Genomic DNA, 72,089 nt, shown 5'->3' with positions numbered 1-72,089 from the left:
CCAGGACTCAAATCAGGCACTCCAATTTAAGATGAGGTATCCCAAGTAGTGTCTTTATTTTTGGACAGGCAGAGTGGACAGTGAAAGAGAGAGAGACAGAGAGAAAGGTTTTCCTTTGCTGTTGGTTCACCCTCCAATGGCCACCGCAGCGGAAGGCAGGAGCCAGGTGCTTATCCTGATCTCCCATGGGGTGCAGGGCCCAAGCACTTGGGCCATCCTCCACTGCATTCCCAGGCCATAGCAGAGAGCTGGCCTGGAAGAGGGGCAACTGGGACTAGAACCTGGTGTGCCAGCCCCGCAGGTGGAGGATTAGCCTATTGAGCCACGATGCTGGCCCCAAGTAGTGTCCTAACTGCTGTTTCTGATGAAAACTTAGCTGCTAATTTGACTCTGGTGCCCTTGCACAGGATGGTTATTTTTATATTTTGCTTTTAAGATTATATCGTTTTATAGTCTGACTAGGACATCTAAGTGGGAATGTCTTTGTTTTCATCCTATTTGGAGTTTACTGAACTTATCAGATGTATAGATTATTTTTAATCAAATCTGAGATGTTTTCTATCACTATTATTTAAATATCCTATTAGCTCCATCAGTCCTCTCCTTCAAGACCTCTTCTCATAAATATGTCGGTATACTTGGTAGTATCACACAGGTCTCTAAAGTTCTGTTCATTTTTCTTCAATCTTAGTCTTTCTTACCCCCAGACTGGATAACCTCAGCTTATCTACTCTTATATTCAATAATTCATTTTTCTTCCTGCTCAGATATCAGATTGAGATCCTCTAAATAAATGATTTTTTTCTTGAGGACACTTTCCACATTTTATTTACATTTTAGGACTAACTTTAATCTCAAAATCACATATCTATACAAATATTTCCCCTTTTTGTTGACTTCACTTAAGCTTAAATGTGTGGTTTGTTAAGCAAAGAATGTGAACAAATATTTACCATGTCTGTTACATGTAACAGACAGGAACAGCTTTTAACAGAAATGTATTGACCCCCCAAAACTATTTTTTGTTATAAATAAGGTATCAATATAATCCTGAACATATTTTTATGCTACTAGTAGTCAGCACCCACAGCACTTTAAAATTTAACACAATTTGTGACAATATTCATTGTACCTGCTACTTTAAATAATGTCAACTGCAGCTCTTTCACTAAACAAGATGGATAAAACATGCAATTTCTGTTTGTCCTTATTGGGATTTTTACTTTTCAGAAACACACATTTCCACTGCCATCTCACATGTCTCACCATGCTTGAATCTTGAAAATCTGAATCCTAGTTGGAGCTCTCCAGGTTACTGTTTAAATGACAGTGCCTCAACAAGAGAAAGAAAAATTGTGCTACATTTTTCCTCCTGTTACCTGAAAACAAAATGAGTGTACATACATTAAATATATTACAAATGTCCAGGTCACATATCCCAGCTGGAATTCTTTACTGAATGTGTGGTATTTTGCATTGTGATGTTTAGTCAAGACATTGATATGAGTAGAAGGTTGTTGATTTAAGGCAAGTCTGAGCTTCATTAAAATTAACTGTTGTATGTTTGTTCTTCTGGTGGAGGTAGAAGCTTCATGTTTGCTTTGGACACCATTAGACGTCTTAGCTCTTGAAGTACAACTTGAATGCTATATGCATTTTGCCATTTTGCTACTACTAGTATGCTCTGTGCAGACATCATTCCACTGGTGTTATTTATCCCATTCATATTAATATTCATTATAAATCTAAGTGATGGAGGAGCTTCTGGGTATTTAGGTGCACATTCTACTTTCAGGCTATATATTCTGTTCTCATAATTTGTCCTTGGTGGCCCCATAATCATGCCTGTCCACCTTGTAAGTGTCATATCTTCATCATCTTCAAGGCCCTAGCTAACTGTACTATCAACTACTCCTTTTTGTCCTTCTTCAAGTTCTTCCAACAAGCAAAAATTATGAGGAATTTTAACTCCTGTGGGGATTTCCATCTTCTCCCACAGTCCAAGGCAGCTGCTGCATGCATGGGACAACCACCAAAATGAATTTTTAATTTCAGTTACCATACTTTTAAACACAATTTCTATTTCATTCCTTTTTATAATAGCTATTTTTAAAATTGCTATTCTACATTGGGTAGCACATTTTTTTGGGCAGGCAGAGTTAGACAGTGAGAGAGAGAGAGACAGAGAGAAAGGTCTTCCTTTTTCCATTGGTTCACCCCCCAAATGGCCACTGCGGCCAGCGCACTGTACTGATCCAAAGCCAGGAGCCAGGTGCTTCTCCTGGTTTCCATGCAGGTGCAGGGCCCAAGCACTTGGGCCATCCTCCACTGCATTCCTGGGCCACAGCAGAGAGCTGGACTGGAAGAGGAGCAACCAGGACAGAATCTGGTGCCCTGACCAGGACTAGAACCTGGTGTGCCGGCGCTGCAGGCGGAGGATTAGCCTATTGAGCTGCGGCGTCAGCCAGGTAACACATTGTTCTTATACTTTTCTGTAATTTTTGGACATGGGTTTTTAGTTCTCTGAAGATATTTGACACAGTTAATTTGGCCAGCGCATGGGAGACCAAGAAGAAGCATCTGGCTCCTGGCTTTGGATCGGCGCAGCATGCCAGCCATAGCAGCCATTTGAGGGGTGAACCAATGGAAGGAAGACCTTTCTCTCTGTCTCTCTCTCTCTGTCTAACTCCACCTGTCAAAACAACAACAAAAAGACAATTAATTTAAGCCTATGTTTAGTAAATAGAACACCTGGGCTTCCTAACAAGAGTTTCTGAGGACTGCTTTTTTTTATCTCTGTATTTATGTGCTATATCTTGTTATATTTACTGTTTTCCTTTTATATTTTTTGTTGAAAAATGCACATTATGAATAATATAATATGGCAACTCTAAGAATTACATTCTATACCCACTCAACAGGGCTTGTTGTTGCTGCTGTTTATTTTAGCCAACCTTCCTGGAATATACTTTGTATGTTATCCACTTAAATCTCTGTTAATTTTGTTAGTATATAGCCAATTATTAGACAAAAATTTTCTTAAATTTCTTAACCTACTTATTACCCTATTATTATTTTCTTAAATTTCTTAAACTACTTATTACCCTATTAAACTCTGTATGTGCTGACACATGCTTTCATCACTACAAAGTAAACAGCTCTGCCTTAGCAATCACTTCCTGTTTGCACGCTCCATCAAGTCCAAACAGAGGTGAGAGTTCTATGGCTGCTCATTTTCTCAGTCTGCAAAAAGCTGCACAAGTGTGTGGCCTCCTAGATCTCTGGGAACATTTAGAAGATTTTCAAAGCCCACTACAGTTATCTCATTTCCCATATTTTCACTTTACATTTTTTGGTCAGCCTTTTTTTGGCCTCAACTAGAATCATTGTCTTGGACAGTTATAATGTTAAACAATTACTTCTAATTGTTTTCAAAAATAGGACTAGCAGTGAAGTTTTTCTCACAGAGTGTGCACTGAGTCAGGTCAAACACATGTCTTGTAAACACTGCCTTTCCAGGGAGCTGTCAGTCAATTTAAAAAGCAACAGCTCTCTGGGGGTGGGGCTTCTTGGAAGCTCTATCCTCATTTTGCCTTTTCCACTAGCTGCTGGGTTACTGGATTTCACAGCTATTATAAGGCAATTAAAGGGTAATATTTCAAGATTACTATGGAGCTTAGGAAATGAAAATGAAAATAAGGCAAGTTAAAACACCACAAACCTTATTGTTCCTATTGAGATTCAGCATTTTTCTTGAATAACTTCCCATCAGATTGTTGTCATCCTTTGGTTGAATTCCAAAGGTCTCAGAAAGCTGATTTGGATAATATTGCCATGGTTCTTATTGGCTTAACAAATGAACAGCTTATCAGAGGCTCTTATTTCTATATTTCACAAATACTTCACATCATTCATATTTAATGTATTATTTCATGTTTATTTACATTTTATTGCTCCTCTTTGCAATAATAGGATAAAGGATTCACATAAGATACTGCGAATTCATAATTTCATACTACATTCAAATATTTCCATTAATGGGTTAAAAGTTAATTTTTTTTTTTAATTTACCCATTTGAGAGGCAGAAAGAAAGAATGAGAAACAAAGAAAGAGCATGCTCCCATCCCCTTGTTCACTCCTCAAATGCCTGCACCGGCTGGGAGGCCAAAACCTGGAGCCAGAACTCAATACAGATCTCTCAATGGGTGGCAGGAATTCATCCTCCAGAATCTGCATTAGCAGGAGGCTAGAATGAAGAGCTAGAGCTGGGAATTAAAGTGAGTTACTCCTATATGGGATACAGGTAAGTTTTTTTTAAGATTTATTTATTTATTTGAAAGGCAGAGTTATAGAAGGAGAAAGAATGGTCAGAGCTAGGCTGATCTGAATCCAGAAGCCAGAAACTTTTTCTGGGTCTCCCACATGGGTGTGAGGCCCATGGACTTGGGCTGTCTTCCACTGCTTTCCTGGGCACATTATCATGAAGCTGGATGGAAGTGGAGCAGCTAGGACTCAAAATAATGCCCATATAGGAGGCTGGCACAGAAGGTGGTAGCTTTACCTACTACACCACAGCAGTGACCCTGGATACAGGCATTTTAACTGGCATCTTAACTGCCAAGCCAAATGCTCACTCTAGGAATTTAGTTTTTGAAGGCTTTATGTATTGCAAATATCCTTAGCAAATTATTATATAGGTTGCACTTTCTCCATCTAAGATAAAGCAATACATTATGGTACCATTTAAATAGTCAGGAGAGTGAAGAGGCAACAGACAGAATGGGAAAAAATATTTGTAAACCATGCTACAGATAAAGGATTAATAACCAGAATCTACAAAGAAATCAAGAAACTCCACAACAATAAAACAAACAACCCACTTGAGAGATGGGCCAAGGACCTCAATAGGCATTTTTCAAAAGAGGAATCCAAATGGCCAACAGGCACATGGAAAAATGTTCAAGATCACTAGCAATCAGGGAAATGCAAATCAAAACCACAATGAGGTTTTACCTCACCCCAGTTAAAATGCCTCACATTCAGAAATCTACCAACAACAGATGCTGGTGAGGATGTGGGGAAAAAGGGACACTAACCCACTGTTGGTGGGAATGCAAACTGGTAAAGCCACTATGGAAGTCAGTCTGGAGAGTTCTCAGAAGCTTGAATATAACCCTACCATTCAACCCAGCCATCCCACTCCTTGGAATTTACCCAAAGGAAATTAAATCGGCAAACAAAAAAGCAGTCTGCACATTAATGTTTATTGCAGCTCAATTCACAATAGCTAAGACCTAGAATCAACCTAAATGTCCATCAACAGTAGACTGTATAAAGAAATTTTGGGATATTTACTCTATAGAATACTATACAGCAGTAAAAAAAAATTAAATCTGGTCATTTGTAACAAAATGGAGGAATCTGGAAAACATCATGCTGAGTGAAATAAGCCAGTCCCAAAGGAACAAATATCATATGTTCTCCCTGATCAGTGACACCTAACCGAGCACCTGTTAAAGTGAAATGGACACTATGAGAAATGGTGACTTGATCAGCCCTTGTCCTGACTGTTGATGAACTTAATACTTTATCCCTCTTAGTATTTTTTGTTTGTTTGTTCTACTTAATACTATTGGTTGAATTCTGTAATCAATACACAGTTATTCTTAAGTGTTGAAACTTAACTGAAAAGTGATCTCTGTAAAATATATGAGTGGGAATAAGAGAGAGAAGAGATGTACAATTTGGGACATGCTCAATCTGACTTGCCCCAAATGGTAGAGTTAGAAATGTGCCTGGGGATTTCAATTCAATCCCATCAAGGTGGCATGTACCAATGCACATCACTAGTCCAAGTGATCAATTTCAGTTCACAATTGATCATAATGATAGGTCTAAGAGTCAAAGGGATCACACAAACAAGACTAGTGTCTGCTAACACTAACTGATAGAATTAAAAAGGAAGAGAACGATCCAACATGGGAAGCAGGATACACAGCAGACTCATAGAATGGTGGATGTCCTAAACAGCACTCTGGCCTCAGAATCAGCCCTTAAGGCATGCAGATCCAGCTGAAAAGCCCATGAGAGTATTTCAGGCATATACTCTCACTGTGGCAAAAAAAAAAAAAAATGACCTAAATGAAAGATCTCTGCAAGTGAGATCCCAGTGGAAAGAACGGGCCATCAAAGAAGGAGGTACCTTTCTCTGAAGGGAGGAAAGAACTTCCACTTTGACTATGACCTTGTCTAAATATGATCAGAGTTGGCGAACTCAAAAGGCTTCCATAGCCTTGGGAACTCATGACAAGAGCCTAGGGGGATTATTACCATAAAGAAGAGTGTCAATTTGTTACATCAACAACAGTAGTCACTGTGCACTTACTCCTCTTGTGGGATCTCTGTCCTTAACTAGTACTAAAACAGTATTTTACACTTTATGTTTCTGTGTGGGTGCAAACTGTTGAAATCTTTACTTAATATATACTAAATAGATCTTTTGTATACAAAGATAATTGAAAATGAATCTTGATGCAAATGGAATGGGAGAGGGAGTGGGAGATGGGAGGGTTGCAGGTGGGAGGGAAGTTATGGGGGGCAAAAAGCCATTGTAATTCATAAGCTCTACTTTGGAAATTTATATTTATTAAATAAAAGTTAAAAAAAGGAATCTCAAAAATATCTTTTAGAGTTTAACCATTGTTTCCTAATTTTAGATTTTTGTTTTATTTTCTACTTTCTGTAACAGGACTGCCCTCAGTCTGCATGTAACTTTTATAATAGTTCTTGCAGATTCATGAAGAAGCAGTATATTTTTTTAAGATTTGTTTTATTTATTTGAAAGACAGGGTTATAGAGAGAGGCAGAGACAGAGAGAGACATCTTGCATCTGCTGGTTCACTTCCCAGAGCTACACTAATCTGAAGCCATGAGCCAGGAGCTGCTTGTGGGTCTCCCATGTGGATGCAGGGGCAAGCACTTGGGCCATCTTCTGCTTTCCCAGGCCATAGGAGGATTAACCTACTGCACCACAGCACCAGCTCCAAGAAGCAGTATAAACATCAGTCAGTACAAAGAAACGTTTAACCTAATTCATCATTTCACATATTTGTACTTCTTTGTCTTCCCATTAACCTTTGCTGGTTTTATGATTACATAATTTTTTAAATGCTGGTTAAACAGGAATGCTTAAAGCTTTAAAAGTTAACACTCTTAAACATTTTTTGCCTTTATTCCACTGCAGAATAATATTTTTATTCCTACTTTGAGTTTTGTTCTGTATCATGTCTTATGCTAGAAATACTTAAATGATGTGAAACAATGCAGGACTAAGTTGAACTTCAGCTGGCCTCTGTCATTGTGATGGTGATACATGTCATTAGTTGCCAATTCTTCAGGGTGATCTATAGTTTGAAAACTAAGAACCCAAAAATAAATCTTTCAGAATCATCTAGTTCTGTAAAACTGACATTGTTTGTTGGTTATTGATTTGCCTTTTTTCTTTAAAACAATGTCCTTTCTCTGATCCCTTAAGAAAGCTGCACCAAATCATTTCCCTGTTGCTTTCTTGGTACTTATGAAAATAGAAGTTTTTATTGCAGGGGTTTCAGCTTGTATCTTTGTTATGAATGATGCCTTTTTATATTTATGAATATAAAATTCACTTATGAATAAACTTGATAATGGAAACAAAATAAATCAAGTGCATGTGTGTCCTTGACCATGTTCTTTTTCTTATGTAATAGACTGATTATTGAGACATGAGAGTTGACCCGCACCTTTTGTTCAGTCATGGAACCTGGTTTCCTTTTACCATGGAATTGTCTTACTTGGAAACGTTGATCCTGATGAGAGAGAAGATGGTGCCAAAACTGTCTTCAGATGATGCGCTCAAATTTTCTACCTCTTCAGGGCTGATATTTCTAACTGAACTGCTGCCTATGGTGTCTTTTGGAAAGCTCCTTCAAGGATGATTTTCTGTTAATTTTTAACAAATTTTTAAATCATGTTCTGCTATACCTCTTCTGTTCATATACAGCAAAACTTCAAAAATTACCAGCTTTGGTGAAAGGTCAAATTAGATAATTTGGAACCAGGATGATAATGGTTTTTCATCTTGACTTTTATTATATTTTTAAATCCTAACATAAAGTGAATTTGACTGGCAAGGCAAGTAGCTATTAGGGAAGCGATTTGATATTTTTAAAGAATTATCTGTACTTTTTTTAATTGAAAAAATATAGAAATATATGTAAAAAATGTAAGACAAGCGTACTGAATGGATGACATCCTAGGCTTTTCCCTCCCTTTGTTTTTCTTTTAGCAGCAGGAAAATAGTTTATGCCCTCTCTGCATTACCTGTAACAGTTAATTTTCTAATGTTAATTACATTGTATGTTTATAGTTCTAAGCTTACTGTTGAGCATATGTTGGGAATAAAACTACACAGCATTACTTGAAAAATTAATAATGTGTCCCAGCTGTTTTTCTGTCTTACTGTGTAACATTTTTTGAAGAAGGTCTTAAAGCAGTGGTGCTGCCATGAATTTTGTAAGTGCATCTGGAGAGAAAAGATTCACCAGGAGCACAACTGCAATCCAGTGTATATAGATGGCTGTATACACATGCACATATTACACTTTATCTTAAGAAGAAAAGGCATTTTAAACATTGAAACATTATAAACATGTAAACTCAAAATTGCTTTATGCACCATGATCTCTGGTGTATTTTGCATTCATTTTAAATCAAAATATTGGTTTAATGTTAACCTCTGCTTTAGAATTCTTTAAGTACTGTTGATGGTCCAGTAGAGTGACTCAAGCTGGATGATAATTCTGCCACTGGATCAAGCACCTGGCATTGAATAGCAGACACTCAAGAAGTGGATGAACTATGTAATAGAAAAGTATGGTTTAAAGTGTCTAAGTGAAAGCTAATCTATATAAGTATTAAAAAATAATGTTTAAAGTTCTCTATTTTCAGTTGATAAGTCTATGATAAAGCTATTGCTTATTCAGTTCACCTTGTGCAGTATACCCTTACCTTGTTCATTCTAGAAACATACTTCGATGTCACCTATCAAAGAATTGTCCCAAAAAACTGTTGTTTAAATTTTTTCTTCTTTTTCTCGGCCAACCTAACTCAATGTAATTCACTTACTGCACTGCTCAAAACTAATTAAAAGCATGACATTCCAGGCTGCTTTGTATTTCACTATGGAATCTCTAGGAGAGGCAAAAGGCCAATATCCCTTTGAAAGACAGAATGAAAAATAACTATACATCACCCACTCCTGAAAGTGGGCTGATATGAGAGACCCCAGGATTCTTAGATTTCTCATCCAAGGTGGGGGAAAAGTCCCTTGGGCCACAAATTCTTCTCTAGCTCCATAAGTTCAGTCATGTATAATGACTTTTGAAAGTCTTAACCTTCTCTACTGTGCAGAGACTATACAGAGTATGTACAGTCAGCTAGACTCTGACACATCCTAAAATTAAGCATCATCATTAAGGAATCCTTGCAGGTTTGAATGTTGGTTTTTCCACTTCTTTTTTAAAATTTATTTATTTATTTATTTGTCAGATAGAGTTAAACAGTGAGAGAGAGAGACAGAGAGAAAGGTCTTCCTTCTGTTGGTTCACCCCCCAAATGGCTGTTATGGCCGGAGCTACACCGATCTGAAGCCAGGAGCCAGGTGCTTTCTCCTGGTCTTGTTATGCCCAGTTCAGTTGTCCCCAAAGACCACCAAGGAGCTGATAGCGCTGTAAAGCACACAAGAGTTTTCTTACAGCTCTGGGCCTGGACTCTCAATCAGCACCGATGCAGTGGGTCTGAAGTGAGAGCCTCAACCCTTCAGTTAACAGGGTTTTTATAGGGTTTTCAGAGATATTCTATACATTATGGTACCATTTATCAAATCATCTCATCCAGCGGGAAATCAAAAGGACATCTCTTAGGATTGATTAGTGCATCCAGTGGCGGGAACGGACCTACTAAAGGTGGTTGGATGGCTTGGGGCTGATGCCTTTTGAATTGATTGGACAAAGCATAGGGTCTGAGCTGCTAGGGTATACGTGCCAAACTGCAGGGTCTCAGGAAGCTATTAATGACTTTATCTGCCCTGAGAAGACACCAGAAACTCTAGGTATTTCTCTGTTATCTGCTAATCGGCTGTTGCTAGGAGAGTTTATCACAAGGGGAGTTCATTTATTTACTTTTAGGAGCTTCTGGCTTAGGGTTCAGGGCCTGGTCAGACCCAAGTTACAAGATGGAGGCCTAATTTAAAATAGTTACACCTTGATCCAGGCTCAGGTCTCACAGTCTCTCATGCGAGTGCAGGGCCCAATGACCTGGACCATCCTCCACTGCCCTCCCAGGCCATAGCAGAGAGCTGGACTGGAAGAGGAGCAACCGGGACTAGAACCAGGTGCCCATATGGGATGCTGGTGCCTCAGGTGGAGGATTAACCCAGTGAGCCACAGCACCAGCCCCCAGTTTTCCCACTTCTTAGCAATAGCATCTTGGGAAATCTGTTCTTCTTCACCTGTAAAATAATAATAATAATACCTACCATTTAAGCAAGAATGAAATAGGGCAACATATCTGGCATATCTGGCATGTCATATCTGGCATGTAATTACTCAGTACTAGCTTGCCTTTATTACTACTATTGTCCCATCAGGCTAAGTCCAATGGGCCACACTTGAGTTTCTATACTCTGAGCCTATAATGCACACAATGCAGTCCTGTTACCGGAGAAATTGCAGGGTTCTTGTCTTCGCGCAAGAAAGAATTCAGGCGTGAGACAGAGAGTAGTGGGAGGTAAAATAGCAAGGTTTATTAAGAAGGAACATCTGTAAGGACGGATGGGCACCTCTCCAGACAGGGCCAGAGAGAGAGTGCCCAGTCCCTCAGACTGGGGGAGAGCGGGGCTGCATGGGTGAGTGGAGAGTACACCCGGCCAGGCCAGGCGGGCGGCTCAGCAAAGATGCAGAGAGCTGAGTGCGCCGTCCAGTTGAGGCTGGGGGTTTTTAAGGAGATGGGTCTTGCTTCCCCACCTCTGCTCCTCTTGGAACAAAGGGCTTTTTGGATGTAAATAGAAAAACTTCTCTTGAAGGTCTGAAACAAAGGACTTTATGGATGCAAATGTTATCAGACCTGAGGAAGCGAGCAGGGTGTTTGAGATGCAGATACTGGGCTGCACCTGGGAGATTGTGGAAGATTTATCAGGCAGGAAGCAGGAGGGGTGAGGGCCTCCACCTGGCAGGTTACCAGGTAGAAGGGGGCAGGGCAGGCAGGATGCGAAATCTGGGCTTCCCCTGAAACATTGTTAGGATGACTTTGAGATGCAGATGCATATAGATGTCTTCTCTTTAGGCCTGTCACACACACATAAGCTCATAACTGACTTCCTACCTAACAGTCCCAGACATAATAATGTCCTCTGTATCCCCAGAGTGCTCTGGACCTCACATAGTGTAAACTATATCCAAAAGGATTGTAAAAAGTTCACAGGAGAAATGGAGTTAAAAGGTAAGTTAATGTTGATATAATTTTTAAAAATCAGTATCTAGGTTTTCCCTTATAGACATTTTTTTTTTTATCTTTTTTATTTATTTATTTTTGACAGGCAGAGTGGACAGTGAGAGAGAGAGAGAAACAGAGAGAAAGGTCTTCCTTTGCCATTGGTTCACCCTCCAATGGCTGCCGCGGCCGGCGCACTGAGGCCAGCACACCGCACTGATCTGAAGCCAGGAGCCAGGTGCTTCTCCTGGTCTCCCATGGGGTGCAGGGCCCAAGCACTTGGGCCATCCTCCACTGCACTCCCTAGCCACAGCAGAGAGCTGGCCTGGAAGAGGGGCAACCGGGACAGAATCCGGTGCCCCAACCAGGACTAGAACCCGGTGTGCCAGTGCTGCAAGGCGGAGGATTAGCCTATTGAGCCACGGTGCCAGCCGCCCTTACAGACATTTTTTAATGGAATTCTTGCAGACTCCTCATGCACCCTAGTCTCTACTATGGACAATATGTTGATGGCCAGAGTCCTCTTGCTTACACATTATCCTTTCTCATCTGATTTCACTCACATAAAAAAGCTATAGGAAATCATGGGGTAGCTATTAGGAGGTTAGGCCTCCCAACGGTCCCTGGGTTCCACACTCCCTTTTCTTAACTACTAAGTAAAGGAAAAAAATGTAGCTCTTTGTCTTCTCTTCCTGAAAACTTCACTTTCAAAACATTAAGTGAAGTCCTCTTTAGAAATTTCAAGTTGTATAAAGAACACAGCCAAGGTCTATGACCTAGATAGCTGATTATTTTCAGCATCTTTCGGTAGGAATTGTTAATGAGACTTTAATATGAAGAGCTTAAATCACCAAAGTGTTAAAAGCTTTAGTGAAGCATCACAGAACTCATGAAGAAAATCTCAACACTCTCTTCCAGGCAACTCCCTTCCTGACACCCACCTCCCAATAAAAGTAGCCAAGAGGGTTTCTCAGATCACAGAAACACACTCCAAGTCCTTGTTTATAAATTGGCTTTTAAATTGTAGGAGATTGAGGTAGTATACTTAAATCTCCAAATGCAAGCCCACAAGACAAAACATGCTGTGAGTTAGGAAAGAGGAGAAAGCAAGAAGCCACAGTCAGACTAGTTTTATTTGGAAGACTAAAACCTGGGAGGGGCTCCCTCTCAGGTGAACTCATGAAAGAGATTTGCCAATGAACACAAAATGAAAAAAGAACACCCTCCCTTACAGACTAGTGGTTTATATTATAGGAGTGGGAGTCTTCTGTACTCTGGCTGCTTGCTTGCCTGCTATGCTCCCCTGGAATTTATGACCTCCTGCCCCCCACCATCTCCCCTGGGATTTATGGCCCAATGCTTCCTGCCAATTCTTCCCCATGCCATCTCCTTTGTATGGCCTTCCTGCCACATAACATATATAGTCTTTACGTTTAAATGAACCAATGAACATGTTAGGTCCCAATTCCTTGCCATATAGAGAATAAGAAGATACCGGCTGGTAACAAATAAACCTCTGCTTTTGCATCCACGACTGTGCCTTGTGCATTGATTGGGAAATTCGGACACAACAATATAATACAAATGGGCTGGAAGGGACTTGGAGGTTTGAGCTAAAGCTGGGCTGCTGAGACAGAGGAAGAGCTTGGGCTAGTTTTAAAGGTCCTTTGAGACAACAGTGTGAGATGGGAGGGGTTTAGACTGAGGCTGGACTGTGAGGATGATCTGAGAAGGGGGAGACAGCTTGGGAGGAGATGGAGAGCTCTCAGACTGATATGAAGAGTCTTCAAATAGTGTTGTGTCCAATAGGCCAGGAAGGGCAGGAATAATCAATGTAGGGTGGGGTTGCATTAGCAAGGTAGAGAAACAAGGGAAGGCTTGTTATGTAAGTGAAGGGTGAACATGGATTTAAGGCTTTTTGTCCTTGCTCCATCACTGTGCATCAAAAAGTCAGAATAAAGCAGACTTTGATGAAGGCAAGTTCTGGTAGAAACTTTGTAATGAAAATTTAGCAATTACAATCTATTGCAGTTCAGATAGATTTTAGTCTTTAGCTAAAGAGATTCATGTTTGGTGCCTTTGAGCTGGGAACCTGAAGAAATGACTAACAAAGGTAAATGCAATAGGAGTGGCCAGAGACTCCTTTGTGCTCTACCAGAGGCAAAATCCAGTCCTAATGATGAAACTCCAAACCCCAATGAGTGGCCACACACATAACATGTTTCAAGTCTGCAAGGACTTTTGCAAGAACTCTCAGTAAAGCCTCACACTATGTGCATGCCTGTTTTTGTTTCAAGGAAATATTATTTGCTGGGCCTTTTTCAGGAAAGACAGGCAGAATGTTAGCCACAGTAGTCCCTTCTTCACAACTTCAAACATCACTGCTACCACCAATTCAGATTTAAGAGGAGGACAACTGCTAACTTTGAGGAAGGAGCAAATGGGATGTACTATCTGCTATCTCTTTACTCTGTTTCTAGCCTGCAAACCTCCTCTCCCCTTCTCTAGTAGACTCAGGTAAGAAGTCAGCTTGTTCACTCACTCACCAGACTGTCTTTCAAACCCTATGCTCTACTCTCCCTGTGTCAGATCCTCATTCAGATCATGCATGTGGGTTACTACATTGACCAACACCCAGTGTTGCACATACCCTTTGCACTGTGACTCACAACCTGCACACATTAACCAGAATCTCATCTGGTGGCCTCTCAGCATCACCCACCCAGGTTGTTGGGCTCAACCCAGGCTCAGCTAAGCTTAGAGGAGCATAAGAGGAAGGACATAGGATCAGGAGATCAGCCCACCTACCCAGGGCTCCTGCCACATCACCCCCTGTAAATGCCATTGCTATGGCAACTCTCCAACCTTGCAGCAGTGCTTTCTCCTTCCTCTGACTGTAGGTCTCCATGTATCTGTTGGCCTCAGCAGGCACTCCAGGTGCAGGCTCTGTCCTTGCATACTATGGTGCTGGCCAGACAGAGGCAAGGATAGCTTAGACTGCTGCCTACCATTCATTCCTAGTGTGCCAGTAGCTGCAGTCAGTATCACAAGGCCACAACTCACAATACACCTTCATGCCCTCTGTGTCTTGCCTCCCCTATGGGCAAATGTGTGATGAGGCCAGCCTCTGAGGCTTCTGCTGGATCCTTTGACCAATGGGTTCTAGTGAGTTTGGGCTTTTTCTCCCCATATGCTTTCTAGGGTGTCAAGATGGTGCCTGCCCCTACTTCTGGCTTTAGGGAATCTATCATTTTCCAGGAGCATGTACTCAAGAGGTGGGCAGCTGGGCATTTCTGAGCTATGAAGGATATTTTTTTTTCTTTCTTTCTCTTTTTTCTTTTCTTTTCTTTTTTGCTTTTTAAGGAGGACTCTAAGGTTGAGCATGACCAAAATCCCTTGCCTCAGTTTTCTCACCTTGCAGTACCCCCATAAGGTGAATTTTGACTCTTAAGATGAGTCTTCCATTTAGATGACACCTCAATATTTGGTGCACTCAACAAGTCATTATCATCTGCCCTCTGATGTGGGCCTGTGGGAGATCTGGTGGCAGGAGAGCTTTATGCTAAGAAGAAAATGCTAGAAAAAGAGCTTTCTTATGAAAGAGAAAACCTCTGGGTAAAAAGATTCTGGCCTCAAATGTGGGGAGCTCCCACAGTCCCTCTAGTCAGCCGAAGACAGAGATGAGTTTCTCTTTCTTAGTAATGCCTCTCTGCAAAGATATGGGCACCAGGATAGAGGCTGGGAGAGCTCAGGCTTGTCCAGGTTAATGATGGGCTTGACAGCCTCCCAGTTAGGACCCATGTTCAGGCCCCAGCTTAAGTTACCATGGCTCTATCTATCATTTGCCTATCTTCATTTCAGACTAAAGTGTCATTTCTGGACTCCACCACCTCTGAAATCTGACTTAATCCAATGTTTCCTGACTGTCATGGGGATAGTATCCACAAATGATGTAGGTGATTCTACTGTGCATCTACAGCTTTTGTCACATTCTTTTGTAATTGTTTATATCTTTGTCATCTGTCCCCCAGGAATGTAAATGCCTTTATGGTAAGCACTATATACACATCATTCATGTTGTATCAATTATACCCAGGGAAGTTCCAGACATAATGCATACAAGTCACCCCTGTCTTCCTCCCTTCTCAGTCCCTCATTCCCACAGTGCTAGGGGCTCTTGCTCATCTCTTCCTCTGCCACTCCTCCTTCTGCACAGCTATCACCACCATGAGACACCCACACACCACGCTCCTGGCACCTTGTGCTCTCCTGCTCCAATGGCTCCAAACAGGATGATAGCAAACAGGATGATACAGCAAGTGAGTGAGGCTTACTGATATCCATGAAGCTAAGCTACTGTGCTCCATTCTCACTAACTGAATTGCAGATGCTGGCCCTGAATGCTCTGATTGTGCTCAGTTCATATGGTTTGATGACAAGTGAGAGCATGGTAGTCTCCTAGAAATAAAAAAAAAAAAAATGCCTGCCTGCCTATTACATTAGTTAGGGCCCACAGAGCTCTGCAGCACTCTTGTTGGGGCCCTTTTCACTTCCTGTTCACATCTATTGCTTTATTCTTCTCTTTTTGCCCATCCACTCCCACCAGAGTAGCCAAGACACAGTGAGTTTATTTAACAGCCATGATGCTGACCCAGTGGCATGACACCCCACTTGGACTTTATAATGCATATTTTGTCTATTCTGGAAAATTCTTACTTATTTTCTGCTTCATTGCACATTGAGTACTTGAGGTTGTTGGATACATGAACTGTGAATTAGTGAGGTATGCCAAATTCAGCTTTGAATGATATAATCTTATAGGTTTTTTAATTTAACTTTTTTTATTTAGATTGTTCTTATAAACACTGATTATGTCTTCTAGTTTCTAAGTAACTACATCATAATAAGGATTATTGTATATGGTAGCAGTTAAAAATGTTTGGTTTGATGATTGACATAGGGCTTGTAGGTAGCATCAACCTATGAGATTGTGTCCTGGTTTTATGGGAATCCTATAAATTGATTGGAGGTAGACATTTATTATTGATGAACGTTATGCACTGAGAACACCTTGTACTTTAAATAATAAAATCCAATTTAAGATTTGCACAGTTTCCTTCTGCCTTCATCTACCATATTCAATTATTGAAATACTGTTGATTCTACCTTTTAGATCTCACTGTAATGTGTTGCCCCTTCTTCATTCACAACTGGTGCAGGTCCTACTAAATTACCTGTAAAAGACTCTTTGACTTCCCTGCCTTTTGTCTTTTTACTTTTGTGTGCAAAACCTTTCATGATTCAGCCCACTCTCTCTGCCTATATTTGGTTGCTTAGTATATCTTACTCCAATTGCTAAGGAAATCAAATGGCTGGTAGTTCTATCAACACACCACACAAAAGATTGCTCAATAAATGCTTATTAAATAAATAAATGGAATGTCTTACATAGCTAGGGTGAACATTTAACACGCATGGCCCTGGATGTTCTCTGTTTATATACTTCAACGCTGTGTAGTGATTTATATGCCCCTTTTATGATGAAATTTTTATCAGAACAACAGATTATATACCCATCTAATTGTGGCAGTCATCAAATAGACTTGGATCCTCTACTAGACAGTTTTTGGAGGTCAGAAATCTTATTTGTTTATTTTTTATATTTTCAATTATTCATTCAACTAAGAGACTGACTGTCAAGATGCTGAGCTACAATAGCAATGCAAACACATTTCATGTCTTCATGAAATTTTCAATTTGGCAAGAAAGAGGAATCTACTGAAAGAATATTGCCTAACATAGTAAATACTAGTGTGAAGTAAATGGATACAAATTTAACCATTCCTAATCCAGCAACAGCTTAACCCCATGGACTATAATGGACAGAAGTAATCATAAACATAGAACTCCATGTCATCCAGTTATCCAGTTACATTTTTACTTAAAAATTTTTTTAAAAACCCACACATATTCTTAAGAATACTCATATATGCTTTCTTGATATTAAACCTAAGAAAAATTGACCATGGAATAATAGCAACTTAGAATCTCCTTCCTTTTTTAGATAAGTTGTAAGTTATAATTGTTAGTGGTTCCCTATAATGTAGATTATTTCTCACTGTTTTTTCAGATGAGAAATCTGTGGTTTTAGAAACTGAGCCCCAAGACAAAAGAAAGATTTTGTAAACCAGTATTAGATTTTGGTTGACCTTGAACCCAGACCTTTTAGTGGGTAAATGCTGAACTCTTTGCACCTCAGTTTCTTCTTTGTAAACTCCTGATGATACTGTCTGCAGAATTAATCTAAGGTATAAATTATATGATGTAAGGCATTTAGTCCCTTAACCCAGCTCCTATAAGACACACAACAATGCTAATTCTGTATTATCCAGTTCCCTTGTTTGCTTCTGTGCTTGGTGAATTAAAAGATGGTAAAAAATAATTTGAAAAGAACTATATGTGGTGTAGCATGTAAAGCCACTGTCTACAGTGCTGGCATATAATATGGGTACTGGTTTGAATCCAGGCTGCTCCACTTCCTATCAATTTATCTGCTATGGCTTGGAAAAGCAGAGGAAGATGGCCCAAGTACTTGAGCCCCTGCATCCATGTGGGAGACCTGGAAGATACTCCTGGCTTCAGATAGGTCCAATTCCAGCCATTGCAGTTATTTGGGGGAGTGAATCAGTGCATAGAAGACCTCTCTCTCTCTCTCTCTCTCTCTCTCTCTCTCTGCTTCTGCTTCTCTGTAACTCTGCCTTTCAAATACATAAAATTCTTTAAAAAATAGTTATAAACATGAATAGGACACAAATAAAAATTGTATTCTCTTATTTGGATGTTAAACTATGCCTTCTACACCTCTGCTAAAAATTATATTGTATTCGTAGTCGTTTATTATTTGAGAGAAATTTCCATGGACAAAGTAGCAAATAAGACTTTTCCAGAAGAATGCATTTTATGAAGGAGCAAAGGTTTGGGTACCAGTTAGCAGCAGCGGGGGTCACTCATTAAGATTTTTGTTCAGGAAAGGAAGAATACCAACTGATCCTTGAGATTTTGAGGTGAGAAGGAAGAGAAGGAGGAATGTAAACAAAAGCAAATGCCCTCTGAAGCCTTTGGGAAGAGCCAGATGCCCCAGCCCGGACTCCATTTCCCAGAGTCCTCAGGTGTTCCGACGTATTCCGTGTTACGAAAGAATCTGTGCGTGCGCATTCCTGCCCATGAGCCTCTGAGTTAGGAACAGAGGAAGCTCATTCACAGACCAGAGTCAGTACCGAGAGCCTGCTCTGACTGCTCTTATCCTTTCCACACATTCACTGCCTCTCGCTCCGCACTGCAATCCCAGGCAGTTTGCAAGCACACACCCAGAGCCTGGCACTCGCTGTGCTGTGCCTCTTCATTTGCTGCCTGTGGATCCCACGTGCTGGGGATTTTTCTGCTCCACACTCTACTTTGCTCCTCGTGTGCCCTGAAGAAAGAGGACGTGCTCCCTGGACTTTCTGTGGCAAGTAGGGAGTATAGGAAGGGGCCGAGATGCGTGTGTGGGGGAGGGGTGGGTTGTAGGGTGGCTGGCGGCTCCCAGATGTGGCTCGCTTGCTTCTCAGTGATCCTGGCAGCTTTTCCCTGCAAAATCAGGGCTGGAATCCGGGCTGTCCTGCCTTCCACCGCTGCTTGCAGCCTTCCAGTGCACAAAGAGTGGCATGTTACCTCTCCCAAACTTTCCTTAACGTGCTTTATTTAGTGGTTACAAGGGGAAGGTTGTCGGATGGGGGAGCTGCACAAGCAGGACAGGTAAGAGCACAGCGAAGATCAGCGAGACTCCTGTTCTCTAAATATTTAAATATATTTATTCAAATATTAGTAAGGCTGGTTCTCAACTTTGAGTGGATCAGAGAATGCCATCTGGTTGGGCCTCCTGCTGTATCCAGAGGCTATTCCAGCAGGGCGGGGCTTGATGGTCTTCAGCAGGGAGCCCGAGGGGGCAGGGGTTGGTGAAGGAGGATCAGACTAGAATCTGCTTGATAGTCCCCATCTTGCACCTCATTGTTCCGATTGGGTCCTCGGGGACACCATTGGCAGCTGGGACCCTAAGTATTCAGCTGACTTTTTCCAAGCAGGAGTAATGAAAAGTGTGCTGTAGCTTTGTGGATTTATCTCTCTTCCTTGTTTAGTTGACAGACTTTTTTTCAATCTTGAATTTGAGGCCATGGAATCATAGCTGTTGATTTATTTTGCTGCTTTTTGAGGTCTGTCTTCCTTCTTCTGTTAGCAAGGATGTCAAGTTATTACTGTTAGGGAAAGAGTTGCAGATTGGTGCCTCCTCACACAGGGCACCACAGTGTTAGGAAAAGAGGCACAGAATAGAGAGGAGGCAGTGTATGAATTTATAGCCAGGCTGAATTTATTCAGAGAAAATCGTAGAGGTGTGTGACCAACTGCCTTCAGGAACATTGATGGAACTTGTGGCAGGATGCCCAGACCCCAGGGGCTATACCTTTTATATTTTAGAAGGGTTAGGGGCAGCAGGTTGAGGGGAATTCCTAGAACTGGGTGGGGCTTTGGGAACCTGAAAAGAATGCAGGGTGGGGAATGAAGGCTATAGGGTGTGAGACTCAATTGAGATTCAAGGGCAAGGATTTCATTCCAATGTTTATTTTGGGCAATGTGCAAGAATGGCTATGGTTTATATCCTTGTTCATCAATTAGCTGCCACTGATCCCTTTGCAATGTGAGCTGAAGTTAACACAATCTACTGTGTGGGTCAACTGGAGCTATTTCAATCTGGATTTGCATAAAGTGGAGGACTATAAAAACATAAATACAGAAAAGTAACACTTTTTCTCTGCCCAATTCTTTACAGTTACCCAATGATCCACCAAGGTGAATAACTTAATAGTCCATATGATTTTAAGAGGGCCCATTGTTTGTCTTATTTTAGGTTCTATGTTTAAGCCTATGACATTTTTGACATGGGAAGATATTAGTTCTATATTTTCTTTTTTTCTTAAGATTTATTTAATTAATTTGAAATACAGAGTTACACAGAGAGTTAGAGACAGAGAGAGAGGTCTTTCATCTGCTGGTTCTCTCCCCAGATGGCCACAAGGGTCAGAGTCATGCAGATCTGAAGCCAGGAGCCAGGAGCTTCTTCCAGGTCTCCCACGTGGGTGCAGGGGCCCAAGCACTTGGGCATCTTCCACTGCTATCCCAGGCCATAGCAGAGAGCTGGATCAAAAGTGGAGCAGCCTGAACTAGAACTGGTGTCCTATGGGATGCTGGCACTGCAGGCCAGGGCATTAACTCACTGTGCCACAGCACTGGCCCCTAGTTCTATATTTTCATAACTGTTCCTTGGAAGCATCTATACAAGTTGTTAATGTGAGGAAGGGTAAGAAAGAAGAGAAAAAACAAAAAAGTGCCTCTCTCTCCACACAATGATGCCCATATAGTGGAGTAGAAGATGTGGCCTTGAAAACTATCTCTGACTTTCAGTATAATTAAGTTTTCACAAGCATAACTGTATTTTAGTGATTTATGTGTTTTTTGGTTTTTTTTGACAGGCAGAGTGGACAGTGAGAGAGAGAGACAAAGGTCTTCCTTTTTCCATTGGTTCACCCCCCAATGGCTGCTGCGGCTGGTGCACTGCAGCCAGTGCACTGTGCTGATCCGAAACCAGGAGCCAGGTGCTTCTCCTGGTCTCCCATGCAGGTGCAGGGCCCAAGCACTTGGGCCATCCTCCACTGCACTCCCAGGCCATAGCAGAGAGCTAGACTGGAAGAGGAGCAACCGGGACTAGAAGCCAGTGTGCCAGTGCCACAGGCAGAGGATTAGCCTATTGAGCCACAGCGCCGGCCTATGTGTTGTGGTTTTATCACAGGTTACTAATTGTTGAGCATAATGAGAATATCTAGGAAGTAAAAATAGGAAGTGAATCCTGGATAGTGTCCTTGGATAGCTCAGTTGGAAAGTGGATCATGGATAGAGCCTGGAACACCTTTTGGGACTCCCATGTGGTGGCAAGGACCCAAGTTGTTTGGTTTAAAATAACTCAGGATTCTGGCCTTTCATACCCCCAGGAGAAGAGATGGAAAAAGGAAACAGATCCACCTCAACAGAGACAGGGTGCTTTATTGGAAATAAAGAGGGGCCGCAGCCCATTCTCAGTAGAGGGCTGCTGGCCGGTGAGTTAGGACTCCAGGTTTTATCCAGTTAGGAAGGAATTTTTCACTAAGAGGGGTGGGGAGGTATAGAAGGCAGCTGGGGAAAAATGGTTGTCTCTTTGAAGCCTCAGGGGACTTTCCATTTATTTGTTTCATGAGATGCTCTGTGCCACTTATCAGCTTTTCTATTTGCATTGCAATGAGACAGGAAAGGTCCCTTTGGCACCTAGGATCTCCACAAAAGTGAGGAAGTGGGACAGGGAGCAAGGAAGGAGGAAGAAAGAGAGGAGGAAGGGGAGGGTGGGACAAGTCCTTTACAAGTGTTGGGCCATTTTCTGCTGCCTTTCCCAAGCCTATTAGTGGAGAACTGGATTGGAAGTGGAGCAGCTGAGACTTGAACTGGTGCTCACATAGAATGTTGGCATTGCAGGAGGTACCTTAAACCAGTGTGCCACAAAAGTAGGCCATCAATAGACAACTTCAAGTGGAATTAGTGGCTAGGAAAATGCACTCTATGGGGCCGGCACAGTAGGTTAATCCTCTGCCTGCGGTGCCAGCATCCCATATGGGTGCTGGTTCTAGTCCTGGCTGCTCACTTCCAGTCTAGCTCTCTGCTATGGCCTGGGAAAGCAGTGCAGGATGGCCCAAGTCCTTGGGCCCCTGCACTCACGTAGGAGACCAGGAAGAAGCTCCTGGCTCCTGGCTTCGGATCGGCACAGCTCCAACTGTTGCAGCCATTTGGGGAGTGAACCAACAGAAGGAAGACTTTTCTCTCTGTTTTTCCCTCTCACTGTAACTCTCTCAAATAAAATAAACAAACTTAAAAAAAAAAAAAAGAAAGAAAATGCATTCTAAAGTTACAAGGAAAATGGAAAAAAGTTTCTGCTAACTCCAGTAGGTTCTAAGGGCCTTTATTGGACATCGGCTCTGACTTGGCCAATAAGCAAAGCTAAAGAAGTAAGAACTTTAGTTATCATTTTACTCTAAATCAGAGATGAGGAACAGCCAATCTGTGGGCCATATAGAGTCCATGAAATCATTTGTTCTGGCCCTGCCAAGGCAACTACATGTGGTACTGGATAATCAATCTATGGCATATGAATTTCTAATTTGGTAATTTTGTGTGATCCATCAATGATTTTATAAATATCCAAGTGACTTGGCAGAAAAAAAAACATTCCCACCCCTGTCAAATGTAAATGACAGGCCAGCACGGTGGCTCACTAGGCTATTCCTGTGGTGCTGGTACTCTGGGTTCTAGTCCTGGTTGGGGCGCTGGTTCTGTCTTGGTTGCTCCTCTTCCACTCCTGCTCTCTGCTGTGGCCTGGGGAGGCAGTGGAGGATGGCCCAAGTGCTTGGGCCCTGCACCCACATGGGAGACCAGGAGGAAGCACCTGCCTCCTGGTTTTGGATTAGTGCAGCACGCCAGCCATAGCAGGCATTTTGGGGGTGAACTAATGGAAGGAAGACCTTTCTCTCTGTCTCACTAACTCTGCCTGTCCAAAAAAAAAAAAGTTAATGGCAAATCCAAGGCAGTTCACAAATCTGTTTGAATGAATGGCTACAGTTACCATTCCTGTGGAAGACAGACACTTCTAGACAACACATTCCAAAGACATCAATTATGTTTCTACATACTATCAAAGGATGTCAATCATGTGGTTGAAATTGATTTATTACTTCTCAGAAAGAGAAATAGGAATCCTGTGTGATGAGAGAGGTGTGTGCATCAAAAATAGTGTTGCTACTATTGGTTCACAAGGAGCCTGTTTCTGGAAACAGTCTTTTAAAATGGCATGTGGAGATGCATGTTTATGGCCAGTGTGCATGAAGTATTCATGTGTACAATTTGTACCAACTCATGTGCAGGTGTTCTTTTCTAGATGTGCATGATGTGGAGATTCTTCAGTGTCTGGTCTTTGTTGGGGAGATGAAGAGAGGATGCATAAGTGGGTGAATTGTAAAACTCAAAACTGGTCTCTGAATATCAGGTCTACCATGAATGGTGCTTCTTTAAAATATAGATTCCCCCACCTACGCTATTGGGTGACTTGGCTTTGCAAAGTTCATTCCCATGGAATATTGTGTTTGAAGGTTTTTGTAAGTCTTTTTCTTGATTCAGGTTCATTTTACCTGCAATGTGTATAGACCAAAGTCAGCTATGTATAGACAACAGGAAGCTGTCTGTTGATTTTCCTGAGTGACCATGATGTGCTGCTCCCCCTCAGTGGCTCCTTAAATCTGTGGTGGCTCTTGCCTGAGCATCTGTAAGCCAGAAAGATGAAGTCTCCACAAATTGAGATTTCCATTTTTTTTCTTCCCTAACTTTCTTCTCCACTTTTTCTCTTTGCTGTTTCTGCTGGTCTGCAAAGGGGGTGATGGCCCAGAAATAGTCACTGCCTTGATCCAAGATGCCACTTGGCCTCTCTCACTGGGAAGACTGCTTCTCGTGTGACTCTGGCCATTGAAAGAGACTCTGATGGACTCACCTTGGGCACTTTCAAGTAGACAACTTGTCCTACCTTCCAAGGTTTTGTCAGTGGGGTGAATGCCACCACATTAACAAGTGTGGGTTCCTAGGGAATTTGATGGAGGAAAAACTCTGAAGAAACTCATCCATCTCTCATTTCATTGCTTTTCTCATTTTATTTCTCTGGTCTTGACATTATTTTCTAGCTTTTCCATTGATTCACATCTAGTAGACTGCATGTAATTCTGTTTTCATAACTGTCAGCTCTTGTCCACTTCAGGACATTTTTTAGACAAGAATAAAGGTGTTATCAGTCACCATAAAGCATTTCAGGCAGCTGTGTTTTCTTTGTGACTGCAAAGCTAAACAGCTGACTTCTCTTGGGACCTAACAGGTTTACTGAGGGGTTATTCTGGGACTCACATTGAGCACTAGACATAGTTGTCTTTTGTGTCTGGTTCATATTTCATGTTTCCTCTTGTGGAAAAGCTTTGCTCGTATTCTCTGCCTGGTTGGATGACACCTGCCCATAGTGGGAACTAAACCGTTATTTGGCTCACATGGGTAGTTTTCTTGACTCCTGGTAAGAATGGATGAATTGATGATGTTTTTTCAACCCACATTATATTCTGAGATTTATTTCACTTTATTTTCTTAAGAAAACTACATCTGAGCTTTTCTCCTCTTCTGAAATTAGTATGCTTCCATCTTCTTTATAACCACAGATATGAATACCTTTTCTCCTTCTGTTTATGATGTTCAGAAGAGTAATGGAGATATTTCAGCTCTCTCCACTGTCAGCACATCTTCCTTAGGCTGTCTCCTTGAATTAGGCACTGGGTTAACTTGGGCACACTAAAGGGGATCTGCCTATTGTTAGTGTAACTTTACAGTAAAAGTCATCATAAAATCAACCTGCCTTGTAAACCTCTCATCTGTTATTTTGAAATATGTTGTAAGTGTGTTTTATGTCAGTGTCTGTAAGCTGGAGACTTCCCACTTAAGGCAGAAGGCTGCTGAGGGATACCACAACCATAGCTTTGCTCTGTTATTTGTATGTGGCTCCTCTTTTACCTTTTCCCTTTATTTGTAAGAATTAAGCATTTTATTTTAAAGGTAGATTTACAGAGGAAGAGGGAGAAACAGAAGGAGGAGGATCTTCAATTTGCCTGTTCATTGCCACAATGAACAGGATTGAGCCAGTTGAAAGCCTGGAGCCTGGAATTCCATCCAAGTCTCCCATGTGGGAGCAGGGGCCCAAATACTTGGATCATCTGCTTCTTCCCCAAGTGCATTAACAGACAGATCAAAGTGGAGCAGCTGTGACTTAAACTGGCACTCATGGGGCCAGCATTTTGGCACCATGAGCTAAAACCATTGCCTGCAATTCTGGCATCCCAAATAGGTGATGGTTCATATCCCAGTTGCTTCACTTATGATCCAGCTCCCTGTTAATCATCTGGGAAAAGAGTGAAGGATGGCTCAAGTGTTTGAGTTCCTGCTACCTTTGTGGGAGACCTGGTTGTAGCTCCTGGCTCCTGATTTCCACCTGACTCAGCCCTGGCTGTTGTGCCCATCTGGGGAGAAAAAACTGGCACTCATAGGGGATGCAAGCATTTGAGGCTGTGGTGGCTAAACCACTGTGCAACAATATCAGCCCCACCATTCCCCTTCTGTTGAATTGTGTGTCAAGGTCTGTTAAGATGTGTCAAGATGTCTGTTAAACAGGTGTCAGCAATACATTTGAATGTTGTATTTTACTTTGTCATTTGAGTGAGAGGTAGTGATCAAGGCTAGCTGTAATGTGATCAGTGGCTAAAGCTGCTATGCGTTAGGATGAAAATGACTCAATCTTTTTATTTCCTCAAATATAAGTAGAAAATGAAACTCTGAAATGGCATTTTGATCAGGACATTCTTGAGATTGTGGTCAGCAGGGTGGAGAAATTTTGTTTAACACATGTCTGCCTTGTCTAGTGCTCTGTGTTCTCCTTCCATTGTACATACAGGGAGCCTATGACAATGTCTGTGATTGATTGAAGGTGTTTGGGCAGCTCTGCAGTATCTGAAGTTCCCTGTGTGACCATCTCCAATTAGAAACCTAGGTGCAAAGTGAGGAGGATACTGTCACCCTGAAACCTTCCTGGGTTTGTGCCCCTTGCTCCTTTTCTTTTCCTTCAATACTGAAGCAGCCTTAAAAAGAGTTATGCTGGGTAGCATTGGTGCTTTTGATATTTGAGTGCTTGGAAAGCAAGATAAATGATTTTTCTATAGGAAAACATTAAGAGGCACTAGACAGCACTAGCTTTCTTGGATCCATCATATGTCAACTTGAGTCATAATATTTATGATCAGTTTTTTATTTTATAATTTTTTTTAAATCAGAAAGGCAGAATAACAGGATTTGTTTTTGTGTTCATTTCTTTTTAATTTTAATTTTTTTATTTTATTCTAGGATGTTCCATCTGCTGGTTCACTCCCCAAATAGCTATAACAGCCTGTGCTGTGCTAGACTGAGGCCAGGAGCCATAAGCCAGATTCCTGATGTGGCTGTAGGAGCCCAAGAAGTTGGACCATCCTCTGCTACTTTTCCAGACCATTAGCAGGGAGCTGGATGGGAAGTGGAGCCACCAGGAAATGATCTGGTACCTATTAGGGATGGTGGCTCTGCAGGCTATGGTTTTAACTAGCTGCACCAGAGTGTGGATCTTTTTTTAAAAAATGTTTATTTATTTACTTGAAAGGCAGAGTTAGAAACAGGGAAAGATACCTGCACCCCCACCACACAAAGAGATAGAAAGAGATAGAGAAACAAAGAGAGAGAAATGAATCTTTCATCTACTGGTTTGTTCCCTCAGTGGTCACAACAGCCACGGCTGGGCTGGGTCAATGCAGGAACCAAGAGATTCATTCAGGTCTCCTATGGAGGAGAAGGGACATAACTACTTAGGCTATCCTCTGCTACATTACCTGGAAGCTGGATTAGAAGTAGGGTAGCTGGGACATGAACCCCAGCCCATGTGGGATGCCAGTGTCATACATAGTGGCTTTACTTAATATGCCACAATGCTGGTTCCACATATGCTAGAAATATAATTAAGGGGTGTTAGAAGACCTGCTTATTGACATTGGATGCCATTCAGGCATGCCCTACAGAATCATTTTGAAATAAGTAACATTCTTCACATGACTGAATGACAGTCTACAAGACTGCTCCAAAGGGAGAGAGTTGCAGGGGCATATGGGGCAATGATGCAGAAAAGGGATGAGGGGTGAGGGAGGAGGGGAAAGCCAGAAGAGAGGTCAGGAAGTATTCAAAGGCACAAATAGGGCACAGGTCATTTGTGTAGATTGTCAAAATTAGCCTTTTATCTTTTAGAGTTTTTATTTTTTAAATTTAAAGTTCAATTTTTTAAAATAGTTTGTGATATAGTTAACTTATTTTTCAGTTTTTTTACATAGATATTTTATAAAAATAGAGTAGAGAACTGCTATGATTAAATGCAAAAGACACTCCTAAATAAGCAGTTTTCATACAGGGGTGAATGTGGCTGTGTGTGTGTGTGTGTGTGTCCTTTGCTAAGAGCAGAAGTTTTATGACTGAATATGAAGTCATTAAAATCAGTTGTATAATGCAAATGCTGACCACTTCTACTGACATGGTTACTGCTGGCTCACATTCTACTTCCCTATACAGATAGTTCACATGTGAGTAGAATGAAAAGCGGTGCAGACCTGGAATAATGCACATGTGCCCTTTGCTTAAACCAGGGGACTGAAGGACAGTTCGTTGTGTCAGGTTGCATTTTTCTGTAGAATGAAATATAGCCGTTTGGGTAAAGTGTCCTTTCTCCTAGAGGATGACTCCCATTGGCTTGCTTGTCCATCCACCTGACATCACAGGTTGATTTCCAAGGCAGTTGTTGGGCTATCTGGAAAAAAAGAAGCCTCTTCAGGGATGAATTATTTCCCCTGAAAAAATAATACAAATAGCAACAATAAAACGAAGAAAATCATGAGCTGTTGATTCCAAGACAATAATCCTGTTCAGTACAGAATATAGAAAAGAAGATTTTTTTTAAATGAAAAATGAGATAAGTAGTTTGCAAGAAGAGCTTCATGTAGGGTGCAGAATTCCCTAGGAACAGGACTGAAGTAATTTCCTTTAATTGTTCCTCCCTGGGGTAGTTCCTGATGCTCGTTGCTCAGGGAAATAATAATAATAATAATAATATTTATAGACCAATTGCAAATGGCCCATGTGTATCCTACATATGAATTGTCTACAGGTATGTTCCCCAAGGCTTTTAAAATAAGACTTTACAACAGAAAAGGTTGGCATTGTCTTCTGTCTTGTGCTAGAATCTGTGCATTTATTACCTGTTTATCACCCTGGCTCCTATTGTGCACATCTGTTGCTAGTTCTTTTTAGGTCACTCTTGTATCCAGATTCCTGAATAGGTGACACAATTTTTTTTTTTTTTTAAGATTTATTTATTTATTTGATAGGCAGAAACAGAGAGGCATCTTCCATATGCTGGCTCACTTCCCAAATGGCTGCAGTGGCTGGAGCCAGGCTGATCTAAAGCCAGGAACCAGGAGCTTCCTCCAGGCCTCTCATACAGGTGTAGGGGCCCAAAAATTTGGGCTGTCTTCTGCTTTCTCAGGCCATTCATTGCAAAGGGCTGGATCAGAAGTGGAGTAGCCAGGACTTGAACTTGGGCCCATATGGGATGCCAGCATGATAGGTGGTGGTTTTTACCCAGTTCACCACAGTGCTAGCCCCTTGATGCAATCTTTGGCCAGCCTGTTGGTCTGCTCACTCAGTCTAAATTGGAGTTGGCTAGTTTGTGCACCCATTCCAGGTTAAAGGGGCCCAGAACTGCCATGGCTGGCTCTTCCTTCTTGCTCACTCAGGAGATGGACTTTGTTCACAGGTCCCAAGTGCATTGCTTGGTCCTCTTTCCTTGGTTCCCCTAATGACCAGGCTGATTCTCAGGTAGGCAGGAAACCTGTTGGCTCACAGCAGCGTCTGGGTTAATGTTTTTCTCTCCTCTGTGATACAGTTAAAGTTTTCTCTTAGATACCAGAAACCTTCAGTGGGAGGTATTATTTATGCTATACTGAGATGTGTCTTCATAAAGGCAGATATCACCAAGGACTCTGTCCTTGGGATCAGTTCACCCAGGCCTGAATGGAGTTCCAGGATCCTGGCTTCAGTTTGGCACATTCCCAGCTGTTGTGGGCATTTGGGGAGGTACCAGCAAATGGAAGAAATCTGTTCTCCTTCTTCCCCTGCTTTTCAAAGGAAATGAAAAAAATAAATAATTAAAAAATTGGAAAAAATAGATTTTGCCTTATGTCCTAAGGGGGATCAAAAATCACTGTTGCTGTATGTAGCACTCATTTGTACACTTTGCAAATATTCATAAATCTCAACTTAAAGGCTGATTGATCACTGCTGTCTGGGCTGCCTACTTTAGCTCCCATTCTGTGATCCATCCTTTTCCATCATCTGTAGTTCACTGTGAGTGTTCATAAATCACCAAACTGCCTCACAACTTTATATCCTTGTGTTCTTTATACACAGTTTGGCCATAATCTCACTTTCTTAGCAGCATGCTTATTTCTAAGATGCTTCACAGGCAAAAAGATAGTGAAGTCATTGATTTTTCTCTGAGCCTTCCTCCTAAGTGGATTATTTAATGAAGCTGATTCTGGGTGATTGGTCAGAAGTTGGGGTGCAGAGGTTGCTGTTAGAGGAATAGAGCTGTCACTGCCCATTCTACTCTGCCCCAACCCTGCAACCCATGCTTGCCTTTGGATTCTATTTTTAGAGCTTTGGAATGAGGCAGTAGTGATTCAATAAAAAAAAAAAAAGCTTTTAATTTTTAAACAGATTTATATTTATTAATATAAAGAGAACAGATTCCATGTATTTAATGGATACAATTCTAAGAACATAACAATACTTCTTTGCCTATTTCCTCCTCCTTTCTTCATTTTTGTTTTTAAGGCTTTAAGAAGTTGGTTTTATTTCTTAACCTTACTTTTATTACCTCTTCTCCAGTCTTCCTGTCCAATATGGTACTTATAGGTTTTAATTTTTTTCCTTTCTTTCATCTACTTTTTTGCCTACTCCCACTCCAGTTCCAAAGAAGGAATAATGAATAAAAATCATTAGTTATTGTTTCAAAGACAGGAATTCTATCTAGTATGGAATATAGGAAAAAAAATTCCATTTTTTTTAAAGATTTATTTATTTTGAAAGTCAGAGTTACACAGAGAGAGGAGAGGCAGAGAGAGAGAGAGAGAGAGAGAGAGAGATACGATGGTTCACTTCCCAGTTGGCTGCAACAGCCGGAGCTGTGCCAATCTGAAGCCAGGGGCCAGTTGCTTCCTCTGGTCTCCCACAGGGGTTCAGGGGCCCAAGGACTTGGGCCATCTTCTGCTGCTTTCCTAGGCCATAGCAGAGACCTGGATTGGAAGTGGAGCAGCTGGGTCTTGAACTGGTGCCCATATGGGATGCCGGCACTTCAAGGGCAGGGTGTTAACATGCTGAGCCAGAGCGCTGGCCCTGATTCCATTGTTTTTAAAGTTACTTGTATTTTTTTTTTCTTTTTATAAGGTTTATTAATTTCCTTGAAAGGCAGAGTTACAGAGAAAGAGATCTTCTATCTGCTGGTTCACTCCCCAAATGACAATGGCCAAGGTTGGGCTAGACTAAAGCCAGGAGCTAGGCGCTTCATTCAGGTCTCCTACATGGGAGCAGGGGCCCGAGCACCTGGGTCATCATCTGCTGCTTTCTCAGGCTCATTAGCAGGGAGCTGGATCAGAAGTCGAGCAGCCAGGACTCAAACTGGCACCCTTTGGAATGCCAGCACTAAAAGCAGGAGCTTTACTATGGCTATGCCACAGTGCCAGCCCCAGACTCCATTTTAACAAAAGACAATATAGAATTCTTCTAGATGGCTTTTCCCTGTGGCTACACCAATAGGAATTTATTTCTTCTTATAATGTGACCCAGATTAATTACTTCCATGTTTCCTGATTAACATTCTCTATTGGTTCAGGAGCTGGCAGGTTGGGAGGCCAGGAAAAGAGCACCTGTTTTCTGTTGTGCTGAGCTCCATGGAAGCCATACAGGAAGTTTGTAAGCAGGAAAAGTGAGGTTGGAGGCATGAGAGAAGGCAATGAAGAGGGTGAGTATAGAGGAAATAAGTGCACAGAAAAGTTTGGTAAGAAAACTAAGTGTGATCAGAGAGCTAGAAAGAAGAAAAGAAAGCTTGAAGATAGAGATCAAAAGAGATGGTAAGTGGAAGCATCTGAGGGAATTCTGATCACACATACACTTATTGAAGGTGTTAGAAAATGGGTTCTTGCACTCATTGGTGTGAGTGTAATGCAGTAGAGTCTCTTTGGAGGAAAGATTTGACATATCTCTCTACAAAATATTTTAAATGCAAATGTTCTTGGTATGATTTAACTGCATGAATTTATCTTACATATATTTGGGCAAATACATAAAGCCATGTAAGTTCTTTGTAATATTGTTCATCATAGGAATAAAACAGAAACAACCTAAATGTATATTGATAGAGAATGGTAAAATACATTATGGTATATGTGTACAATGAAATAGTGAATATGTAATGATCTGAAAAATGATTTAGGTACAGAGTACTTTTAAGTAAAACAAGGTACAGAAAAAATGCCACTTTTCAATGAAAAAAAAAAGGCACATGTATATATATCTCTTTTAAAAATTTTATTTACTCATTTTCATTTCATTCATAAGATAGAGAGACAGGCAGGGAGGGATTTTTCATCTGCTGATTCACTTCCCAAATGGCTGCAATGGCTGCAATGGCTGCAATGGCTGGAGATGGGCCAGGCTGAAGCCAGAAGCTCCAACTGGGTCTCCCACATGGGTGCCAAAGCCATGGACTTTGGCCATCTTTTGCTGCCTCTCAGGCACATTCACAGATATTTCAATCAAAGTGGAGTATCCAGGACACAAGTTATTGCCTATAAAGGATGCCAGCATCAAAGACTGTGGCTTCACCCACTACACCACAATGTTGGCCCATGCATATATATCTTTATGAAGGCCCTTCAAAAGGTTCATGGAAAATGGAGTTAAAAGCTGACATTATTTTGGTGCAAAAATTAAGATTCTTTTAATTTTTTTTCATAACACACTCAATGGTTTTGAAACCTTCTTGTATGCATGGACTTAAAAATTTGTTACAGTAAAACAGACAATAATTTAATTCCACTTTTTTATGATGTTTTAAAGTACCCTTCTATATTTGCATATGGAAGTCTCAGAATGGAATGTAAGAATCTTTTAAGAGTAGTGTGTTCTGTGAAGTATGACTAGTACTCCCTAGAAAGAAGGGAATAATGCTTATATTTTTATGTTCTGCAATTTTTAATAGCTAATATGCACATTATTGCTAAAGATATATTTTCTAAAGGTAGAGACTGAGAAAGTGAGAGACAGATCTTCCATTACTGGTTCACTCCCCAAATGGCTACAATAACTAGGGTGGGCCAAGATGAGGCCAATGACCAGGAACCCCATCTGGATCTCCCACATAGTTGTTGGGTACCCAAGCACTTGGACCATCTTCCTCTGCCTTCCCAAGTGCATTACCAGGAAGCTAGATTATCAGGAAGCTGGAACAGAAGAGGAGCCAGGACTCATATCAGGCTTTTATGGGATGCTGGCACTCCAAGCAGCATCAGCTTAACCTACATAATCACAATACTGCCCCATGTATTATTTTTATAATTAAAAGGTCTAAAAGACTCTGATTTTCAAATAATAATTTGGAGTTACTGGAATAGAAAAAGGATATTATGTATCTAATCTGCATGTTAGATTCATTTCCTCCAGACATGAAGCAATGAAATTCTGGATGGCCATGCACATGAAACCTCAAGTGGAGACAGTTTCTGTGAGCTGATGTTGCAGCCCCTTGAGAAGCCACCTTCTGCCAGAACCCTGTCTTGACCATGAGTCCCTACATCACCCCTATTCAGCTTGAAAAAGTAAAAGCTGTCTTCACCTTAACCTCTGATGGCAGCTAGGGTTTCCATAAGCAGAGGGATGAAATGGGGGAGCTCAGGACTATAAGCAGACCAGACTTACTCCATCCTACAGCTCCTTGCCAGCACATATACGCTAAACACAACAGGAGTGTTAAGACATATAACTGTCTTCACACTGTGGACAGGACTCTTGCTTTCCTACATCCTCCTTTGTCCTTATCATTCTTGCCATCTTTTCCACTAGGGGCAATGTTTCTCATTTCTCCTTTTAGCCCCATAATCATAGTGCTCCTATACCTACCGTGTATAATTGACATGCCTCAAAGATCATTACAGGAGCATTTGACTGCTGTATGCCAAGCCATCATGCAAGAACACAAGATTGCACTTCTTCAATCAATCTGTTCCAGAGTATAGATACCTCATCCCATTTCCATGCTTCATATCAGCAGTAAGTAGCTGAAAAAAAAACAGCACCCCATCTCCTTATCTATACTCAGAGTCAGGATTGATGGAACAAGGACATAAGCCTCAATCATTTTAGATTCTTGTTACCCCTGCCTTCTTTCAAGAAACCAGTGCAGTCTCACATCCTGTATTGTTTCCCACCACACCTCCTGCATTCTTCAGGTTTGACCACCCACAAATGAACTTGAAAAACCTGTGTGGAAAAGTTCACCTCCACATACTGTTCTGCATCCCCACTCCTAGCCCACCTAAATTATAACAAGGCCCAGCTTCCTGGGGTCTTTGCTCTCTGCCATGTTTGGTCTGTATGCACACTGGTAGTTGGTAAACCTCTGCAACATTTTTTTTTTTTTTTAAATAAATGTGGTCTGGTTGTCTCCTCTGTTTCAGCTCCCTTTTCCTTACAGCTTGTCCCAGCCCCAGTCATTGAAGTCACTTAGGGAGTGAACTAATGGATGAGAGACTTCTCCCTCTCTCTGTAAATCTGCTTTTAAAATGAAAATAAATATTTAAAAAAGAAGATAGTATATAAATAGTACCACATTGGTTGTGGTAAGTGTACCATGTTAATATGAGATGTTAGTAATAGTGAGAACTGGAGTGTGAGATATCTATAAACACTTTTGTCTTTGCAATTTTTTCTGTAAATCGGAAAAATCTTTTAAAATAACATTTATTTTGAAAAAAAAAAAAAAAACTTGGAAGTCTATATTATGGGAAATGGCCATAACTTGGCATTTAAAAGTTGAAAATTGAAGTGATGGGCTGGCGCCATGGCTCACTAGGCTAATCCTCCACCTGCGGCACCGGCACCCTGTGTTCTAGTCCCAGTTGGGGCTCCGGATTCTGTCCCGGTTGCTCCTCTTCCAGTCCAGCTCTCTGTTGAGCCCAGGAATGCAGTGGAGGATGCCCCAAGTGCTTGGGCCTTCCACCCGCATGGGAGACCAGGAGGAAACACCTGACTCCTGGCTTTGGATCGGCGCAGTGCACCGGCCATCGCGGCCATTTGGGGGGGTGAACCAATGGAAAAGGAAGACCTTTCTCTCTGTCTCTCTCTCTCACTGTCTAATTCTGGCTGTCAAGAAAAAAAGAAAATTGAAGTGATGAATTAATACAGAAAAACTGTTACCCTGGATCTAGAGCAAATTAATTGGTTATGCTTCCTTCGAATGATGAAATGAATGGGAGTATAGTCATAGTTGTTGGAAAAGTCATTTTGTTTTCAAAATTAATTTGATGAATAAGGTTTTTTTAAAAAAGATTTTTATTTATTTGTTTGAGAGAGTTACAGACAGTGAGAGAGAGAGACAAAGAGAAGGATCTTCCTTCTGTTGGTTCACTTCCCAAATGGCTGCAACAGCTGGAGCTAAACTGATCCAAAGCCAGGAGCCAAGAGCTTCTGGGCTTACCACACAAGTGAAGGGGCCCAAGGACTTGGGCCATCTTCTACTGCTTTCCCAGGCCAGAGCAGAGAGCTAGATTAGAAGAGCAATAGCCAGGAGTAGAACTGGCACCCATACAGGATGCCAGCACCACAAGCAGAGGATTGACCTACTGCACCATGGTGCCAGCCCCGATGAATAAGTTATTTAAAAAATTATGTGATGGTTATTTAAATCTCATAATCCAGAAATCACAGACTCATTGCAAGCTATGTGGTAAAAGAGTTTAAAAATGAAGGCCTTAGTGTGGGTGTTATGTTTTTTTTTTTTCAAAGATTTGTTTATTTATTTGAAAGTCCAAGTTACACAGAGAGAGGAGAGGCAGAGAGAGAGAGGTCTTCTGTCTGATGGTTTACTCCCCAAATGGCTGCAGCAGCTGGAGCTATACCAATCCGAAGCCAGGAGCTTCTTCCTAGTCTCCCATGTGGGTGCAGGGGCCCAAGGACTTGGGCCATCTTCTACAGCTTTCCCAGGCCAGAGCAGAGAGCTGGGTTAGAAGAGTAGCAGCCAGGACTAGAACCAGCACCCATATGGGATGCCGGTACCACAAGCAGTGGATTATCTTACTGCACCATGGTGCCAGCCCAATGAATAAGTTATTTAAAAAATTAAGTGATGGTTATTTAAATCTTATAACCCAGAAATCACAAACTCATTGCAAGCTACATGGTGAAAAGAATTTAAAAATGGAAGAAAAAATGGTGTTATGTTGTAGTGAGTTAAGCTTCCACTTGGGATATCTTCATCCTATGATGGAGTACATGGAATCTTATCTTGTCACCACTCCAGTCTAGCTTCTTGTTGATGCTGAAGAATGAGAAGCAACATACGATGGTCCACGTCCTTAGATTCTATTCTGTCCAGCAATATGAGAGAACCTGGTTCCTGAGTCCGCATGGCCCAGTTTCATTTGGGAAGAAAACCAACAGATGGAAGATTGTCTATCTTTTTCTTTGTTCATTTTCCCTCTTTTGTTCACTTTTTCAAGTAAATGAATCAGAGAAAAAAAATTTTTTTGAATGAAGAGACTTAAAAGTGATCAAATGCTTGCTGTTTTCTTTAAGTGAACAAAATGGAGTGGACAGAAAGCAGATGTGATTTGTTAATGTAAATTCATTTAGCCAGCTCTGTGAGTGGTGATTTCTATGAAGACTTTTTTCTTTAAGATGGCATGATAGGAGCCAGGTCATGACATCTCATTCCTAGTCATCTTACAAATTAGATCCCTTTGCTCCTCACACAACATCAGAGGTGATTGTAGCCATTGTCTGAGTTCTTTGCAGGGTTAGGATTGAGGAACAGAGCCTTACCATTGACTCAATATGATATGTGCTCATCTCTCTTCTTGCCTTTGCTTGAGACCAAATGTAAGAATTTCCCCCTTTGAATCAATTTGTATTCTCACCAGAGGAAGGCACCTTGGTATTACCTTTCTCTGTACTAGAGGAAGAATCTCTGGACCCTGTTACCAGTTGTTGGCACCCAGTTTAAGAACTGGTATCCCAGCAGACTCATAGAATGGCAGATGTCCTAAACAACACTCTAGCCTCAGAATCAGCCCTTAAGGCATTCGGATCTGGCTCAAGAGCCCATGAGAGTATTGTAGGCATGGAAACCCAAGATACCATGGAAAAGAAAAAAAAAGAAGACCTAAATGAAAGATCTCTGTGAGTGAGATCCCAGTGGAAAGAATGGGGCCATCAAAGAAGGAGGTACCTTTCTTTTTTTTTTTTTTTTTTTTTTTCATTTATTAAACTTTTATTTAATGAATATAAATTTCCAAAGTATAGCTTATGGGTTACAATGGCTTCCCCCCTCGCATAACTTCCCTCCCGCCCGCAACCCTCCCCTTTCCCGCTCCCTTTCCCCTTCCATTCGTGTAAAGATTCATTTTCAATTCTCTTTATATACAGAAGATCAGTTTAGTATACTTTAGGTAAAGATTTCAACATTTTGCCCATATAGCAACATCAAGTGAAAAAACTACCATTGGATTACTAATTATAGCATTAAATAGCAATGTACAGCACATTAAAGACAGAGATCCTACATAATTTTTTTCAAATTAATTAATTTTCTATGCCATTTCCATTTTAACACCAGGTTGTTTTTTTTTTTTTTCCTTTTTTTTTTTTTCGTTTCCAATTCTCTTTATATACAGAAGATCACTTCAGTCTATAATTAGCAAAGACCTCATCAGTCTGCGTCCACACAGAAACGCAAAGTATAAAAATACTGTTTCAGTACCAGTCATAGCATCACTTGGCTTTAGACGACACATTAGGGACAGATCCCACATGGGGTGTAAGTACACAGTGACTCCTGTTGCTGACTTAACAATTTGACACTCCTGTTCATGGCGTCAGTAATCTCCCTAGGCTCTAGTCATGAGTTGCCAGGGCTATGGAAGCCTTTAGAGTTCGCTGACTTTGATCTTATTCCGATAGGGTCATAGTCAAAGTGGAGGCTCTCTCCTCCCTTCGGAGAAGGGCAAGGAGGTACCTTTCTCCAAAGGGAGGAGAGAACTTCCACTTTGACTATGACCCTATCGGAATAAGATCAAAGTCAGCGAACTCTAAAGGCTTCCATAGTCCTGGCAACTCATGACTAGAGCCTAGGGAGATTACTGACACCATGAACAGGAGTGTCAAATTATTAAGTCAGCAACAGAAGTCACTGTGTACTTACATCCCATGTGAGATCTGTCCTTAATGTGTTGTCTAATGTGCAGTGATGCTATAACTAGTACTGAAACAGTATTTTTACACTTTGTGTTTCTGCATGGGTACAAACTGATGAGATCTTTACTAATTATATACTGAATCGATCTTCTGTATATAAAGATACTTGGAAATGAAAAAAAAAAAAAAACCTGGTGTTAAATTGGAAATGGCATAGAAAATTAATTAATTTTTAAAAAAAATATTATGTAGGATCTCTGTCTTTAATGTGCTGTACACTCTTATTTAATGCTATAACTAGTACTCCAACAGTATTTTTTTTCACTTTGTGTTGTTATATGGGGGCAAACTGTTGAAATCGTTACCTAATATATACTAAACTGATCTTGTGTATATAAAGAGAATTGAAAATGAATCATGATGTGATTGGAAGGGGAGAGGGAGCGGGAAAGGGGAGGGTTGTGGGTGGGAGGGAAGTTTTGGGAGGGGGAAGCCATTGTAACCCATAAGCTGTACTTTGGAAATTTATATTCATTAAATAAAAGTTTAATAAAAAAAAAAAACTGGTATCCTTGGTAGTATAGGGTACAGCCACTCTGGTATATTTTAATACCATTTTCTAGTTCTTCAGGATTCAAACACAGGTACTACTACACATGATAAGTAGCTTGTTACCCACTCTTCCAAATATACATCTCTCATTTTGATAGGATTTCATTTTGTCTATTAAGATCTATCAAGGATCAATTTTTCCTAAAATTTTCTTTTGATAATTTTCCTAGAACTTATAATACACATTTATAATTGATAAACTCACTTTCAACTAGCAGTTCACTATTTATTGGGCACTCAAATCATATTTCTATAATTTTCTTAAAGATTTGTTTATTTTACTTGAAAGAGTTACACAGAGAGAGAGATAGAAATCTTCCGTCCACTGATTCAAAATTCAGATGGTTGCAATATAGCTGGAGCTGTGCTGATTAGAAACCAGGAACCATGAGCTTCTTCTGGGTCTCACACACAGGTACAGGAGCCTAAGAGCTTGGGCCATCTCCCACTGCTTTCCCAGGCCATAGCAGAGAGCTGGATAGGAAATGGAGCTGCCAGGACATGAACCGGCACCCTTATGGGATGCCATTGCTGCAGGTGGTGGCTTTACCCACTACACCACAGCACCTCCCCCTTCTATAATTTTTTTTTTAATTCTATTTGAAAGAATTACAGAGAGGTGAGAGATAGAAAGATATCTTCTATCTGCTGGTTCCCTCCCCACATGGCTACAAAAGTTGAGGATGGGATAGGCTGAAGTCAGCAGATTCATCTGGTCTTCCATGGGAGTGACAGGGGCCCAAACAATCAGGCCACTTTTGTTGCTTTTCTCAGGCTATTATCAGGGACCTGGATTGGAAGTGGAGCAGTTGGGGCACAAATCAGCATCTGTATGGGATACTGCCATTGCATATGGTGACACCATGATGCCCACTCTTCTATAGTTTCTTTTATCTATGAGAAGCTACAATTATCCAGTTCATTTTCAATATTATTATTTTAAATAAACATTTATCCATTAGATCAGATGGAAATAAAGTAAATATTTCATTATACTGTCATTTAACACTTATCACACTCCTTTTTGTGACCTGGCATCTAAATCTTATCTCTTTTTCTCTGATGAATTCCTTTCTTATTTAATTTAAGAGACTTTGAGACAGAGGATTCCTGTTTGCTAATTTATTAAACAAATGTCCACAAATGCCATGGTAAGGGTCATGGCAAAAGCTGGTTGCTGAGAACTCAATAATGGTTTTCCATGTGAGTTTCATGAACCCAATCATCTGAGCCATCAGCACTGCTTCTCAGGGTCTGCACTAACAAGATTTTGGAGTCAGGAGCTATATCCATATCTAGGAATTGAACTCAGGTACTCCAATAAAGGATAGAAGCTATTTAACTATTGGGCTAAATACCCACCCTCAGTTTATATTTTAAATGTGAGACACAGATGAAAGTTTAATGACCCTCTGTGTATTTTGATAGCAGCATTTAAATAAACCAGGATAAGTATCCTCCCATTTGAGTTCAAGTTTAGCTTTCCAACAGTGACATTTTCAGAATACCAATTTATCTGGTTGCAAATCATGTAAAGGCTGATCAGAAAGTTATAGTGAAAAGGCCATCTTGATCTGCTGATTTTGGGGCTGTATATTTCAATAATCAGTGACAGGGATGGAAGGTATTGTCTTCTAACTGTATTTTATGCTGTTATACATGGAAATGTTTTCTTAATTTCATTTTTAAATAGTTTATTGTTAGTATATACAAATGCCTCTGATTTTTAAAATTTTATTGAAATAGTTATTACTGTATACTATTCATTCATTATAGGGGATAATGTAATATTTGAACACCATAGAAAAGCTAGACAACTAATATTTCCATTTCCTCCTCATGTTTTGAGCCTAACAGCTCCTATCCTCCAGTTGTTTATACAGTACTTAATTTGTACACAGTTGTCATCTAACTATACTATGGTACAGCAGAAGTTACTCCTGCCTCACTGTATTTTGCTTCCTGTTATCCATTCCCCCTCTCTCCCTAGCCTCCACACTTCTCAGTCTTTAATAATCATAATTCTATATTCATATCAATTTTTTTCACTTCTATATATGACAAGGAAAGTGGGACATTGTCTTTCTGTGTCTGGCTTATTTCAATTAATTTAATGATCTCTTTTTATACATTTTGCAGGATGTAACAATGTTGTATTTTTTTTGTGTCTAAATGATGTTCCCTTGTCCACTTTTTCATTGATAGACAGCTAGATTGGTTATAGTTCATGGCTGCTATGAGCTGTGTTATAGTGACTATAGGAGAATTGCTGTCTCTTTGATATGAAAGTTTCATTTTCTTCTGATATATAGCCAGGAGTAAGGTAACTGTCATACAATAGATCAATTATTATCTTTTTTGAAGAATGACCATACTGTTCTCCATAACACCTGAACTAAGTTGCATTTTCACCCACAGTGTCTGAGAGTTATCTTTTCCCATATTTTCACAAGCATTTGTTCTTTTTTATCTTTTTGGTATAAGATGACATAATATTGTGGGTTTTTTTCTTATCAGTTTATTAACTTATTAAAAATTTATTTGCTTATTTGAATGGCAGAGTTACAGAGAGAGAAGAAAATACAGAGTTCTTTCATCTATTGGCTCATTCCCTGAAGATTCACAACAGCTTGGGCATGACCAGACTGAAGTTAGGGACTTCAGCTAAGTCTTGAACATAAGAGGCAGGGGTCCAAGACCTTGGGCCATCTTCTGCTACTTCCCAAGTGCATTAGCAGGGAGCTCAATTGGAAGTGGAGTTGCCTGGACACAAACTGGCACTCACATGGGGTGCTGGCACCACAGGTGGCAGCTTAGCCCACTGTACCACAATTCCAAATTCTCTTTATCAATTTAAATTCCTCAAAAAAAGTCACTATATTGGCATCCATGTCATTTTCTTTTTATTATTATCATTCAATTTAATGAGTCTTATTTTTATTTCAACTATTCCTTTCAAATTGCTCTTCCCAAGATCATTAGTGATTACCATATTGGTTAAATGGAGTTTATGCTTTAAATTTCGCATTTATTGAGTGCGTGGACCAGTGAATGGGAGGACCTCTGTCTGTCTCTGCCTCTGCCTCCCTGTGACTCTACATTTCAAATAAATGAGTGGATCCTTAAAAATAAAGCAAAATAAAATAAAAAAAATTAAATGCTGCTTTTGGTAGTATGGGCCTTTTGGTGATATTAATTTTTTCAATTTATTAATAGGAAATATTTAATTTATTGATAGGGAATATTTTCCTTTCAAGCATTTTCTTCTATTTGTAATTTTCATTGTAGACTTTTTTCACTTTCTTGATTTATTCCAAGATAATAAAAGTTTTTTTTTAGCTATTCTGAATGGTACTGACATGATAAGTTCTTTATCAGCCATGCGATTTTTGTGTGTTGATTTTATATTTTGGATCTTTACTAAACTCTCTAAGGAGTTTTAATAGTCTTTTACTGAGGTCTTTTGGTTTCCTTATATATAGGATTATGTAATCTGCAGGTAGGGGTAATTTGACTTTCTCCTTTCTAATTTGTATCCCTTTGATTTCTTCTTGCATTGTTGCTCTGTTCAAAACTTTTAGAACTGTTTTGAATAGCATGGTAAGAATGAGTAACTTTGGTCCCAGATCTTATTGAAAATGCTTCCAACATTTTTCATTCAGTATGATGCTGGTTGAAGATTTATCATATATTGTCTTGAATGTGTTAAGAAATGTTCTTTTTATACCCAGTTTGCTTAAGGTTTTTATAATGAAAGCATATTGTATTTTATCAAGTGCTTTCTCTGCATCAATTGGGATCATCATGTGGTTTTTACTCAGTGTATTTGATGTGTTACATTTATTGATTTGCTTATGTTGAATCATTCCTGCATACCAGGCATACATCCCTCTTGGTCCATGTGAATAATTTTTCTAATGTTTTGTTAAATTCCACTAGTTAGTCTTTAGGTGAAGATTTTTGCGTATATATTCATCAGTGGTATTATTCTGTAATTCTCTTTCTTTGTTGTATATATTTTTTCTGGTTTAGGAATTAAGGTGATGCTGGCCTAATAGAAGGAGTTTGAGAGGATTCCCTCCCTTTCAACAATTTTGAATAGCTGAAGAAGAATTGGAATTAGTTCTTCTTTAAAACTCTGGTAGAATTAATAGTGAAGCAGTCTGGTTTGGGGCTTTTCTTTGTTTGGAAGGTCTTTATTATTGCTTCAATCTGTCTTGTTTTTTGGTTTGCTTAGGTTTTCTATGTGTCTTCATGACTCAAATTTGGTATATTGTATGTGTCCATGAATCTTGATGACTTTTAGGTTTTCCATTTTGTTAGCCATCACATCAAATGCTCACAGTCTATTTTGCAGTGGCAATCTGAGTTTTGGGTACACCACTTCCAAACCAGTTTCATGCTAACATCCCTGGGAAACAGTGGATGATGTCTCAAATTCCTTAGTTCCTGTCACCAAATTATTCTGTCACCTAAGTGGAGGCCTTGAGAGCCTGGTCCACTCACAACTGTTGCAGACATTTAGAGAGTGAACAAGCAGTTGGAGATCTCTCTCCCTCTCTCTTTCTCTTTCTGTGTGTGTATCTCTCTACCTTTTTAAAAATCAATTTAAAAATACAGGCATATGATGTATGCTTGTATTCCCATTGGAAAAATTGTTTGCTGGCAAAATCAATGAGGTGCCCATGTATATCCTAGAAGTGTTCCTTCAAAGTGAAGGCAGAGACTGAGGGACTTTTGGTTAAAGTTTTGAACAAAATACAGTTTCCACACTTGTAATAGTGAGACACATCATTTATCTATTGAGGCATCAGATATATTGATATTAGATATATGGTACAGTGGACATAATGGGTGGCACATAGGATTAAGATTTAGTCATCTAACTTGAGATGATATTTATTTTTTCCAGATTTAATAGATAAAATTGGGCTGCCAATAGGGGCAGCGTGGTGGTGCAGGGGGTTAATGCCCTGGCCTAAAGTGCCAGCATCCTATATGGGCTCCGGTTCAAGACCCGGCTGCTCTGCTTCATGTCCAGCTCTCTGCTATGGCCTGGGAAAGCAGTAGAAGATGGCCCAAGTCCTTGGGCCCTTGTATCCATGTGGGAGACCTGGAAGAAGCTCCTGGCTTCTGGCCTTGGATCGGTGCAACTCCGGCCGTTGTGGCTGTCTGAGGAGTGAACCATCAGATGGAAGACCTCTCTCTAAGTCTGAGGTAAAAAATTTTAATGCATGAAGACCTTGAGTTGGTGTTTTTTTTTGTGCGTGTGTATAGGGCCGTCTTAATAATTTTAGTTTGTGATCTATGAATTTTTATTTTCTGTAGCCAAGTAACTTACAAACTTTATTACTCAAAATGTTAGACCATCACTGCCAGCTGTGGGATTTTTTGAGTACATCTGACTTGAAAATTTAGGCAGTACTATAGTTAAAGTGAGATGCAGCATGTAAATTATTTATTTTTCTTCTGATACATGTTTTGAAACTTTTTTTAAAATTTCTGTTGAATATAGTGCTTAAATTTAGTGGGATCCCTGGATAAGACAGTTATTTGAGCCTCACTACTGATTGCACCTCTGAAACTTCATGAATAAGTGCATAATAAAACCTGTTAAAGTTGATGTATATCTTATGGTGTAGGATACAAGAATCAATATCTTTTAAAAATAAATTTAAAAGTTTCATTTGTATCAAGCTATGTACTTTTCAGAAATGCATTCATATAAGCAACCACAATTTATACATCTCATATTTTCTTTCTCTAAGTTTTAGGAAATATTTATTGAGGCTTGTGCTGTAGTCTAGCAAATAAAGACTCCACCTGCAGTGCCAGCATCCCATATCGGCATTGGTTCATATCCCAATTGCTCCACTCACTTCTCATCCAGCTCCCTGATAATATGCCTGGGGAAACTCCAGGAGATGCCACAAGTCTTTGGGCTCTTGCATCCATGTTGGAGACCCAGAAGAATCTCCTGGATCCTGGCTTCTTATTGACCTCTGCCATTGCTACCATTTGGGGAGTGGAGTAGCAGATGGATGATTTCTATATGTCCTTCTCTGAAATTCTGCCTTTCAAATAAATAAATAAATCTTTAGAAATATTTATTAATTTGACAGGCATAGTTACACAGAGGTCTTCCATTCATTGATTCATTGATCAAAATGACTGCTATGGCTAGGAGTGGGCCAGGCTGAAGCCAGGAGGTTCATCTTGGTCTCCCATGTGGGTGGCAGAGGCCCACACACTTGGGCCATCTTTTGCTGCTTTCCCAGGTTCAATATCAGGTAGCTCGATCACAAGTTGAGTGACTAGGACACAAACTGGCACATGTATGATATGTCAGAATTGTAGACAGCAGCTTAATCCACAGTGCTACAGTGCTAGCCTCATCTACATTTTTGTTATATCTTTCCTTTAATCTTTTGCTTTTTTTCTCTTTCTCTCGTTTAGGTCTTTAGATACTAAAGCCATAGTTTACTTCTTTATTTAAAGATTTGTTTTTTGAAAGGCAGAGTTACACAGAGAGAGCGAGAGGCAGAGAAAGATAAAAATGTCTTCCATCTGCTGATTCACTTCCCAGAGGGCTACAAATGCCATGGCTGGGCCAGTATGAAGCCAGTAATCAGGATCTTTATTTGGATTTCCCTTATAGATTTAGAGCCTCGAGTTTTTGGGCTACCCTCCACCATTTCCCCAGGTGTACCAGCAGGGACCTGGATAAGAAATGGAGGAGTCAGAACTCAAACTGGTACCCATATGGATGCCAGCCCCACAGGCAGTGGCTTAACTGACTGCACCACAATGCTAGCCCCATAAATTTGTAATTTTTTTGTTTCTCTGAAAACTTGTGTGGATCATGTACATGGCAGCAGATAATGCAGGCAGAGGTAGATGTTGTTTAGTTTGCCAAGGTCACCATAACAAATTACTGAACATTGGATTGTTTAAATAAAGACATTTATTTTCACATAGTTCTGTAAGTTGAAAGTCCAAGATCAAAGTGTCAGTAGGTTTGCTTTCTCCTGACAACTCTCTGGCATCCAGTCAGATATCATCTTGCTGTGCCATCTCATATTTCCTTTGTTCATGTCCATCTCTTGTTTCTCTTCTTATAAGGTCATAAGTCTGGGTTATAGTCTCACACATTTGATTTTTTTACTTTAATTGTGCCATTAAAGGCACCATCTCCAGATAGAGTCACACTGCAGGTTCGAGATTGGAAGATAGAAACTTTGGAGAGACACAATTCAGTGCATCACAATGGAAAGCACCCAGACGTCTGCCTCATGGGCAGCCAACTCTAAGTAGGACTTACCGTGTAAAGTGAGTCTTAGGATTCCTTTTGTTATTATTTTAATACTGTCTTACCAACCTGGGTGCATGCATGTACCCAACAAATTATCTGTGTACACCTAGAATATAGATTACTGATAGTAGTGTACATGTAAAATCAATACAGCAGTCCATAAGATAGAATATTTTGAAACTAAAACTGATGAGTAGAAAAATAACAAAGTCTGAGCTCCATTACGATATATGATATCTACTATTAATATTTTTTAAATAAATTACTATGAGGAATATAACAAAAATATTCACACCTTACAGATCCATTTACGTGCAGGTTAATCAGATAGTATTGAAATTAAAACAAAAGGAATCTTAAGACTCTCTTTACACAGTAAGTGTAATATTCCAAATTAATTTCCTCATACAATGTGACTTCTTTTCTGCATGATACATTCTATACTTATTTGTGAATATGGCTATTAATTCATAAGGAAATGTATGAGTGTGTCTACTGACCTAATATGCTAAATCAGGAAATAGACCTTTTCTGCATGTGGGGAAAGGTGCCATTCAATGTTATCCTCTGTTTTTAAAAAATATGTTAATGAATCAAATAATTAGAAAATAAAACATGATGAAACAATGCTGGTTGGTACATTATTGTGTATTTCCATTAGTGATGAGTAGCTCAAGATTGACCTCAATTTTTACTCCTTGAGGGATCCTGAATTAATTTCTCTGTGGTCATCACTCTCTTTATATCATAGGGGCTATATTTTTCATTCTTCAATAAGTACTAATCAGGTACTAGAGCTCTTCTCTCTGACTCAGTGCTTGAAATTATAAATGCCAGCCATTACTCAGAAGGTATAACTAAGATGACCCAGGGAGAGAAAGTGAATTGTAAAAGGCCAATCAACAACAACTTAGAGTAGCCTTCCTACTTTCTCTCTTCTCAGGAATCCCCACAGAATCTTCATCTCCAATTCCAAAATGAGCAACTTTTGCTGGTAGAGGTATGTGGCTATCACTATAGAGCAATAACTCCTAGAAAGGACAAGGGAATCCACTATACCACTATAGTTCTTTTATGCCTGCAACTTGATTTTCTGTTAAAATTGTATGATGCTGGGAACTAAGAAATAATTTGCTTCTATGTCTGAGGTGAAATTACTTAAGATTGAAGCTAAAGACTGAGGTCCTGGCATTGGCACTGTGACATAATGGATTAAGCATCTGCCTGCAGTGCCAGCAGCCCATATGGACACCAGTTCATGTCCCAGCTGCTCCTCTTCTGATCTAGATCTCTAGTATGGCCTGGGAAAGCAGTAGAAGATAGCCCAAGTGCTTGAGCCCATTCACCAGTGTGGGAGACCCAGGGGAAACTCCTGGTTCCTGGCTTCAGATCAGCCCAGCTCTGGCCATTGTGGCTATTTGGAGAGTGAAGCAGTAGTTGGAAGACCTATCTGTCTGCCTCTCTCTTTCTATAACTCTGCCTCTTAAGTAAATAAATCTTCTTAAAAAAATTCTGTAAATATAAAAAAAAAAGACTGACCTCCCTCAATTTGCATAATAAAGTCACTGAAAGGCAATTACCAGATTAGAGATGATACAAGAATTTAAACAGCACAATTAATACATTTTACATAGAAAACTGACCAATAGCTGTGAACCAAGAGTCAATGGTCTATGCTACTACCACTCAAATCCCCAATAAGTTGATCATAATTTCATGCCCATTCTCATTTAGACAGGAAAATGAGTAAAAGCAGGAACTCCATGACATCCTGTCTTTGCCTAGTTTGTGGGAGAAACCACAAATTAAGTGCAATTCTTAAAAAAAAAAAAAGTTTTGTTAAATATACACAGATGATTAGATGAAGTGATGAATAGATCAAGTTCAGTAACTTTTGGATATAGAATTACCAGGTACTGCAATTTTAAATATTCACAAACATTTCAGAAGACACTCACTTTGCTTTCTAACCATATTAATCCATTTAAAGCATTAGAATAACTTTCCTCACTGTGAAAAACAGTCCATTGATGGCAAACATTTATTTTAGTAGGTAAGATCAAGCACCATTTTAAAGGATTGAAAGTTAGTTTTTCAGGAATGTTAGTTTCTTTTGTGAATGTATTATGTTAAAAAGAGTTCTTGGGTTTTTTTCCCTAAACATCTGTAAGAAAGGCTCTGGAACCACAATTTAATTATAAGCATTACAAAATAAATTTCATGACAATTTCTAAAAATCATTTCCACATTTGAATTTCTCCAATTATGATTCTTTCAAATATAAATCTGTCAAACTAAGACTTAATATGGAATTGGAGTATTATATGAATATCTCATGTGGTTAGACAAGTTCTGATGTACAACCTCTGTATCCTAGGAGGCTCATTGTCCAGTAAATATATGGATCATCCTTATTGCTTTCTAATGGAAGTCTGCATTGTTTTATGGGAAATGTAGCCTCATCTGCCCATGATGTCGGGAGGACAGAACCATGCAAAGTCTCCTCTGTTTTCCTTCTCAGAATGTGCCATTCCAACCACTACCATCATCTTCATAGAATTGAATTCCTGGTGCTGGGCTTTCCTCATATTACTCAAGAACGGTATGGGTGGTTTCTGTGTCTGTGAATGTCAGTGTGGGGGTAGAGGGAACCTTGGAGAGCAGTACAGGTGCCTGTCTCTTGCTGGCATAGGTGACAGTCATGGATCTGAGGTATCAGAATCTGTTATTCAGATGCACCCTAAAGATCTTGGCTGTTCCAGGAAGACACCAGTGGAAGATCCTCAGTTCTAGAGCTGGAGAAAGGATGAATTAGGTTGGGTTTTCAAGAATTTTTTTGTCAAATGATGTACTGACACAAGACCAGTGTGACTACAGGTGTACAGAAGGTAGTTCCAAAAGTCTTATAGACAGTCTTTCTAATCCAAGATAGCCACAGAATGGAAGTGTGTTTTCAGACCCTTTTAGCTAAAAGGTGTATGTGGTGAATGTAGGTTGCACCTCTGTCACTGTTTACCCATCTGTAAGATAAGTATATTAGTAGTACTAGTGAAATGTCCCCACATTTCCTGAGAAATCATTGTGAGATATGTGCAGGCTGACTTACACTCTGTGGCAGTTGCATTTGTGGGGTTTCATGGTATATCTTCCCCAAATGAACTTTCTGGTTTCCTACAATGTGTAGACTGACCAGCACTGATTTGACATTATAGATTTTTATACAACACCTAGTTTCCAGGAACATGTAAGTTTGGGTACTGAGTGACAGTCCCATTTTCTTTGGAAGTGAATAGGTTTTATAATACCTGAAGAAGGGAGCTCCAGGAATAAGAATCATTTCTAACAGAATAACACTCGATGCTTTCTGAGACAATACCTTACTGCTTCAGAGCAGAGAAAAAAGTCACTGAAATTCAAAGATCGTAGATTTGCACTGTCCAAGCAGTTCTTGATCATACTGACCAGAATGAACAAGGTTTAGCTGATATTACCTTACCTCATCCATAAGTTATGACAGCCCAGGGGGCCAGCACCGTGGCTCACTTGGTTAATCCTCCACCTGCAGTGCCGGCATCTCATATGGGTGCCAGGTTCTAGTCCTGGTTGCTCCTCTTCCAGTCCAGCTCTCTGCCGTGGCCCAGGAGGGCAGTGGAGAATGGTCCAAGTGGTTGGGCACCTGCACCTGCATGGGAGACCAGGATAAAACACCTGGCTCCTGGCTTCAGATCAGCGCAGTGCTGGCTGTGGTGGCCATTTGGGGAGTGAACCAAAGGAAGGAAGACCTTTCTGTCTTTCTCTCACTAACTCTGTCAAAAAGAAAAAAGAAAGAAAGCAAGCCCAGGTGATATTGGAAGCTCTGGACCAGCCTTAAAAAAAAAAGTAAAGGTTGTGAATGGAATGGATTAGAAATAAAGGCAAGGGCCTAGTGAGTGTTACTTATTTAAGTGGTCTTGAGGGTGTGGCCTGGGGTGGAGAGATAAACTGTCATGTCTGAGAGTGACTGTCTACATTGCTTCCTACCACATTCCCATTACTTCATTCTGCTCTCATGATTTCCAGAAATGGAGGTCTGTGAAACCTAGTCTGCCATACACTTGGTATCTAGAGTTATGCTGCTGCCCCCCTGTATACTAGTAATTCTTCCAGGTAGCTCAAGGAACATCTGTGAGGGTTTCTGCATGTAAAAAAGATGAAATAAATTGCATTTCAGGAGATAAGTGGTTTGAGTCACATGATTTGTAGATACCTGGCATCCTAACTTTTGGATGGTGATTTCTATTTTGCCACACTTCATTAAAAACACATTTATTTTTCAGATTAATTTCAGAAACTGTCACCAGTATTGCTTTAGAAGATTGCCCTGAGCATGGCTTTCCTTTTGATTCTGATGTTACATATGTATTGTGTGACTTCAAAAAGCATATCAAAATTTCCCACTCAGTGTCAACAATTTCATCTTGAAAGTTTTATCCAATATTTAGTATACATGCAGCTTCAGAAAATTACTATTTTATGAACAGTAAAATTATACTAAATTAGATTTCATGTGCTAATAAGTTTCTTAAAATATAAACAAAAAGAATATGACCACATATAAGCAGAAATGTGAAGCATTATCTTATGATCTCCAATGAATTTGTGATTTCCCAGGACTAAATTTTTTTAGTAGCAGCAGCTTTGCTAAGACGCAATTGACAGGCACAGATCATGTTTATAGAAGCTTTTTTCTAAGATTTTAAAAAATTATTTGAAAGTGTGATATATAGAGAGAGGGAGACACACTAATCTTCCATCTACTGAGTCACTCCCCCAGATTGCTGCAATGGGCAGGGCTGGGACAGGCTGAGGCCAAGAGCTTCATCTGGGTCTCCTATATTAGCAGCATTTACCCAAGTACTTGGGCCTTCTTCCAGTGCTTTTCTCAGGCCACTAGAAGGGAGCTGGATTGCTTGCATTCCAGGTGGCAACTTTACTTGCCATGTGGCAGTACAGGTCCCATGTTTATGGAAACTTCTGCATGAGATTGTGAAGTTCTATTAATTTTATTTTGCATGTAATGGAACTTTCTTCCCTGCTCACCAGGGTGTATCAGCATTTGATATAGGACAAATCAGAAAATACAATGGTTTAACAAATAGCCATTTGATTTATAGTTCTAATTCAATATTTTGGTATGAGCTCATCTGGGCAGTTGCTATCATCAGCTTGGGATCAGAAATGATGAACTGATCTGAGGTACTGATTGACACTCATGCCTTAGAGATGCTTTCATTTAAAGGTCTGGTGGTTTGTGATAAATCTTGGTAACACCCTATCTCTTCAATGGGCAGGACCCATGGCTTTCCAGAGCATAAGGAAAATCTGAGAAGGCAAATACTTTACAAACTATCTGTTTCTGTCACATTTACTGATATCCTGGGGGGTTAAACATATGAAAAATGAAATCCAGAGTCTTGTGAAGGGATGGATACCAGGAACGGTTTCATTTGGAATCATTACTGGTAATGTGTACTGCATTAAATATACATTATGTATATTTGTTCCAATGCAATTTTGGCCAAAAACATCTGAATCTGTAAATTGCATGCTTTCTATAGAATTTCAGGTCTAAAAAATAAAGTGTTCTAAAGTACACACAGATATGGGATCCTGTGTGATACTTTTGCTTTATTAGAAAAATGGTAATTCAAAAACAAGTTTCTTCAGTTTAAAATTTAGTGACAGTATAATGTTTATCTCTTTAATAACCTCATTTATTTGAACAATCACCCTTAAATTTTACTATCTCATTATTTAAGTGGTCTTGAGGGTGTGGCCTGGGGTGGAGAGATAAACTGTCATGTCTGAGAGTGACTGTCTACATTGCTTCCTACCACATTCCCATTACTTCATTCTGCTCTCATGATTTCCAGAAATGGAGGTCTGTGAAACCTAGTCTGCCATACACTTGAACTTGTAGATAATGCTTTCATTAAGCCAATGATAATTGTTTAATCTCTACTACTTAATAGAAGTGAATGTGCTTTTTTATATATTTTCTTGTTTAAATATTTCTCCACAGGGAAAATGATGTTTCCTAGGTTAATGTATTCATTACTCTTTATTCATTGTATTTCATTCTTTTTTTTTTTTTCCCAGTTCAATATAGAAGGAAACCAGATAAGCTTTCTTTTAACTCCTTCCATTTGTCTTCTCTTCCAGGTATGATTCTGGGCACCTTCACATATTTCCAAGACTAAACAAAATTATTACATACCCTGTAAGTGGTTTTCTTAATTATTGCTCAGCTGGTTGTCAGTTTTCATTTTAGGAAGATTATGATAGTTTATTAATTAAAATGGAAAAATAAACATAAAATTTATTCTCAGAGAATGTTCACAAACAAGATGAATGATGAATTTGCCTTGATTATGAAATGTTACAATCATCTAAGATACAGCTATTTGGCCTCTGGTCTGTTGCCTTAGCAAAATATACATTTGTTACATGTTTTGAGTTGAAACATTGAGTACAATATGCTAAATTTTTTGGTCATGATGTCTGAAACAACAAAGATGATGTAGTGAGCAGGGTTTTCATGTGTCCCTGGAAATAAACACTTAGCATTCTGCAAGGTTAAGAGTCACCTATTACTAAAAAACACAAATCAGTTTTCAGTCCTTAATGGTTTTGAGAAGCTGAATTTGATTCAGGGATAGGATCAGGAATATGTGGGGAAAAGAATCTCCTGCAGGTTCTTTTATTTTTTAAGATTTATTTATTTATTCAAAAGACAGAGCTACAGAGATTGGGAAAGATGGGCAAAGAGAAATAGACACTTTCCATCTACTGGTTCATTCCCCAAATGACCACAATGGCTGGGACTGGGTCAGACCAAAGCCAGGTACCTGGAATTCCATCTTAGTCGCCATATTCATTAAAGGGGCCCAAATACTTAAGCAATCTTTGACTGCTCTTTCAGGAACTTTAGCAGAGAGCTAGATTAGAGTGGAGTACTCTGGACTCAAATAGTCTTCATGTGAGATGCCACCATTGCAGTTGGAAGCTTAACTGGCTGCACCATAATGCTGGTGACTACTGCGAGTTCTTTAACAAATCTCTATGTATTTCTCTTGGTCACAAATGCAGATTATACTACACACTTTCCCAAATTCTGTTTTGGGGCAATTAATTCCATTGTTTTCACTTTAATTTGGTATAATGTTATCTCAGTTCTTCAAATGTATGTTAGTAGAATAAGCATAGTCAAAGTCAAAAGCTATTTTCTATTCTTTGTCTTACTTGAATCTTCTCTTATTTAGAAATATTTATGAGCTTGATTGAGAAAGAAGCTGATGGACTGAGAGAGGAAAAAAGAGATTGCTCCCATGCACTTATTCACTATAAAAATAACCATACCAAGCCAAGGTTGGGCAGGACTGAAGCCAGAAGTCAGGAATGGAGTCTAGATTTTCCTCATTGGTGGAATCACTACTGCTTCTCCAGCATTAGCTGGGAGCTGGAAACTGGAACTGGCACTGGAATTTGAACCTAGGTACTTTGAAGTAGAAGAAGGATATCTTAGCTGGCATCATAAACACCAAGATGAATGCCTGCCTTTTTTAAAATATTTTTTTCTGCCATATTTGAAGTCACTTTGCATGGTGTTTTTCTGGAAATTCTTCTCTGTTCATTCCCAACATAGCTCCACTGATGGTTTCTTGTTTTTTCACCTGAATACATTCTTCACCTTAACATAGCTCATTCAAGAGTCAACATTGTCTTCCTTTCAGGCTGCTGTGCGATTCCCCTTGACAGATGTGGCCCTTTGTGACCTGAAACTCCTGTTTTCTTCCAGTTGGGGCATTTTTCACAGTCTTTAGACCATAGGTTTGACTCCCTGCTGAATGCTTCTGTGTGGCTGTCCAAATGCTCAAGTCTAAAATGAAACTACATCCTTTTTTCTTCCTTAATTCTTATGTATAAAATAAAAATGGTCAGTGTTTGTTTTGTGACAGAGTTAATGTGTTGACCAGAAGTGTTCTATTACAGGTGATGCTAACATTTGAAGACCTGGCTGTTTACTTTACCTGGGAGGAATGGCAGAACATGAACAAAGCTCAGAAAATTCTGTACAGGGATGTGATGTTGGAGACCTACAGCAGCCTGCTCTTCTTGGGTGAGTGACACCCATCACATGCCCAATGATAAAATTTTATTGCTGTTTGAAAAATCAGTGAACACTTTATAAACTTTATAAAGTTTAATGGTGGGCAGGTAAAGAATTTGAGTCCATGAATATTCTGAATGTCTACCATCTAGGAAAGGACTCAAATTGGAACATTTGTTGCATAGTTCCTGGAATAAGCTGTAGTCCTTTAAATAACTCAAGATAATGACTTCACAAAAGCTTACATTGTTTCCATTAATAGGGCACTGCATTACCAAACCTGATTTGATTTTTAAGTTGGAGCAAGAAGCAGAGCCATGGATGGTGAATGAGTGCCTAAATCAGAGCTTTCCAGGTCAGTATGTACATAATGATGAGGGAGCCAAGGCAGAAAGAGCACAGAAGATGTTGAGTGAGGCTCTTTCTATGAATTTCTCCCAAGTGTTACTCCTGATGAAAGCTGGTTTTTTGTATCAGACAATGGATTCTAGAGTTTCTAGGGATGCCATTATATCTCTAACTCTTTTGTTCTTGATTAAGTTATTCTTTGCTTTAAAAAAATAAAATTCCAATCCTTTTGATGTTACTAAGGATTTTTTTCTAGGTTAGATACATTGCCCTTCTCTGTATTTGATATGTTTTCTTTCATGCATTTATTCTTTTCTTCAGTTCTTATCAGTTTGGCAAGTTATAGAAACTTGTTTCAGATTGAGTCCCCACTCATGGTTTTGACCAGGCACATAACTTGCTATTTTAAGGATCTCATGACTGAACAAATAAATGTGAACTCTCTCTCTCTCCTTTCTCTTTCTCAGTGCCTTTCACATAAAATAAGAAAAAATGCGTTGCTAGAAACATTGGAGGAGAAAGCCTGTGGCTGTCAATCTTCTGTTTCATTCTCCCTTCTATCTAATTCTCTGACTCTCAAGCATATAAATAAATAAATAAATGCTAAGGGAAGGTCAGAAGTAAGCCTCTGTGCAATGACATCAGAAATCCTGAAGCTAAGCATGCACTTGTATAGAAACATGAAAATAACTGATCCTAAACTCACCAAGAAAGTCTTGAGATTCTGAATCCCAAGGTCAAATTATCACATAAGTGTGTTTATGTAAAAAACTGAAGAGTGATACTCAGGGCTGGTGATTTCAGAATCAGCTAGAAAACATTTTTCAAAGAAGGTAAACACATTCTGGGTTGCAAAAACAAATTCTTTAAACTCTTAGGGAGTGTATACCCAAGGTGGTATAGTGCGATGTTTCTGTACCTGTTGTCATTCTGAGAAGCTGAAGATGTTAAATTTCCTTAGGAATATGGGGAAGCTGTCATAGAGTGCAGATAAATGCAGTTTCTCATTTGAAAATTCCTTCAAATGCTGTTTACCTGGGAAGACTGAACATGAGACAACTATAGATTCAAATCTTGTCTCTTAAATTTGATCCTGTTTGGAGTACAGACACATTTCACTCTTCTTCAAGTGCAAGTAACTGATCCAGTAAAACATTCCCATATTTATGGTCAAAATAGGGAAGCACAAAACATATCATTTTAATAAAAATTAACTAAAGAAGAAGGACAGGGAAAAAAACTAGTTGCTAGGCAATGGGGGAATATACTGACTAAATATTTTTCCATTCTTTAACATCTTATAGTACTGTCATCATTGTTATTGACAGTGACAATGAGTGGAGAAAGAGAGAGAGATCATTTAGTAGCTCAAGCCCCCAATGCCTACAACAGTTAGATCTGATTAGTCTGAAGCCAAAAGGCTGGAATTTCATCTAGTCTTCCCTGACATATCACAGGGTCCCAAGCACATGAACCATTATTTGCTGCCTTCTAATTTACATACACTAGAGATTTATTGGAATCACAGTAACCAGAGCTCAAACTGGCACTATTTTGAGATGCAGGCACCCTAAGCAGTGAATTAACAAATCTAACAAGGAAAGCCATTTTGCCATACTTGAATAAAATTCAAGTAGTAAACAGGATCAATCATGATTGAACATTTGGAAATCTGTTGGTACACCCAAAAACCATATAATAGGTATAAATAAGTGTCTTTTACTGATTATGTTAACATCTTATGCCACTTAGATAACAAGCAACTTCATTCCCTTTACATCAGTATTCCAGGAGAAAGCATTTATATGTGATTCAGTGAATTTTTTTCTCATTTCAGTTGCCATGAAAAGTGATGACATAATTAGGACCAATAAGAAAATTCAAGAAAAAAAATTTAATAACATGGCAGAGAAATCTTATGAATGTAATGACTGTGGAAAAGCCTTTGACTCTAAGTCAGCATTCATGAAACATCAGAGAATTCACTCAGGAGAGAAACCTTATGAATGTAATGACTGTGGAAAAGCCTTTGGCCAGAAGTCACATCTCATAGTGCATCAGAGAATTCACACAGGAGAGAAACCTTATGAATGTAATGCCTGTGGAAAAGCATTTGGCCAGAAGTCACATCTCAGAGTGCATCAGAGAATTCACACAGGAGAGAAATTTTATGAATGTAATAAATGTGGGGTAGCCTTTGGTTTGAAGTCAGACCTCATCAAACATCAGAAAATTCACACGGCAGAGAAACCTTATGAATGTAATGACTGTAGAAAAGTCTTTGGCTATAAGTCACAACTCATAATACATCAGAGAATTCACACAGGAGAGAAACCTTATGAATGCAATGCCTGTGGAAAAGCCTTTGTCCAGAAGTCACATCTCCGAGTGCATCAGAAAATTCACACAGGAGAGAAACCTCATGAATGTAATGACTGCGGCAAAGCCTTCAGCCATAAGTCACAACTCATAACCCATCAGAGAATTCACACAGGGGAGAAACCTTATGAATGTAATGACTGTGGCAAACCCTTTGGCTTGAGGTCAGCACTCATGAGACATCAGAGAATTCACACAGGAGAGAAACCTTATGAATGTAATGACTGTGGAAAAACCTTCAGCCGTAAGTCACATCTTGTAATGCATCAGAGAATTCACACAGGAGAGAAACCTTATGAATGCAATGACTGTGGAAAAGCCTTTGGCCAGAAGTCACATCTCAGAGTGCATCAGAGAATTCACACAGGGGAGAAATTTTATGAATGTAATAACTGTGGGATAGCCTTTGGTTTGAAGTCAGACCTCATCAAACATCAGAAAATTCACATGGCAGAGAAACCTTATGAATGTAATGACTGTAGAAAAGTCTTTAGCTATAAGTCACAACTCATAACCCATCAGAGAATTCACAAAGGAGAGAAACCTTATAAATGCAATGCCTGTGGAAAAGCCTTTGGCCAGAAGTCACATCTCAGAGTGCATCAGAGAATTCACAAAGGGGAGAAAACTTGTGAATGTAATGAATGCGGCAAAGCCTTTGGCTTAAAGTCAGCACTCATCAAACATCAGAGAATTCACACAGGGGAGAAACCTTATAAATGTAATGACTGTGGCAAAGCCTTTGGCTCAAAGTCACAACTCATAATACATCAGAGAATTCACACAGGGGAGAAACCCTATGAATGTAATGACTGTGGAAAAGCTTTTGGCCAGAAGTCAAATCTCATAACTCATCAGAGAATTCACACAGGAGAGAAACCTTATAAATGCAATGACTGTGGAAAAGCCTTCAGCAGGAAGTCAGACCTCATAATCCATCAGAGAATTCACACAGGAGAGAAACCTTATAAATGCAATGACTGTGGAAAAGCCTTTTGCAGGAAGTCACATCTTGTAATCCATTGGAAAATTCACACAGGAGAGAAATCTTATGAATGCAATGACTGTGGAAAAGCCTTTGGCCAGAGGTCACATCTCATAATTCATCAAATAATTCACACAGGGGAGAAACCTTATGAATGTAGTGACTGTGGAAAAGCCTTCAGCCTTAAATCACATCTCATGATCCATCAGAGAATTCACACAGGGGAGAAACCTTATGAATGTAAAGACTGTAGAAAAGCCTTTGGACAAAAGTCACATCTCATGATCCATCAGAGAATTCACACAGGGGAGAAACCTTATGAATGTAACGTCTGTGGAAAAGCCTTTGTCCAGAAGGCAGACCTTATCAAACATCAGAGAATTCACACAGGGTAGAATCCTTATGAATGTGATGTCTGAAAAAGCCTTCAGATATAAGTCACAGATCATAATCTATCAGAGAATTCACACAGGAGAGATGCCTTATGAATGCATTCCCTGTAGAAAATTCTTTGTGAAAATCCCACCTTGTCAGAATTCACATAAGGGAGAAACATGAGTGTAATGACTGTGGAAAAGCCTTTGGCAATAAGTCACAACTCCTAATGCACCAGGGAATTCACACAGGTGAGAAACTTTAATGACTAAGGAAAAGCTTTTGGCCAGAAGTCAGACCTTTTTGAACATCAGAGAGTTTGAATGGGGGAAAACCATGAATGCAATGACTGGAAAAACCTTTGGCCAAAAGTCAGACCTCATCAAACATCAGAGAATTCACACAATGAAGGAAGCTTATGAATGTAATGACTGTGGGAAAACCTTTGGCCAGAAGTCACAACTTATAATGCATCAGAGAATTCACACAGGTGGCCATGGGTTTATCATAAGTTGCCTTGATTGTGTTGAGAAATGCTCCTTTTCTACCCAGTTTGTTTAATGATTTTTACCAAGAAAGGGTGTTGTATTTTTTCAAATGCTTTCTCTGAATCAACTGAGATAATATCACTTTTGTTCCTCAGTTTGCAATGGGATGAATCACATTCACTGATTTGGAAATGTGGAACCATCTCTGCATATAGTGATAAATACCCCTTGGTCCAGGTGAATGATCTTTTCTGATGTGTTGTTGGGTTCAATTAGCTAGTATTTTGTTGAGGATATCTGCATCTGTGTTCATCAGAGATATTAGTCTGTAGTTCTTTCTCTGTTTTATCTTTTTCTGGTTCAGGAATCATGATGCTGGCTTTCTACAAAGATGTTAGGGGTACTCCTATAAGGAAAAGGGAGAAGAAACAGAGAGGAGACTGGATACAAATGCACAGCAAGTCTGAATTTATTCAAAGAAAATTAACTCACAGTGGTTGATCAATTGCCAGTGTGAACAAAGAATGAACACATGGATTGAGGGTTAAGACTCCCGGGTCTGGGCATTTTTATATCTTAGGCAGGCTATGGGTGGGGGTGGGTGTTAAAAGTTGGAGATGAACTCCTTTATACAGGATCTTCAAGTTTGCTTCTACCAAACCAGTGGTTGAGTGCAGGGATTTGGGTGGAGAATAATAGGGTGTGAGACTGAATTGGGATTCAGTGACAAGGGATGGCTTCATGACTTAATATTGGTAGATTGTGTCCAGGAATCTATCCATTTCTTCTGCATTTCCCAATTATTGACATACAGAACTTTGTAGTAATTTCTGGTGATTCTCTTTATTTCTCTGGTATCTGTTGGTAGATCTTGTTTTTGTCTCTGATTTTATTGATTTAGGCCTTCTCCTTTTTTTTTGTTGATCAGTTGGGCCAATAATGAATCAATTTTGTTTGTTCAAAAAAACAGCTCTTCCTTTTACTGATCTTTTGTAAGTAATTTGCAGTTTGGGCTGTTGTTTTCCTTGGTCCTTGAGATTCATTGATAGCTCATTTGTTTAACACATTTCCAATTTCTTCAGTAGGCACCAGTTGCTCTAAACTTCCCTCTTAACACTGCTTTTGTATTATCCAATAAGTTTTGATGTGATTTATTATCATCTTCATTCATTTCAAGAAATTTTTTGATTTCTTGATTTCTTTTATGACCTACTGTTCATTGAGGAGCATGTTGTTCAGTCTCCCTGTGGTTGTATATGATCTAGAGATTCTTGAGTTGTTGATTTCTAGCTTTATTCCATTTTTATCAGAGGAGATGCACAATTTGACTTTCACTTTTTTTTTTTTAATTTGCTGAGACTTGCTTTATGGATGACCATATAGTCTTTTCTTAAGAAAGTTCCATGTACTGCTGAAAAGAATGTGTATTCTGCAATGATGGGTTGAAAAGTTCTGTAGATAGCAGTTAGGTCCAATTGGTCCATAGTTTGAATTAGTTTTGTTCTTGTTAATTATTTGTCTTGTTGATCTGTTCATTAATGAATTGGGTTGTTGAAGTCTCCCATTACTATTTTATTGGAGTCTATTTCTCTCTTTGTATCTTTAACATTTCTTTTAACACCAACATTTATTTTAAATAGCCAGGACCCTAAGCATTCTGTGCATATACATTTATTTATACTCACATCTTCCCGTTGAATTGATCCCTTAATCATTATATAGTGCCATTCTTTGTCTCTTAATAGTTTTTGTTTAAAGTCTTTTCTTTGCTATTAGCATTTCTACATTTATCCTTTTCTGTGTTCCATTAGCATAGAGTATTTTTCTTATCCTTTCACTTTCAGTTTGCATGCATCTTTGTTCCTGAGATGTGTTTCTTGCAGGCAGCAAGCAGATGAGTTTGTTTTTAATCCATTCAGCCAGTCTGTACCTTTTAACTGGAGAATTCAAAGTGACTTTGCCCTGTCATTGTTTCATAAATTTTCCTGTTGTTTACTTTGGATTACTTTTGTTCTTTTTTTGAAGTATTTTTGCTTTCACATTTTTTAAAGGTTATTTATTTGAAAGGCAGAGTTACAGAGGTAGAGGCAGAGGCCAGAGAGAGAGAGGTCTTCAATCCACTGGTATACTCCCCAAATGGCTGCAATGGTTGTAGCTGGGCCAATCTCAAACCAGGAGTCTGAAGCTTATTTCAGGTCTCCCATATGTCTGCAGGGGCCCAAGGACTTAGGCCATCTTCAGCTGCTTTTCTAGGCACATTAGCAGGGAGCTGGATCAGAATTGCAGCAGTCAGGACTTGAGCCAGTGTCCATATGGGATGCTGTTGCTGTAGCTAATGGCATTATCTACAATACAGTGCTACATTATGCTATAATACCATGCCGGCCCCTCTCATTCATGATGACTTTCTGTGTTTCTTAATGTAGCAGACTGAAAATTCTTCCTAGTTCTGTTATGAATGGTCTTTATTTCATTGTCATTCTTAAATGAGAGCTTTGCAGGGTACAGTATTCTGGATTGACAGTGTTGTTCTCTTAAGACTTAGACTATAACCTGCCATTCTCTCCTTTCCTACAGGGTTTCTTATGAGAAGTCCACTGTAAGTCTAATTGGAGATCCTCTGAAAGTAATTCGGTGTTTTTTGTGCACATTTTAGAATCTCTTATGTTTTACTATTGAAAGTTTGACTACAGTGTTTCACTGTGAATATCTTTTATTGGTTATGTCCATTAGGAGTTCTATGTGGTTCCTGCATTTGGACATCCCATTCTTTCTCCAAATTGGGGAATTTTTCTCTATATATTTCAGTAAATAGATTTACTAATCTATTTTCTCTTTCCATGCCTTCAGGAACTGCTAACACCAATATGTTGGGTACACTAATAGTGTCACATAAAACTCCAACATTGTTTTTAAGTTTTCTAATTTTTTTCTTCTGGACTTTTATTTTTTTGTCCAACTGAAAGATATCCAAAGGTCTGTCCTGTAGCTCAGATAATCTTTATTCTGCTCCATCAAGTCTGTTGTCAAGGCTTCCCCCTGCTTTTTTATTTGATCTATTTTTCATTTCTAATATTTCATTTTGGTTTCCTCTTAAAATCTCAATTTCATTGGGATAATTTTCCTTCATGTCATTGATTGCTTTTTAATAATGCTGTGATTAATCTTTTGAATTTCATTTCCAGGATTTTTCAATCTCTTATCTTCACATTCTAATGTTGAAATGTTATGTTCCTTTGGAGTACTCATAATGCATTTGTTATTCTTTTTTCTTGAATTTCTGTGTTTATTTTTAGGCATTTGTGGAGTTAGTTGTTGGTTTTCTCTTTTGATGGCTTTTATCTTTGAACTATATGCTTCTGTGGCTTTTGGAATATCTACACTTTAAATAAATAGCAAGAGTTGAATGTTGCATGTGACCAGAGAGCTCTGTTCAGTGCTTCAGGATGCAAGAAGTATTCAGGGTTACAACCAAGTTGGGCACCGTAGGTGACCCCCATTTAACAGAGAGGGAAACGGTCACCTCTGTTGGTATGATCACCCCATGCCTCCACTCCAAGCTGAGCAATCCAGTGTTATTCCCCAGTGGGTTCAAGACTCATCAACATCACTGTATGAGCCACAAAAATGACCTATGCAGTCCTCACTAAGAGTGCAGTGCCCACTGCAATGACCAGCCCTAGGAAACCAAGGCGGTCTGAGTATGTGAATCCACACCCAGTGATTGATCCAGAGACTCAGCTACACCTTGCACTGTCTCATGTAACCACAGTGCCCACACAGTTTCAGCACACAAGTCTGCCACAGTCTCTGGGTGCAGAGTTTCTACTCTGATCTGCCAGCTTGTCCACTGAACAGAAAGGCGCATATTCCCTGAGACAGCTCCACTGATGCAGCTTGATCCCCAGAGCCTGGTTTATTCCTTACTCAGGTTGCTTCAGAGTTCTTCATGGGTGTCTTACCACCTGCCAATCCTTCCAGTCAGACTCAAAGTAAGTGGGGAATTCGGCTATTTCTCTCCACTAGAATCTGGATCACACACATACACAAGAGCCATTAGCCAAGTGTTGCTCTCTCCCTGCCACTGCTGCCAGTGCTACTAAGACCATGGCATCCTGTCTGCCAGTTGCTGTGCATGCACACAAAGGCTTTGGCAGCTGCCACCCAAACCCCAAATGGCACCCATACTTTCTAAGCCAAGCAATGTGTGTTGTGGGGAGACTGAAGTGAGATAAATACACACCTTTTATTTACACTGAGTCCATGGGTAACTGCTAGTACCAGCTAGTCCCTAGAGCTCTAATCTGGACTCACACCATGCTCCAGCTATATCAGCACATGTTGCTGCAGTATGGTCTCACCTTTGTCTCTAAGCTGCCACCCTCTCTGACTTTGGCTGCAGCATCTGTTGTGTTCTTGTTCATGCTGCATGTCCATATCTTCTGCACAGGTCTGTGGCAGTCCTCTACCTTTTATAGTTTCCAATGTGATTTTCTCTCTAATCTCCACTGAGAGTGCATTACCTACACTTTTTTTTTTTTTCTATTTATCCCTAGCCTAGTGCAGTGCTTTGCTCTCTAATCAACCATCTTGGAATCTCCTAAACCTTATTTCCCACAATAAAAGATTTATATGTAAGTATGTAGATGTGTATTCATTCTGTTTTCATTAGAGCAAATGACTTGTCCATGGTATATTTAAATTTTATGAATTTGATATTATAACAGTTTATCGTCTCTGCAGAAAAAGTAAAGGATTTCTCTTAACACTTCAAATCACCAAACAAGATAGTTCCATTTACTTTTGGTTCTCAGGGGTATATTTACATCTTCCTGATTTATAACATCATGGCAGTTTTATATTTTAAGAAAAATGTATTTTTCAAAAGCCTGTATTTTTATCATCCTTTTAGTTTTCCTTTGGATTGTTATGTTTAAAAGTCTTCTAAAGCAAAACTTGGCTCATGCAGTCAAATGTGCACACTGATATGTGGCTAATTTCACAAATTTCTCTCATTTAGCTGGGGTAATCTTTACCAAACAATGTTTAATGGTTATCATAGAACAACCATTTCCTTTTAAATTCTCTAGAAACAAAAATGACTTTTCTATATAGTAACATTCACTTCCTCATGTGTCAATGAAATAAAACTATGGACAGTAAGTATATAATATATCTCACCCAGATAGATTTTACTTCTTAATATTTAGAAATCTATCTGAGAGGTAGAGAAATTTAATTCTCCAAATGTCTGCAATGCTTCTGGGCCTGTAGGCCCTGAAGCCAGAGGCTAGTAATTTAAACCTGGTTTCCCACATTGGTGGCAGGAATTTGATTACTTAGCCAACCCTACAGACCTCAAGAGCTGTGTTATCAGGACCATGGAGACAGGAGCTAGAATTAGGAGAAAACCAAATACTCAGATGAGGGATGGGTGCCTTTACCTGCATCATCATAACCAGGTCAAATGTCCAGCCCAGATGCATTTCAAATGAACATTAGGATTGTTAATTTTTATCAACATTGAAGATTTTAGTATTCCTCTGTTCCTTAAAAGTTTACTTAATTATTTGAAATGCAAAGTTGGAGAGGGAAAGAGGGGGAGAGAAAGAGACAGAGAGAGGGAGAGAAACCATCCTTCAACTGGTTCACTCCCTAAATGGCCATAATGGCTGGGACTCATCTAGATGGAAGCTAGGAGCCAGGATTTTCTTCCAGGTAGCCCTTGTGGGTGACAGGGGCCCAAGCACTTGGGACATCCTCTACAACTTTCTGAGGCCATTAGCAGGGACCTGGATCAGAAGCAGAGATAGTGAGATCTGAACCTACACCCATATTGGATGCTGGAATAGCAGGCTGTGGCTTTGCCTGCACAATGCTAGCCCAAAATATTTTCTTGATTTATTGCTTGAAAATCACACTTGTTTACAAGTCTTGGCATACCTGGCCAAGGGGAGCTTCTCTGTATACACTGCAGAGTGAAACTGCCCAGAGGATGCATCATCAACTTTAGTAGATATGGCCAAATTGTTTTCAAAGTGACTGTTAACAATCCAAACCATGCAGCAATTTACTCCAAAACCTAGATACACCTCATACTGTCAAACTTAGTTATGTTTATTCTAATTAATTTATTTTTTTAAACTTTTTCAAAAAGCTTAACTCAGTATGATTAGGAGTATCCATATTGAATTCTGCTTATCTCTGGCCTCAGGAAGTAACAAAGGAGTGTTAGAAAAGTTCCCAGTTGAGACTGGGCAAGTTTCCTATGCCAATTTATTTGATTTTCAATCTGTTCATTATAATTAGTGGATCTCAAGAGTGGAAGAATTACTGCAGCAACTGTCTTTGGAACTCAGTTCGAACTCCTGCCCATCTCTGCTCATCTTCAACCCCCATAGAGCATTGGCAAGGTGTCAAAGAACTGGAAAAAGCATTCTAACCAAGAGTCCTTTATTTCCTTTGTCATTGCCAAACATTCTCCAAGTCTTACTCACCAGAAATTAACATAGCTTCTTCATCTCTCCTCCCTGACAACCTTCATTTACTGAAAGGGCTTTACCGGGTTAACTGCCAATGAAAATGTGGAGTGGATACACCATTCCCTTCACTTGCTTCCAAGTTCTCTATGCTGGTAGTATCAAATGCAGGATTGGATGCTCCCTTGTTTGAAAATGGTCTTCACAGAAGCCCACATTTTAAAGATATTTGGAGGAGCAAAGAGAACAAAAAAGTGGTACTAGCCTTTCAGAATTTGGAAAGGTTGTACTCATCCATATCAGGGTTAATTTTTTTATATATGACATATGCCACAAACAGGCAAGAATATTTATGTAAAAGGGGAAGAGAATCCAGAAACACAACAAAGCTGCTCTAACCAATGCTCCATAGAAAGCAATTCAATTTTGTTGATTTCTTCTCTAATTTTAATTATTTATTTTCTAATATTAGTTTTGGGTTTGTTTCACTGTTGTTTTTCTAGATCCTTGAGATGCATCAATAGTTCATTTATTTGGTGCCTTTCCACTTTCTTGCTGTAGGCATCTATTGCTATAAACTTTCTTCTTAACATGGCTTTTACTGTATCCCGTAAGTTTTGAAAAGTTGTTTTGTCATTTACTTCCAGAAAGTTTTGATTTCTCTTTTGATTTCTTCTATGACCCACTGTTCACTCAGGAGCATGTTGTTTAGTCTCCATGTGTTTGCATATGCTCTAGGGATTTCTGAATTGATTTCCAGCTTCATTTCATTGTGCTCCAAGAAGATGCATGGTGTGATTTTGATTTTTTTGAACTTTCTTAGACTTGCTTTATGGCCTAGTATGTAGTCAGTCCTAGAGAAAGCCATTTGCTGCTGAGAAGAATATGTATTCTTCAACTGTGGGATGAAAAGCTCCATAGATATGTTAGGCCCATTTTGTCTACAGTGTCAATTAAATATTCAGTATTCTTGTTGATTTTTGTCTAGTTGATCTGTCCATTGCTGAAAGTGGAGTATTGAAGTCCCCTAAAACTATTGTATTGGAGTCAAAGTCTCCCTTTCTTCCCTTTACATTTCTTTAAATAGCCAGGTACCCTGTAATTAAATGTATATATGTTTATAATAGTTACATCTTCCTGTTGCATTGATTCATTAATCATTTTATAGTGCCCTTATCTCTTTAAATAGTTTTTGTGTTGAAGTCTATTTTGTCTGATATTAAGATGTCTACACCAGCTTTTTTTTTTGGTTTCTGTTGGCATGGGATATCTTTTTCCATCCTTTTATTTCTGTCTGTGTGCTTCTTTGTTGGTAAGATGTGTTTCTTGTAAGCAGCAAATAGATGGGTTTTATTTTTTAATCAATTCAGCCAGTCTGTGTCTTTTAACTGGGGAGTTGAGGCCATTTACATTCATGGTGAGTACTGATGTGTTGTCCTCCTTATTCTTGTTTCTTGGATTGGTGCATTTATTAAGCATTTGTGGAGATACCCATTGATTTCTTTTTTCTTCTCTTTTTTCTTTTCCTTTCTTCCTTTCCTTTCCTAATTTTCTTTAATTTTCTTTTCTTTTGATGTGGCAGCTTTTATTTATTTATTTATTTATTTATTTATTTATTTATTTTTGACAGGCAGAGTGGACAGTGAGAGAGAGAGACAGAGAGAAAGGTCTTCCTTTTTGCCATTGGTTCACCTTCCAATGGCCGCCACGGTAGGCACGCTGCGGCCGGCGTACTGTGCTGATCCGATGGCAGGAGCCAGGTGCTTCTCCTGGTCTCCCATGGGGTGCAGGGCCCAAGCACTTGGGCCATCCTCCACTGCACTCCCTGGCCACAGCAGAGAGCTGGCCTGGAAGAGGGGCAACCGGGACAGGATCGGTGCCCCGACCAGGACTAGAACCCAGTGTGCCGGCACCGCAAGGCGGAGGATTAACCTATTGAGCCGCAGCACCGGCCAATGTGGCAGCTTTTATTATTGTACTATGACTCTATAAATAAGTGGAATGTCTGTTTTCAGTGAATCACTAGAGGCTTGTAGTGGTTGTGTCCAGAGAGCTTTGTTCAGTTCTCCAGTGTTAAGGGCGTGCTTAAAGGTAAATCTTCTATCTCTCTTTTTTTAATCAGAAGGGAGGTACATTCTTCTCAGCTGACGTCCTCTCCTCAGTAGAGACCAGTGCCTGAGTGCTAGCCCTAGTTGGTATAATATTCATCTACTCTGTCCCAAGGACCACACAAAGGATCTGTGTAGTCCTCAATGTAAGTTCAGAATCCCCAGCAATGTCTCACCAGGTAACCAGGAACCCCCAAGCTTGTGGAGTCTACCACTGAGACTGCTCAAAGTCCCATCCACACTGTGAGACCTCCCAGTTTTTTTTAAAGTCCTCATTCAGAAGCTTCACACAGTTGCAAGCTCATAGTCCCTTGGTAATTCCCCCCACCAGAGTCAGGAGTCTCCACTCGGCTGGTTGCTGGGCACAGGCACGAGCTGGCACAGCTGTTACCTATATCCAAAATGGTACTCACTCTATCAGCTTGTTACAGTACTTGTAACAGGCTTGTAATGTGATCAGGGAGAGAGAAACGTGTTTTTCCTATCTTTTTTTTTTTTTTTCCTCCTGTAGTTTGGCTGGTACACTTTTCACCCATGGAGCTCCAAGCCTGGTTCCCTCTAGGTTCTTCCTGCTTCTTTTTCACAAGTAGCTTGGGCTGCTGCAGTCTGGCCTCACCTCACTTTCCAGCACTGCTGTGTAGGTTCTTGGCTATTGGAGTCCTGAGCTGTGGGTGCCCACACCCTCCATGTAGGTCCATAATTTCCCTCTAATTTTGGTAGAGTTTCCTCTGCCATTTTTTCCCTAACTATTCCCTGAGACTACACTATCTCCACTTTTTTAAACTATCTTCTCCTGGGCTAGAGCAGTAAGCTCCCTCCCCACTCCACCATCTTGGAACCTCCAATGTCAATTTCAAAACAAAGAATGTAACTCCCATTAAATGAATTTTCAGTTATAATGGGGAGAATCAAGCAGAAGTTCATAACATTCTTTTAAAAAAGATTTTTATTTTATTTGATAGGCCATGTGACTGGAGGCAAAGTCAGAGAAACAAGTTTTCTATTCACTGGTTCACACCCTAAATGGCTTTGATGGGCCAGGCTGGGCCAGGCTGAAGCCCAGAACTCCACCTGGGTGTCATCCAGGGGTGGCAGGGCCCAAGTACTTGGACCATCATTGACTTCCTTCCCATGTGCTTTAGCAGGGAATTGGATCAGAAACAGAGTACCAGGTACTAGAACTAGTGATTGAATATGGGATGCTGATGCTTTAGGTGGTGCCATAACCCACTGTGCCCCAACACTGGCCCAATGTCAATGTTCCTAATAGCAAAACTTCAAAATACATGAATATTGATAGAACTGCCAGAAAATAGCCATTCAACAAAATTGATATTTAACAGATTCCAATGCCATCTTGAAGGCATGTAAAATTTTCAAAAGTGTTATATCCTAGAGTACAAAACTCTCTTAATATATTTATAAGAATATAGTTTATTATATAAAGGTAAGGATATTCACTACAAATAGGACATTATAAAGCATCTATCCAGACATTTTGAAAAGAAAGATGATATTTTCTTCCTTTTGGTTACTCACAGTAGCAAACCTCTTTTTCTTATTATAATTGGAATGTCTGACAAAAATAGTTATCCTTTCTCAGCTTTAGAACAAAGCTATAACTGACACCTATAGAGGTCGAAGAGAATTATGTTTAGTTTTGAGTTGGTAAGTTAACCAAATTCTAGGTCATAAGACACAGTCAGTTGTGTTCTGTGATGTTTTTATAAAATCAGTATTCTTCAATAAGTAATAATAGAATTATAGTTTGTAATTTTTTCTCTTTAAAGATTATGATGTTTGGCCGAAGCCACGGCTCACTAGGCTAATCCTCCGCCATACGGCGCCAGCACACCAGGTTCTAGTCCCGGTCAGGGCACCAATCCTGTCCCAGTTGCCCCTCTTCCAGGCCAGCTCTCTGCTGTGGCCAGGGAGTGCAGTGGAGGATGGCCCAAGTACTTGGGCCCTGCACCCCAGGGGAGACCAGGAGAAGCACCTGGTTCCTGCCATCGGATCAGCACGGTGCGCCGGACACAGCGCGGCGGCCGTGGCGGCCATTGGAGGGTGAACCAACGGCAAAAGGAAGACCTTTCTCTCTGTCTCTATCTCACTGTCCACTCTGCCTGTCAAAAATTAAAAAAAAAAAAGATTATGATGTAATTATTAAATATCTTTACAACTACCATTTTTTATAATACTGATATTGGGAATTGAATGGCTGTATAGAGCTAAAAACGGCCCTATGAATGTAAATCTCACTACTTTAATTGTGTAGCTACCTTTTTTTTGCACTTTTGTTCTGAAAGTTTTACAAATCATTTTGTTCAGGTATTTTATCATTCTTTTAACTTTTGTTCTCATGTATTTTCTTGTGTAGATTTGAAAATTGTATGCCAATATTTCTGAATACTATAATGCAGCAGCCCCGTTAGCTCTCTAGTACCCAAGGGCAAGCCAGAGTCAGATTTCAGGTGGGGTAGTCACAGAGTGGGAACCAAGCACTGCAGGAGTAAGCTAGGCCCGAAACTGCCCACCACCCTTCTCACCACCTCTCAAGGTGGCTGCTGGGAACTGGGAGTGGGAGTGGAGGTGGTATCTGGGAGCTGGAAAGAAAGGTGCGAGGAGGCGGTGTCAGCCTGGACGGCACCATTGAAAACAGCAACTGCCAGGTTCCTGTTTCCGCCGGGGAGATCATTGTGCACAGGCAGAACTTAGCTACGTGGACCTCAGCACCATTGCCCTATATCCCCTGAGTGCACTGCGCAGGGCAACGGCCGTGTTCGTGCTTGCTAACCTGCAGTTCGTACGACGCGGGTTGAGTTTCGCTCCGTGGATCGCGGTGCCGGTCAGCTCCTTTCGCCTAGCGCCTATCTCAATGCACGCAGACTGCACTTCCCCAGCTTCTACGCTGACCCGAGACCGGGAGCCAGCAGCTTTCCCCTGGTCTCCCATGAGGGTCCAGCTCCTGCTTTCCCAGGCTGGGGCAGAGAGCTGGATCAGAAGCGGAGCAGCTCCAACAGAAGCGGCCCACTCTCAAACCGCCGCTCCAGGTTGCTGCTTGCCTCGCTACCTAGGCCGCACTGCCGGCCTCCTTGAACGAAAGCTCCCAACAAGAAATGCTCTCTGCCAACTCACCGCAGAAAACCTATGTTCACTCCTGTTGCCCCAGTGCTGAAATGCAGCAGCCCCGTTAGCTCTCTAGTGCCTAAGGGAAGCCAGAGCCAGATTTCAGGTGGGGAAGCCACAGAGTGGGAACCAAGCACTGCAGGAGTAAGCTAGGCCCGAAACTGCCCACCACCCTTCTCACCACCTCTCAAGGTGGCTGCTGGGAACTGGGAGTGGGAGTGGAGGTGGTATCCGGGGAGCTGGAAAGAAAGGTGCGAGGAGGCGGTGGCAGCCTGGACGGCACCATTGAAAACAGCAACTGCCAGGTTCCTGTTTCCGCCGGGGAGATCATTGTGCACAGGCAGAACTTAGCTACGTGGACCTCAGCACCGTTGCCCTATAGCCCCTGAGTGCACTGCGCAGGGCAACGGCCGTGTTCGTGCTTGCTAACCTGCAGTTCGTACGACGCGGGTTGAGTTTCGTTCCGTGGATCGCGGTGCCAGTCAGCTCCTTTCGCCTAGCGCCTATCTCAATGCACGCAGACTGCACTTCCCCAGCTTCTACGCTGACCCGAGACCGGGAGCCAGCAGCTTTCCCCTGGTCTCCCATGAGGGTCCAGCTCCTGCTTTCCCAGGCTGGAGCAGAGAGCTGGATCAGAAGCGGAGCAGCTCCAACAGAAGCGGCCCACTCTCAAACCGCCGCTCCAGGTTGCTGCTTGCCTCGCTACCTAGGCCGCACTGCCGGCCTCCTTGAACGAAAGCTCCCAACAAGAAATGCTCTCTGCCAACTCACCGCAGAAAACCTATGTTCACTCCTGTTGCCCCAGTGCTGAAATGCAGCAGCCCCGTTAGCTCTCTAGTGCCTAAGGGCAAGCCAGCGTCAGATTTCAGGTGGGGTAGTCACAGAGTGGGAACCAAGCACTGCAGGAGTAAGCTAGGCCTGAAACTGCCCACCACCCTTCTCACCACCTCTCAAGGTGGCTGCTGGGAACTGGGAGTGGGAGTGGAGGTGGTATCCGGGGAGCTGGAAAGAAAGGTGCGAGGAGGCGGTGGCAGCCTGGACGGCACCATTGAAAACAGCAACTGCCAGGTTCCTGTTTCCGCCGGGGAGATCATTGTGCACAGGCAGAACTTAGCTACGTGGACCTCAGCACCGTTGCCCTATATCCCCTGAGTGCACTGCGCAGGGCAACGGCCGTGTTCGTGCTTGCTAACCTGCAGTTCGTACGACGCGGGTTGAGTTTCGCTCCGTGGATCGCGGTGCCGGTCAGCTCCTTTCGCCTAGCGCCTATCTCAATGCACGCAGACTGCACTTCCCCAGCTTCTACGCTGACCCGAGACCGGGAGCCAGCAGCTTTCCCCTGGTCTCCCAGGAGGGTCCAGCTCCTGCTTTCCCAGGCTGGAGCAGAGAGCTGGATCAGAAGCGGAGCAGCTCCAACAGAAGCGGCCCACTCTCAAACCGCCGCTCCAGGTTGCTGCTTGCCTCGCTACCTAGGCCGCACTGCCGGCCTCCTTGAACGAAAGCTCCCAACAAGAAATGCTCTCTGCCAACTCACCGCAGAAAACCTATGTTCACTCCTGTTGCCCCAGTGCTGAAATGCAGCAGCCCCGTTAGCTCTCTAGTGCCTAAGGGCAAGCCAGCGTCAGATTTCAGGTGGGGTAGTCACAGAGTGGGAACCAAGCACTGCAGGAGTAAGCTAGGCCCGAAACTGCCCACCACCCTTCTCACCACCTCTCAAGGTGGCTGCTGGGAACTGGGAGTGGGAGTGGAGGTGGTATCCGGGGAGCTGGAAAGAAAGGTGCGAGGAGGCGGTGGCAGCCTGGACGGCACCATTGAAAACAGCAACTGCCAGGTTCCTGTTTCCGCCGGGGAGATCATTGTGCACAGGCAGAACTTAGCTACGTGGACCTCAGCACCGTTGCCCTATATCCCCTGAGTGCAC

General features: G+C 40.4%; 1 protein-coding gene and 1 pseudogene across 2 annotated transcripts; one reads left to right on the top strand and one right to left on the bottom strand.

The window, feature by feature from the left end:
• Nucleotides 1–1,549: 1,549 nt before the first annotated feature.
• On the bottom strand, nt 1,550–1,987 carry LOC133772281 (ubiquitin-conjugating enzyme E2 variant 2-like; annotated as a pseudogene).
• A 16,815-nt stretch (nt 1,988–18,802) lies between these two features.
• On the top strand, nt 18,803–59,326 carry LOC133772935 (zinc finger protein 260-like). 2 transcript variants are annotated; one of them, XM_062210096.1, is made up of 7 exons: nt 18,803–19,038; nt 31,233–31,361; nt 43,332–43,636; nt 51,933–51,990; nt 53,763–53,889; nt 54,143–54,235; nt 56,066–59,326. In XM_062210096.1, the coding sequence occupies exons 3-7, from the start codon at nt 43,611–43,613 to the stop codon at nt 57,985–57,987; spliced, it is 2,226 nt and encodes a 741-aa protein (XP_062066080.1). In that variant the 5' UTR covers nt 18,803–19,038; nt 31,233–31,361; nt 43,332–43,610; the 3' UTR covers nt 57,988–59,326. The 2 variants fall into 2 exon arrangements, with proteins under 2 accessions (XP_062066080.1, XP_062066081.1); XM_062210097.1 differs by lacking the exon at nt 43,332–43,636.
• Nucleotides 59,327–72,089: the final 12,763 nt, after the last annotated feature.

This window comes from Lepus europaeus, chromosome 13 (genome assembly GCF_033115175.1).
Source record: "Lepus europaeus isolate LE1 chromosome 13, mLepTim1.pri, whole genome shotgun sequence".
Lineage (NCBI taxonomy): Eukaryota > Metazoa > Chordata > Mammalia > Lagomorpha > Leporidae > Lepus > Lepus europaeus.
This window is presented reverse-complemented; position numbering and strand designations above follow the sequence as displayed.

Bases quoted from the DNA above. Each gene is read 5' to 3' on its own strand.
- LOC133772935 (XM_062210096.1), top strand. From the start codon at position 43,611: ATGGAAGACCTCTCTCTAAGTCTGAG. The intron at 43,637-51,932 runs GTAAAAAATTTT...CTTCTCTTCCAG, and splicing joins GACCTCTCTCTAAGTCTGAG to GTATGATTCTGGGCACCTTC. The intron at 51,991-53,762 runs GTAAGTGGTTTT...GTTCTATTACAG, and splicing joins ACAAAATTATTACATACCCT to GTGATGCTAACATTTGAAGA.